Raw genomic sequence first — 72,089 nt, forward strand, 5'->3', positions numbered from 1 at the left:
GAAAAGAAAACCTTTTTAAATTGAGGGAAAATATACCAATAACAATTTGTTAAGGATCTGTTTTTTTGTGAAGCTGACTTCACACAGCCTCTCCGCTGTTTTATAAACGAATGCCATATAAGGTCTTCCTTTTTCGTTGCTTTGCCAACGGAAGCAGCCTTTTTATTTAGTCCACGGGTTGTCCGCTGTTTTTTTGTTCGTTTATTACGATTGTTATAGTTCTGTTTGTATACCACGTTGTCAGTTCAGCACTCCGGTTGTAATATGACCAAGCTGTGCAAGCACACTCTTGAGAATGCAACGTATAGTTGTACAGGAGAAAAGCAATCTTGCCTCAAAGTTCAGTCAGTTCACGTGAGCCGCTCTCTTGTGTGATGTTGCGATGTCCACGGCTTTATTTAATGTTAGCTAAGACCCGGCACTTAAAAGTTTCTCGCTACAGCAATTTTAACTCCGTTACAAAGTGATTCAAAGTCTCGTTTATACCTCGTGTCTTCTCATTAAACTTGTATCTCGCGAATATGGTATTGCAAACGGCAGGGGGAGCATTTCTATAAACTTAATTTAAACTTACGGTTTACACCGTGCTTTCTCAATTGTGTAATGAATGTTTTCTTCAACGCTCTTTGGGGCTGTTCCTTGTTTTCAGTTCACGTGATTACGTAGGAGGCGTGATGACGTGACATGCAACTCCGCCTCTCACGGCCATCGAGGTGCACTCCATTCCAGTACATGGACAAAAAAGAGGTTCCAGTTATGACCATTACGCGTAGAATTTCGAAATGAAACATGCCTAACTTTTGTAAGTAAGCTGTAAGGAATGAGCCTGCCAAATTTCAGCCTTCTACCTACACGGGAAGTTGGAGAATTAGTGATGAGTGAGTGAGTGAGTCAGTCTGTCAGTCAGTCTGTCAGTCAGTGAGGGCTTTGCCTTTTATTAGTATAGATAAAACCAAATTAGACAAGATGAAGGCTTATGGACCTCCATGGTACCCCTCTCTATATATTAACTAAAAGCAGTAAGTAAGGTCTTTCTTTAAATCCTGGAAGGCACTTTCAGCCAAAGGGTTCCATTCCAGCATGTTATGGGCCTGTTTTGATGTGGAATCAGATAAAGGCATAACTCATTCCAAGAATAAGGGCACACACCTCCTGCACTTTCCTACTAATCGAAGTAGTGCCTGCGCTTGCCTTTAACTTTACAGATGGAACCAGTTCTGAGTAGCTGTAAACTTGGAATACTGTTTCTTCACAGAGCCTCGATCAACTACATACCCCAGATATGTGGTCTCTGTCAACCCAAATTAGCATTTTTGGAGTTGATGTGTGCCCTGGCTTCATAGAGGATGCTTGGCATAACCAAGGTATGAGGCACATATCATTCTCTGGTGCTAGAATAGATGACTATGTCATCTAGGTTAGGCAGCACTATAGGTATTGTGGGGTCATAGCAGCTTATCCACCAGACATTGGAAGGTCATCTGGACCTCATGAAGTCCAAAGAGAAAGACACTGTACTGCCAGTGACCACTACATGTGCTAAATGCTGCTTTTCTTTTTGTGGATTCTGGTAAGGGAATTTGGCAGCACTTCTTTGTCATAACAAAGGTAGTTGGAATTTGTGTTTTGCTCAAACTTTTGAGTAGGTAATCCACTCTTCGTATGGTATACACATGAAATCAGTTCAGTGGCCAGAAGTCATTACAAAATCTCCAGCTCTTCTCCAGTATGCGGACCAATACAAAAGGGCTATTTCTGGAGGTGACACTTTCTTCTATTACACTCAGTTCTAGCATTTTTTATTTCCAGTTCAATCTTCCACTCTCTAAGCCTCTGGGAGGAGATGTGTTTTCCCATATGATTACCCTTAGCTGTGTAACAATATGATGAGAAATGAGTGTGATCCACCCTGGCTTACTGTCTTCTACCAGTTCTATAACCAGGATGGCTCTTTCATTGAGATTGGATCAGTTCTTTATCATAATTTAATTTAATTTTAGTGACTTGCCAAAGAGGGTACAGGGGTGGGGTTTGTCAGTGGAAAGCAAAGTAACTTCCCAGTACTTCCAGGGTTTAAATAAGTTCACACGGTACTCAGGTAATCAACGGTTTGGTTGTTTTAACAAACTTTCAACAAGTCCACATCTGTCATTGTTTTTCATTGGATGTATTTTAATTGGGATTAAAAGGGGTGACCCAGCTGGCACCACAACAATTCCTTGACGTTTTCAAGTGTCCTTCCAATTGTCCATAAAATAAATATATGTGTGTGTATATATATATATATATATATATATGTGTGTGTGTGTGTGTGTGTGTGTGTGCATGTGTTTCATACTATTTATTCAGTTTTTTGGGTGTGTGCATGTCTCTTTTCATTTTGTATTATTACCAAATGGTCTGAGGAGACATGTACAGTCAATAAGAATTCCATTGTACTATGTAGCCTGTGTACGGTGTACACATGATACTAAACTTGAGCTTAACATCCTATACCGCGAATGCAGGAAATCCTTAATAGATTATTGAAAGTCCTGGTTCTTTCTGACTGTAAGTTAGTTTTTGCCCAGCCAGAATGTACATTTGTTTATTACAGTTGCTGGAAGACATTTCCATTAGGTTCTTTTAGTTTGGTTTTAATGAATTCTGATCACACACATTGTAGAAATATTTTTTAATTTTCACATTAAAGGCTGTTTTTCTTTTAATAAGTTCCAAAAAAAATCATGTCAGTTCCATAGTGATTCAGTTGTATAATAAAATGTGAAACTTCCAGTGGGATGAAACACTTGTCTTAGGCATTGTATACTTGGCTTATGTGTAGTCTGAACAGCACAGTACAGCACTCTGCCATTAGTCTAACTGAGGCCAAGATCAAATGAACATGAACACTTTCTGTAGGATTGCACCATTGTTGACCCATATACCCTAGTGAGATTTCTTTGGGCAGGGGGAGTGAAATCTGCTGAAATTCACCAGAAGATGTTGGCTTGTGCAGGTCAGTAAGCTGTTTAAGTTCCCACCCACAAACATTACACTACCTCAAGCTATCGTGCATTATGGCATGTGCAGATCCACAGTTAATATCCAAATGAGCAGCAACAGTGGACAATGTAATCTGTTGGTCTACATGTAAATAAGAATTTCATTTTACTATGTATACATCATAGTAAACTTGAACTTGGACTTGAACTTAACATCCTGTACCATGTATGCAGGAAATCTTTGATGGATTATGGTGAAAGTCCTGGTTTATGCATTTCTGATTAAAATTTATCAGCTCACTTCTTTGTGCCAGTAGAATGTAAGCTGAGACAAGAAAACAAGACATAGAATGTAAATATATATATGTAAACAAAGTGAAAATTGAAAAATCTCTCATTCATATCAGTTTTCAGACCCTTTGCTGTGTACTCCAAATTGTACTGAGGTGCGTCCTCTTTGCTTTAATTCTCTTTAAGATGTGCCAGGAAGTTGAATGGAGTCCACCTTGCTAAAATTGAACTGCTTGGATATCATTAGAATGGCACACATGCCTGTGTATGTAGTGCCCCATTATTCACACTGCATATCAGGACAAAACCCAAGCCATAAAGTTCAAGGAACTCCTTCTTGGCCCCATGATCAACTAATGGTGAGGTATAGATCAGGGCAAGAGTATAAAACCCATTTCTAAAACTCCCTGGATCATAGTGGCCTCCATAATTGTGAAATGGAAGAAGTTTGGAACTACCAGGACTCTTCTTAACATTGTCCATCCAGCTAAACAAAGTAATTGGGTAATAAAAGCCTTAGTCAGGGAGGTAAGTAAGAACCAAATGGTCACTTAACAGAGCTTCAAAAGTCTCCTGCTGAGATGGGAGAACCTGTCAGACAGACGACCATCTTAGTAACACTCCATCAAAAAGGCTCTTAGGGTAGAGTGGCAAGATACAAGCCACTTTTGAGTAAAAGGCATGTGCCAGTTTAAAGGACTAATAGAGAATGAGAAAAAGACTTTCTGGTCAGATTGAAGTTTTTGGAAGACCCACTAGCCTTTTCTCTGGCAAAGGCCAGGCACAATGCATCACCTGCCTAATACCATGCCTATGGTAAAGCATGGTGGTGGCAGTATATGGGGATGCTTCTCAGTGGCAAGGACAGGGAGACTGCTCAGAACTCAGAGATGGATTAATGAAGCCAAATACAGAGAGTTTGTTGAAGAAAATCAGCACCAGAGTGCACACAACCTCAGGCAGCACAACGTTGACCCAAAGCATGCAGCCAAGACAACAATGGAGTGGCTTTGGAACAAGTCTCTGACTGTCATTGAGTGGCCCAAACACAAAGCCCTGAGTTAAATCTCATAGAAAAACAAAAAGGTTCAAGACAAGTCAAACCCCCACCCCTGAGAAAGAGAGCTGGGCCAGCAGAGTAAAACTTTAAGCTAGTAATTATAAATACAATGGAGCCTCGGTTTGTGAGTATAATTCGTTCCAGAAACATGCTTGTACTCCAAAGCACTCGTATATCAAAACGAATTTCCCCATAAGAAATGACGGAAACTCAGATGGTTCGTTTCCACAACCCAAAAATATTCATATAAAATGATTAATACAAAATATAAAGTAAAAATACATAAAACAAATTAACCTGCACATTACCTTTGAAAAGAATGACTGGTGTGAGGAAGACGAGAGAGAGGAGAGGAGGATGATGAGGGTTGTTGCATAGGATGACTTTCACTCTAACTAACGGAATCCCTGCTATCTGTTGGCTCACTGGAATCTTTTTCTTTTTTTGTGACTTTAACAAGGAAACCTCTCCAATAACAGTTGCTTTTGCCTGAAGAGTCACTACACTTGGACACGAAATTTTAAAAAATGCTTTACGCACTGTAAGGATTCTAAACTATTTTGGGGTTCCCCCCCAATGGGACGATATACGGAAGAGTGTCCTGAAGCATCCACAGGCAGCCAGCGCTGCAGCAGTTTGCCGTAAAAGAGAATCAGAAAAGATTATGGTTGCTCTGTAAGCACCCACCGTCGATGGGTGATGCAAGGAACATTAAAACTGCAGGGTACAGGATTACTTGGCCACTAACCTGGTCACGACCTTGCCTGACTGTTGTGCCTGTGTAAAGCAGAGTGTCAGATCCCGCTACAATAAATAACCGTGCTGTTCCTGTTTCTATCTGAATAAAGCTGGTTTTGCTTAAGTACTGAGACTCGTGTTTGGTGTGTAAGACAGGAACTCACATGCTACAACACACACACGTGGTCACAATGCTATAGTAAACATTATACACTCGTACGGATGTTGACTATATGAGTGAGGCACACCGACTGAGACCGAGAATGGGAGATGATTACCCACAATCCCGCGGCGAGAGAGAGAGAGAAGAACCATCAGCTCAGTTGTGATCACGTGACACTTGGCCAACAAAGCGAATGCGGACTACTCGTTATGCAAGACCTCGCGCGTTTATCAAGTTAAAGTTTATTTAAAAATTTAGCTCGTCTTGCAAAACGCTTGCAAACTAAGTTACTCGCAATCCAAGGTTTTACTGTAAATAGATAAATTAATAAATTAATAAAGACAAATGGAGTAAAAGATGGGAGAGAACCTGCTTCCTCAATTTAAATGCTTATTCTGAAATGTTATTGATTAGATCCTCCCAGGTTTTGAAAAAGTTTTGTACAGATCATCTAAGTGCGAATTTGATTTTTTCCAGTTCCAAATAGTATATAACATCAGCTACCCACTGACTTAGAATCGGAGAGTTAGGATTCTTCCAGTTGAGCAAGATAAGTCTACATGCCAATAGTGAAGTAAAGGCAATTACAGTTTGTTAGTCCTTCTCCACTTTAAGCCCATCTGGAAGTACCCCAAACACAGCGGTTAATGGGTTAGGAGGGATTGGGACATCAAGGCTGTCTGAAAGGCATTTAAAGATTTGGTCCAAAATAATGTTAATTTGGTGTACGCCCAAAACATGTGGCCCAGTGAGATGGGAACTTGATTGCAACGTTCGCAGGGCATAGAAAATCTCTGGGGAGACCTTAAGATAGCAGCTTACAGATGCTTCCCACGCAATCTAAAGGAGCTTGAGAGGAGCTCCCAGCAAGAAAGAAATAAACAGCTCAAAGCCAGGCGTGCAAAGTCCGTAGAGACTTGCCCAAGAACACCTGAAGTTTTAATTGCAAATAAAGAGTCTTCTACAAAGTGCTGAATTAGGGTCACAATGCTTATATGAATCAGAGATTCTAGTATTTGAATTTGAATATACTTGCAAGCCATTTTGGATAAATTGTCTTTGTTTTGTTTGTCATTATGAGCAAAAATGACAAATATATCCATTTCAAATTAAATCTACTACACAGTAAAGTGTGCAGAAAGCAAAGAGATCTGAATACTTTTTGAATCTACTGTGACTCCATTAAATGGGCTTGATAATGCATGCAAATCTAAATAGAAATGCAAAAATATAACAGCTTCTGTAGTTTAAAGAGCAAGATTTGTGTAAGTTGCTATTCAATCACTGAAGTTCAACTGAACATATCAGTCTTGATTTTATAAAATAATGAAGTTTGAATAATTTACTTACTGTATTCTTGGTAAATATGGAGTAGTCTGCTTTCTCACAGATTAAGTCCATTTTTGAGTAGACAGTTCTTATTGTTTTGTTAAAATTCCAGGAGGATTGCCAAAGGACGCATCGGTCTGCTTAAGATTCCAAGGATTAATAAAAATAACGGTGGGAGGTCGAGCTCTTAGTTACAGGGGGGCCCTAAACTGTGGAGTGGTGTGCCTGCTACTATAAGAGATGCCCCTTCAGCCTCAGCTTTTAAATCCTGGCTGAAGACAAACTATTTCAGTTTAGCATACCCTGACTAGAGGTGCTGATTAACTGCACAGACTGCATCTCTGTTGTTAGTCATTAGCACTAAAACATAAGTAACATGATAGTTATAATTACATACTAACCCTCACCTATTCTGTTTCTCTTCTCAGTACTCAAATGTGCCCACCTGCCAAGTTGTTTTGCCTACATAAGGTAAAGTCATCCCTGATGGAGGATCGCAGGAATCGTGGGGTAGACGGGTCCATTCATTGGATTGGCTGGCCAAGCAATGTTTCAGCTGTGGAATGGCCAAATGGAGGAGGCAGTCTGATGGCTGAGGTTTCCAGGACTCTTAACAAATCCAAATCATATTATGTGATATCATCTACTGTTAAATTCTGGTCCGTACTTGTAAAATTTTTGTTTTTATGAGGATTTGTTCTGTTCTGTAAAAATGTATTGTATTGTATTGACCCCCTTCTCGTTGACACCCACTGCATGCCCAACCTACCTGGAAAGGGGTCTCTTTTTGAACTGCCTTTCTCAAGGTTTCTTCCATTTTTTCCCTACAAGGGTTTTTTTGGGAGGTTTCCTTGTCTTCTTAGAGAGTCAAGGCTGGGGGGATGTCAAGAGGTAGGGCCTGTTAAAGCCCATTGTGGCACTTCTTGTGTGATTATAGGCTATACAGCAAATTAATTGTATTGTATTGTATTGTATTGTATTGTATCATTTATGAAAATATCCCAATGTTAGTCAACATTACAGAAACAGCCAAGCAGTTCTTGCAACTATGCTTGGCAAGTAATTTATTTGGAAAGGCAGCTTTTCTTTTTGAAATTTTTCTAAAAATGAATTATTAGAAAAAAAGTAACAGGATATTGTGTCCTTGGAATATTGTGGTTTATGATGTTAGGCATTTTTATTACAGCAGAGTAGAAGCTGATATTAATGTGCTGCTTTATTAATTAAAGCATATGTGATCACTAATTACAGTTGCTGTAGTATGAAATACAGTGCCCTCCATAATATTTGGGAAAATGACAAAGTTTCCTTTATTTATCCCACCACTTCACAGTTAAACATTGCAAATCAAACAATTCAGATGTGATTTAAATGCACATTGCAGACTTTAAGGCTTTTTGCCTACATTTTGGTCACACCATGTAGACATAACCCAACACTTTTTCTACATGGTCCCGACATTTCAGGGCAACCTAACGTTTTGGGCATTTGGCATCACAGATGTTTGTGATTCCTCAGGTGGGTTTCATTACTTCATAAAACATTGTGTTGAATTCTTAAAGCAGCACTTGAAGGATGATGCTCAGCTGACAGTTAAATTAATGCTGAAGGAGAAAGAAACAAATGCTGATCAAATTTTTCAAATTTTATTAGAGACATATGGTGATAAAGTGCCAATTGGCACAAGACTGAAAGAGGTGAAACAATAAGAGCTTATTGCATGTGACCTTCAAGAAAAATTAAATAGGATATTTCTGAGAGAACCGCAGTAGGTCACAGATGCCAACTGAGTGTTGAAAGAGCACCTAGTAATAGGACTCAGGGATGACTTTTTAAGACAATAAATGAAATAAAAGCTAAAAGAACAGGAAAGCTTAAGCTTTATTGAATTTATGCAGGCTGCTATTACATGGTCCGAAGGGGAAGAAGGGCACACACCAGGTGCTGGCTGTACTAGAGGTATGGTGAATGCTTCCAAGGCAGCAAAATATGTTGGTTCCCTTACCATGGAAATGCTGCATACTGAAATAAGGAAACTGGAAGACCACCAAAACAAGTCTTTTGTGATTACTTGTAATGAAAATGAAGAGAGACCTCACAGGGACAAGTCCCAGATGCCACCATTGAAGGATGAAGAAGGAAGGTATATTTGTTAAACATGTGGTCAAGCCGGCCATAATAGCAGGCAGTGCCCATGCAAGATCAAGTCAGAAGATAAAACAACAGGTCTCAAAACACCCAAAAGAGGAGCTTAACTGGATATGAATGGAGGTTCTGGCCCCCCAATGGTAAATAGACAGCAAAGCATGAGATAAATGAGGGGGTGCACCACCTTTGGAGCGGTGCTTTTGGCGATTGCCTAACCATTGATATTCTAATGTGAATTTAATAAAGTATCTATCTATCTATCTATCTATCTATCTATCTATCTATCTATCTATCTATCTATCTATCTATCTATCTATCTATCTATCTATCTATCTATCTATCTAATTGTTGGAATTAAGACTATCTATTTGCTGAATACTGGTTCTGAAGTGACTACTATTACTGAATCTCGTTTTAAAAGGTACTTCAAAAGAAGAGATTCAACTCTGCCATCCACTAAGTGGGTGAATCTTACTGCAGCAAATGGATTAGAAAATCCAGGGATTGGATGTCTTTAAAATGACATTGAATGTAGGTGACATATGTTATGTGGAAAGTGTATATTTTTGCTGGATGATGCTAAGCTTGGCATAGAGGAACTGGAAGAAGTTCCTGGCATCTTTGGCAAGATTGTAGTGAGTGGACTCTGGGATCTTTGTCTTCAGGGAGATGGAGTGAAGAAATTGTACTGTCATAGTCCTCCAGAAAGAGCATCTCTTTAACGTGTCTTAGCAAAAGTACTCAAGGAGACACAGTTTGTGGGCAATGATGGAAGAATAGGAGTGGGTAAGGTGGCAGGGAAACAAGCAGTCACTAGTCCTCCTTGGAGTGAAAAAGCTGGCTTGGAATTACTCTGAGGGTCATGTGTCAAGTATTAGGAGAAGCAACACTAGGCAAAACCTTTCTACATGGCATCCTGGCAGAAGCCAGCGATGGGACGATGCCATTGAAATTGCTAAATCCTACTTAGAAGCCAGTAAGACTGCTACCTAAGACCCAAGAGGGAGAGGTGTGCAAGCCACTAGAAGTGCTTCCAAAAAAGCAAATTACATTTGATGAAGGGGTGGAGAAAGGGGAGTCGTATGTACGAACACAACACAGAAGGGAGAACCCCCCCTTAAAAGAATGATTGGATGGCCTACCAGTTCCTGTAATAGTGGACATTTTCGGAAGAGATGCATGCCTGCCATTAGATATGCTGGGAGAGGGAGATTTGGATAATAATTGGAAGAAGTACAGATCTTGCAAGTGTTTATTTAAACCACCAATCCACCCAATATATTATAAAGATGGTAATAATTTAGTTAAAATCTTACTAGGGTAGCTCCATAAATGTGTACATTATATTTAGTTTACTGAAACAAACTGACAAGCTTAATATAATGATAGAATTCATTGAAACTGAAGCATAATGATTATCCTTAAACATTTGCCCATGATTCTTGTTTACCCATCCTCACTAACAAATGTCAATAATACAGTTTAACTATCCACTTAATGCAGACCCTCGGAGAATTTGTCCAGAGAGAGACAAACTATGGAGAACTTTATCAGAATGTTAAGAGACAAAGATCTTAGATGGTGGTGAACAATGGAGAATACAATTTGCAAAGAATTAAGACAGGTTTTAAGCCCATCTGGGAAATGATTCTAGTTTGAATTAAATCAGTCTTTTGTAATGCAGCCAAAAGCTGTCATTACTTTGACTGTGTCATTTTATTAAACAATCTTTGTGCCCTATGCTGTGGCAGTTTGATGATTATTATCTGTAATAATCATGTAGCCTATGGTTTTTGTAAATGCCATCAAACCAATAACCACACCAAGATTTGGAAGACCACCCATAATAGTGGTGATTCATGTACATCGTCATAATATAAAACAATATAGTGGGGCTAGTGTGAATTGAACAGTTATATTGGGTCCAAGTGTTTGCAAGTCAGAGTCTGTATTGTTTAAAAAACTGCCCCCTCCCAAATGTTGTCACCCTTAAATGGTTAAGTGTCTAGTTTGCCTAATGCTAAAGCCATTCCTGTACCTGCCATTAAAATGTATCTTCACTGTCCCCTTGCATTTATCAGCGCAGTACAGCACAATTTAGTTAATAATCGGTAATTATAAACTGGCTGATTCAAATGTCCCAATAAGAAAAAGTGAAAAGAATGTGACATTTCACAGTGCCATAAAGAACTTTATTGTTCTACCATGATGCTAAAGAGGTGCCAGTCTTGGGAATGAAATGGTAATTCAAATTCACACACCATCACTGCCACTCCACTCACATTTTAAAGCTGTGCAGATGTCAGGGCTTGTCACCCTTCCACAGTTCATTCCCTTTACCAACAGTCATGTAATCTGACATCCACAGTGACTTAGTCCAACCAGTCTGCAACTTGCCCCAGCAAAGTCAAACAGGTTTTGTTTTGTCTTCAATCACAGGGAAAGGCTCTGTGTGTACCAGAATTGAGAATCAATTAGGACTCCAGAATTATTAATACATACTGTATAATGGAGTTAAGAGAAATAAGGAACATGGGTGTTTTGGACCTTACAAACAGCAGACAGACTCATCTGTCTGATGTCTCTTCTTGTCATATATGACAACAGAATGGAAGAAAGAGGAAAAAGGGACCACGATTGTGGCTGAACTTGCTGTACCTGGAAAGTATCAGTACAGCACCAGCTCTGTCAGGCCGCGTGTTGTTGGCGGTCAGAAAAAGGGACAAGTTCACAATATTGTGAAAATGTGAAACTGCTGGATAGTCATCACAAAGTAATGTAATTTGTCATTCTCTGCAATTTCTCGTCATGTAGTCTGACATCCTTAGGTGGCAATATCAACAACTGCAATCATCACGTTTGACATCCCCTTGTGGTATAGCGGGTCTGCTGCTCCAAACAAATAATAATCAATTGGCCGTGTCATGTCTCCATGGGTGCGCTCGCGCATCTGCGGTAAGTTGATGAGGTAATTGGGGCGAGACGCACCTGCATGTGAAGGTTTGTTCATTCTCATTTGCTTCATTGGCTTCCTGCAGTACGTGATTGAGATTAAGTATGGGCCAGCACAAGAGATCGAGAATGAAATAAAGGATAAAGAACAAGAGAATGGAGATTATAGAGAGAAGAAAAAGGAGGGAGGAGAAAACAGCCTGTGCGGGAGTGAGTGAGCAGGAATTGCAGGCTCACAACTATGGAGGCAGGCAGCTGGGAGGAAAGCCCCTAGAAAGATTGTTTGACCAACACTCGGGGGCAGAAAGAAGGGGTCACTCCAGCTGAGCCGATGGTGGGGAACCAGAGTCTGTACATAGCTAGGGGACGGGAGGCTACTGGACAATGAGGAGAGTCAGCTGCACCTGCAGATATGGTGACTCCCATGTTACAAGGCCCATATGGGAGAAGTAGGGGAGCTGCCAGTTAAAAGGAATAGGCACCAGGTTTTTAAATAAGGAACTCCTCCCAGCCTACTGATTAGAATCTCGTTTTAAGGGATTTATTGATTATGGATTTTAACCTCCACTTTTATCACCTCATTTTTATGGATTATTAATGGATTTTTTGAATCACTGCACTATGGACACTGTTTTGGTTTTGTTTGGTTTTTGTTTTTAATAGTAGCACTTGGACACTTTTACACTGTTCCCTTGCTACAAGTGTGATTTGTCCCCATCTGCCAGTTCATCCGATTACATTATCGATGGTGTTGGGTTCGAGAGGCTCCCAAACGAAGAAAAGGGAGCATGGAGCAGGACCCGCACCATCACACCCCTACAGCTAGAAGTCATGTAATCTAAAGTATGGTTTTCTTCATGATAGTCTTTACAGCTGTCTTGACTGCCGTATGTGGATAGAAAACACATTTGCAGTTCCAATTGTGTTAAATGCAATCTCTATCCCTCTCTGACCAATTCTGAATGAAGACTGCATGATTGATCATCAACATGTTTACAACTTATTTTTTTAATGTGGTCAAGTGCTATTCAATCATGACACACAGTAATTCAGGTGTAAATGGGTATACTTTGCTTTAGCTAAAAAAATCTTTCCTGTGTCTGGACTGCCAAACTCATTCAACTTCATGAACAAACACAACTGTTTTCAGTCAGTCCTGATTTTGGCAACCATGGCTGCCTCTTCAGAGTCTGTCATTGGTCAAAGCTGATAAAGTGGAAAGACAAGAGAGCTCAAGAAAGACATGAGGAATAATATACAAATGAGATGAGAACATGAGATGTTTTGTTTGTAAAGAAAATGTGGCACTAGCTGTTTGTTGATATATACCGTCCCGCATGTGTTATTTTTTTTCCCTCAAAAATATTGTGTTTGATACCTCTGGCCCATAGTATCTTGTTGTGGCAACCTATCTATAATAATAAAAGGCAAAGCCCTCACTGACTGACTGACTGACTCACTCACTGACTGACTCATCACTAATTCTCCAACTTCCCGTGTAGGTGGAAGGCTGAAATTTGGCAGGCTCATTCCTTACAGCTTACTTACAAAAGTTAGGCAGGTTTCATTTCGCAGTTGGGAGATCTGGGGACCTGGGTTCGCTTCCCGGGACCTCCCTGCGTAGAGTTTGCATGTTCTCCCCGTGTCTGCGTGGGTTTCCTCTGGGTGCTCCGGTTTCCTCCCACTGTCCAAAGTCATGCAGGTTAGGTGTATTGGCGATTCTAAATTGGCGCTTGGTGTGTGGGTGTGTTTGTGTGTGTCCTGCGGTGGGTTGGCACCCTGCCCGGGATTGGTTCCTGCCTTGTGCCCTGTGTTGGCTGGGATTGGCTCCAGCAGACCCCCGTGACCCTGTGTTCGGATTCAGCGGGTTGGAAAATGGATGGATATATATATATATATATATATATATATATATATATATAGTCACAAACTCGTGACAGAGTCATATAAAGGTTTGGGGCAGCCACCCGTATAATTTGGTTTCCTGGCTGCAAAGTTGCTTTTCAAAATAATACAGCACTGATGTGCACAAAACCGAGTCCAAACAGAACTGAGGGAATAGGGAAAAGGTGGAGGCTTTTAAAGGAGGAAGACAGAAAGTGAAGTCAAAGGGGTCGGGCTCATGTAGGTCTTCTTCCATTGGTGCGAGCCTGGACGTGACATCACAGGGGTCGGAGCCGGCAAAGTCTCCAAAGCGATTTTTTGTTTTAGACTAAATAGAAGTTACATTAAGTGACAGCAAGGCTTTTCAATTTGAAGTAAGGCCAAAAATTATGTTAGGTTAACAAACATATTAATATAGTTCATTACAACTGCTAAAATTACCTTAAATCAAAAAGAGCCCTTTTCTCTTTTTAGAGTATGGCTTAAGCCACCCTAGAAATGCCAAAGCCATTGCACAGCATCACATAGCCAAAAAAAAGGGCCACTTGATCTAACATTACAATATATACCAAGACAGAATGAACTAGTTTAGTTTAACAATTAGTGTGTATTAGGCCAGGCTGCAGATCTGTGGTGCTCAGTGATCCAAGAGCCAATCAGACTGAGTTCATATGTCACATGACTTACTGAGCAAAATGTGCAACACAAGACACCAATATTATGATACACCTACTACAAGACATGCCTTACCCCTGAGTAAGTTAATGCTCCCAAAACCACCACAGATTAAGGATGTTTTATGAGAACGCTACACAAGTTACACCTTGAAATGAACATATTGAGAAAAATGCAAATAAATGGCTGTGTCGCTGAACACCAGTGATGTGTAATGCAAAGTCTGGTAAATGTCATTGAAAGTATAAGACTTGACTGGCTCATCAATAGAACTTCTGCAACAAAACTCTATTGATTTTTTCTGTGGGTGTGGGCTATAGGAAATGCCTCATAAAATTACAAATATACACCACAAGCTAGCCATGGCTGTTCCCTCATCATGTTGCATGGCCAATGCCTCAGTTCATTCTCCCATTGTCTTACTGTAACTCTCTGTCTGTGATCTTTACCAATAACTTAGTCACTATGTTTTGTACGGGGCTCCTACTGTATTTATTTCCAACTCTGAAGGTCTCTTTCTGCATTCTTTCCATGTTTACAAAATGTAGCACAGATAGCACAGATATTCCTGAAACCTGCAGAATGCAGTGCTCCCTGTTAATGTTTAATGGGTGGCTGTCATTTATACACCCAGCATGTTCAATCTTCAGGACTGTCCTATAGTTGCCACACTATTATTACCTAGCAGCGACACATTATAAATGAGTTTTTCACACATTTCAAAATGAAAGTTGTTTTCTTTCGTTTCTGGCATTCTAACGTGCTAACAGCTCCATCTTGTGATGCTTCACCTTCCCACTTAAGTGCATTCGTGTGAACTTAGGGTTGGTCTATTTGGAGAAACTCAAAGTTGTTTTTAATTTGTTATTTGTTAAGGTAATTTGTTTTTTTTTGTTAATTAAAGAGCACGCTAAACATATCAAATATTTATAACTTTGCTGCAAATGCAATTCGACCACAAAAATTACATTTCTGGTTGACCAGATTATATTTTGTAATTTATATAATTTGCTAAGGTGAAAGGTTAGTGTTATATCACAACTCAGAGAAGTCGGCTAGCTTTGCTTTTTCTGAATTATCTGACTTGTAGCGAGGAGTTTGTGGGCCATTCTTGTGGAATCTCCAACCCTGAAACCCGTATTTACCTTCTGTCTGACAGCATGAGAACAGCGGCATCAGAGCCAGCTGCAGAGGAGCCTATAAAAAAATGCACGCCTGACATATTGATATATTTCAGACAGGGCTCCCCCTGGCTGGGGTTTAATTGTCCCATTTATGTCTGTTGTGTTTATTTTTTACATACAAATTGTTGTTCATTTAGTTTCTTTATATCAAAGTATCTTCTGCTATGTTCCTTGTGTTTTGTGGGTGGTCATCTGCCCTTCACTGCAAGAAACTGCCCTCAGCCCTATAAAGACTGAGGAAAACCCACAGTTCATTGCAGTTCATTGAATGTGCAGGCTTTTATGGGTGTTTTTTTTGTGATTTCTGTGCTTTCTTGTGAATATTTTTTAATTTTTTTAACCTTTTGCTCTGTTTTTGACTCCACCTGCTGAATTGTATATTGAGGCGCTTGGACTGCCTTTGCCTTTTCAGGCAACTCCTTTTGTTACAATGCTTTTTTGAACAATACACCTTTTTACTTTTAAAGATTCCATGTTTTTCCTTGTTGAGACTAGCCAGGGTTTGGCTGTTTCCCCCCCTGTAAAGCATGAAAACTGAGTTAATTTTGAAATCCCTTTTATTTCAGAACTGGAGGTTTACTTATTCCACTAGTAACAACATGCAGTAAGAAATCTGACAAACAAGAAAAAAACATTCAGTCCATCAAGCTTGTTTGATTAGCTAACAGCTAATCTGTCCAGAAGGTTCATGAAGGTTTGTCAAGGTTTCTGCTTCAACTTTATGTCTCCTGAGTTTGTTCCAGACTCTCACAACTCTTTGCATAAAGCGGTGCTTCAATGCCTTCTGTCCTAATTGCACTTCCCCTTAATTTACACTAATGTCCTCAATTACATAATCCCCAGTTAAGTTGAAAAAATTCTTCTGGATGTACTTTAAACAGTGCCTTTGAGGATTTTGAAGTCCAGGTTTAGGTCCTCACACAGTATCCTTTCCTTGAGACTAAACAGTTTGTGACCAGTGGAGGGCGTTGCAGCACCTCAAACCCCAGAGACAAGCACCACAATAGAAGTCCTGCTACATTAAAAAAGGTTTATTTGATCAAATACCTTACAAAAGGCTTTGACAGTGGTATACACAACACAAATCTTCTCCTCTTCTTTTTTTTCTCTCCCAATCCTCCAGATGATCTTTATTCTTCTTCCACCTGACTACGACTCACCTGGCTAAGATCAAGTGGTTTCTGTTATTTATGACCATATTATGGTCATAGCATAGCCTGCTGAAGGCACTTCTGGAGTGAACGGAAGTCCACTGAAATTAGGATTGGTGAATCCCGGCCGCTCCCCCTGGTAGCCTTCACAGTATCCAACGAGCTGCCCTACAGGATTACAGGTCCCAGCATGCCCTGTGAGTGTCTTTGTGGGAATCCTAACCCAGGGATGCTGCCATCTGGTGTATTGGGGAGAAAATATTCACCAGTGCTCATCTCCCCAGTCCTTCCATTGCACTGGCCCCTGGGCCGGGTAATAATCCCTGCTCAATCCAGGCCAGGATGCCAGCCCATGTGTGCCTTTCATTACAAGGATGAATACTCCGAGTACAACATGTCCTTAAGTCACTGGGTTGCTCTCCAGATTCAAATGCTGCCATGTCTTTCTTGTAGTGTGGTGACCACAACTGCTGTTACAGTACTCAAGTTGTGGTTTTACTGATGCATTATATAGTCCGAGAATAATGTCCTTTGATTTATATTCAACAGTTTTACAATACAACCTAGATAGATAGATACTTTATTAATCCCAAGGGGAAATTCACAAACCTAGCATCTTACTGTCCTTTTTAATTGCTTCTGCACATTGCTTAGATGAGAAAAATGTTCTGTCAACATAAACCCCTAAATTAATTTCAGAGGTTGCTTTCTGCAGGACAGTGTCTCCCTCCTTGTATGTTGAATTGTCATTCCTTTTGTCCACATGCAGCACTTTTCACTTTTTTACATTAAACTGCATTTTAAGACGGCCCTGCTTTTCTGCACTCTTTGTCTCCAGCTGATTAACCAACTCGAAATCCAGTTTTGTAGGTTACCTCTGATACTTAGAGCTCCTAGTTTCAGAGTAAATCTTTGGTGTGAGACTTTATCAAAGGTTTTTTGAAAGTCTAAATAAATTATGTTGTATGCTTTGTTTTTGTCAACTATTTCAGTTTCCTGCTAAAAAAATAAAATAAAACCGGTTTCTTTCTCTTGTAATCCTCTCATAAAGTATATCATTGCCATAGCAGCCCATTTTTGTACTGACTGGTATTTGCTTCAGAATCCCAGTGTCTGCATTTTACCCTCCAGCTGAAAAATGGCTGTGCCAAATCTCACTTCCTGTGAAACTTCTGAAGCAGTCTTCTAAGCAATGCTATTATTTAGAAACATGATAGAGCACCATTTAAATTCATATGTTAAATATCCTATGGACTGAAAAAAACCTTTAACTGCATTAATGTTTGTTTTTCAGGTGTATTGGACCAGTTTAACAGATCACGCTTATAGGCCATTACTGTAGTTGAGGAAACTAAATTGTGCACTATTCCTAGTCAAGCTGTAGTAAATGCTACTCATATTATGTTATACATATTAAAAAGTAAAACCATTTGCTTTCTTGTAACATAACCTTTTCAAACTCTATTTCAGAGTTGTGGGGCTCTGGAGATCATCCAACAACACAAGACACAAGGCAGGGCATCAGTCCATCAGAGGTCCCACTCATGCACACCCACACTTTCGCCTTTTTTGGACACACCAATCAACCCAACTTTGAGGATGAGATAAAAAGGACCTTCAAATGGAGACTGGACACACACACACACACACACACACACACACACACACACACGGACAGTGTTGTTTTATTTTATACTAGATCGTGTTGGCCTATTTGGCTTTATGCTAGATTTGGTGGTCACGGTGAGAGTACCTCCTTCTGCTACAGAATATAATCTTACCTGATTTTGCAAATTTTGATAATATGCAGGCTGTAATCACTGATCCAGGACAAGACTTTTTGTCTTTTCTTATCCCAACTAAATTCATTATAGATTTTTAGAAACACAGGGCACAATCACAAACTCAAACACACTCAGAGAATCCAAAATCAGTAAAGATAATAGATGGAGTTTTTGCTGAGAGATACATTTATTTTTGACAAATGAAATTCAGATAAGTTTAAGATTTAAGATTGTCTGCTATGAAACATAATGTCTAAGTACAATCTTCTTATTTATACTCTTAACATTTTATGTCTGATTGAAGGAAGTCAACCATTAGTAGGGATGGAGAAGGGTCCACAGAATACTTTATTAAGCATTTAAACAGATTATTTGTTGCATTGGATTTTGCTTTAAAGGATAAGTTTGGTATTTTTCAAGTCAAGGTTTTTTCTTTAAAAACATAATATACAGTATATGTATTTGTGACACACAATTGTGTTCTAAAGTGAAATACTTCTTATAAATTAAAAAAAATATCTTATATACACTGGTGCTTTACAATAGAGGGTATGGGGCACGGAGGAAAATTTAAAAACTTGCCAAATGTGTTAATTTTTCATGCCAGGACAGTTGTCAAGTATTGATCAGCACCTTCCATGTTTCCGATGCTGTTTGTGATAATGAAAGAGATCTGGAAATCATAATTTTATGGCATGTTCCATGTACTGTTTTTCTAGTGGTATGGATACATTTTCTATTCACTTGTAAGAGTTCACACATAAACAAAAGTAAACAGTAGTAAATCAAATCAAAAGCAACCACATGGCACAAAATGTTTACTGTGGTTTGGTCCTTTGAGAGGAGACCGTTCCCCAGGGGAGATGAAATGTTCATATGCTGAGGTATCACACATAGTTGGTCTTCTTTAAAAATGGATGAATCTCATAATATTGGTGTTTTTCCTCCGTACCCCATAGCACCCAATGTAAAGCCCTAGTGCAGGCAAGATATTTTATTTAAATGTAGAGAAAGTGCTTAACTTTAGAATACAGTTTCACATGGCAAATGCATATATGGCGTGTTTGTAAAGAAATAACTTTGACTTGAAAAATAGTGAACTATTCCTTTAATAACATTAATGCTGTAAGGTGCTTATTTAATCATTATAGTAACTAGGATATTTACAGCAAAAAAAACTCCTTAAACATGTTTACCCTATTAACCCATAAAGCATTATATTAGTTTAAATATTGCTATCATGTAAATATTAATACCCCTTCTCAACAAGCCACTAAGGTGTTCTGTGCAGGCTCAGGGATTGTGGCAGAAAAAACGGACATCATTCAGAGCCGTGTCATCTCCATGTCCTTGTGGTGACTGCACCTTTGTCTGAATACCAGAGATGCCATTTTCACATTCAGGACTTTCATCGCGCCATGTTCCTTCCATCATTACCTTCGCTAATGTCTTATCAGAGCATATGAACTTGATGTCGTTGGCTGCAGTTTCATCATCGTACATCTTAGGATGCTGCACTTTCAACAGGAATGCTTTGAGAAAACCTTCTCGGCACCACATTGGTTCTGTCCATGTGCCCCACCTGCAAGGAAATTTCAAAAGTTTAGTTAACCACCTTTGAATGATAAACTGCGGGCACTAATGTATTTTTCTAATAAAAACTAAAGCATCAGTGCAAAACTTTATAGATAGTGACTAGTTGGAATAAAATGTTTAAATCAAATACCATAAAGCACAACCAAGATAGGAAAGGTTTAAAAAATGACTGAAGTAACTTACAGGCCACTCTCCGATTCAATACTAAATGTATCAGTAGATACTTCTGATGCCTTACAGAACAGCCGTATTCCATTCAGTGCTGTATCATCTCCACTTCCTTGGGGTGCCTCTACCTAAGGTATCGAAGAGAAAAAAGAAATATCATTAATTACTTTTTGTTATACGACAGTCAAAAATATCAGACATTCTGTATACTACTCAAGAACTGAAATAATATGTAAAGTATATCTAAAAAATGGCAGTTATGGAAACAAGATAAAGTCAGTACTATAAATTAACAGGAATATTTCCAGGTCCTTTCTCAATCTTCATATTCTGTCAATGTTTGCATTTAGTAAATACCTGTACATCCTGAAAATTCAGTGACTACTTTACCTTCATAGCAAATCCATAGGCAATCCATCCATTAGGACAATTTTCACGAAACTGCCACTCGCCCCATTGGCCTCCATTTCTCACACGGATTACTGAAGACAATCCAAAGACCTCTGTGCAACTAAACAAAAGAACACAAACTGAAGTGCACCAAATGACAAAACCCTGCTAGTTCATGTACCCTCAAAATATACAGTTGAAAAATGACTGTGCCAAAGAGTCTCACATCCATCAGAAGCAACAGTCTTCTTATAGCCACTGTGTTGTGTTTGTGATGTAGATAGTGTGGGAGTTGGGGCTTTATTGATCGTTTAAAATCTTGAAGGTTGAGTACTAAGGGTTAATTTGTAATGCTAACCATAAATTGGCCTCAACTCACATTTTATCTTGCTCAGATTTGCCTTAGTTCATATTCACCAGCTGCTTCATTCCTCTGACAGATGGGAAACTGCATGGGAGGTTAGGGTCAACCACAGAAGGAGAGATTTGAGTGTAACAAGATGATCATCGGGTGACACTAATATTTTATCTAAGGCCTTGGGAACACAACCCATCTGAGACCAGCAAGCTTGTTCTTTAAGTTGTGCCTCTGTGTGTCAATGTGTCTAATTTATTTTTCACATACTTAATTTCTTATAAGTCTCAAATCAAGACAACAGAAATGACTGCAGATGTGAGACAAACCTTGCTTATTTTTAATTTAGCCATACAGCTTGTTTTAAGATTATTTTATTCTTTCCAAAAAATGACAACTGATAAGGGATGTTTAGTAACATACCGTATATGTCAGCTCATAAATGTAACCTGCTCAATGCGACATGCACACACCTCCAGCAGCAGCAGCAGCACGTGCGCCTGTGTTTATCAAAGCAGCTTTAAACTAATGAATGATTAAAGTGTCTGATTTTTTTCATATAGGTAATTTCTTACAATATATATATTTCCTTCTACACAATAGTTTATAGCAGTGTGTTTGTTTGCTGCAAACTATTTATGGCTTGAGTAAGAGTTGTGGTAAGATTGAAGGTCACATGATTAAAATCCATTCAGAGATGCTCTTTTCCAGCATCTTATTGTAAGATATAATGTTTAAATACAATACAATTTTTTTTAAAAAACTTTCAAGGAATGTGAAATTAAATACATAATCTAAATAATAAAGGAATAATGGTAATTTTTTGAAAACCCTAAAAGTAAACATAAAAAAATCCCTCTGGACCCTGGGGTACAGAGACTGAAGTGACTGTCCCCAAAATATTACGTTGAAGTGATGGTATGTGAACAGAAAAGAAGAACAAACCTGATTGCACAAAGGCAAAGGATGCTAAGCAGGACTCCATTGTGGTTTGAAAACATCTTTGCTTTGTCTGGAAATGAAGTACTAGGGTGTTGTACCGTGTTAGCCATTATGAATGTAGAGAAAAGCCAAGCAAAATGACACCTTTTATTGGCTAACTAGAAAGATTACATCTTGCCTGAAGAAGGGGCCTGAGTTGCCTCGAAAGCTTGCATATTGTAATCTTTCTAGTTAGCCAATAAAAGGTGTCATTTTGCTTGGCTTTTCTCTGGAAATGAAATAATACAACAAGGACATCATAATACCTCAGCAATTAATTAAACAAGCAGAAGGATGTTTTCTTCTCCTCCAAGTTCTTACATCAATGGCTTGATGTCATTCCATTAATCCAGTGGATATGACTTTTTATTACAATTTGCTTCTGTATCATGAAAAAAATCTGCTTAAATAAGTTTAGAGAGTAAGTAACAAATATATATCATGCCATGCATTGCTGAACCTGGAAGACAAGCAAAAAACATCTCTGCTGAGGAAACTCTCTACAATCTGTTTAGAACTGCATTAACAAGAATGGTACATTGTCTAAGCTGGGACATATAATAAAAATACCAGTAACTGTTATTAATATATTAGCTGATATTTCAGTTAATCAGATAAATTATTAAATAGTCTTCTTTAACTGGTTCATTCTGTATTCCTCCCAACCTTACACTTCCTCCATTACAAATTCTTACTCCACTAAACATTTAATCTTGGCTTGCAGAAAGAGGAAAAGGAAAAAATGTTAAGTTGATTAAAAAGACCAGTAAAATAAAGACAAAACTCACCTTGTGAAAGCACAGGTCTTTGTCACTCAAAGCTCACAGACGCTCTTATATTCTGGACTCCACATGTTGACATACCTACTCTGGATGTCAATCACAACTCTTTTCCGGTTCTGCCCTGCAGCAAAAACAGTTAACATGATTTTCTTAAGTAAAGCAAAATCCACCTTCATACAACAAAGTGTCTGTGTGTCTGTCTGTGTGTCGTCCGGTTGATATGTCGGTGTCAATCCAAAAGAGGGCGCATCATAACTGAGGCAGTGATTTCAACCCGTCTTAGATGGGTAGCACTGCTAGTTTATACATAAAATGTAAGCTTTTTACATGGGTAAAATGTTGATAAAAATAAAGAAAATTAAAATGTGCAACAAGGTGCCGGAAATGTATGGATATTTAATATTTTATTTAATTCTGTAAAAGTCTTATAGCTCAGGTCCCCTTTTAAAATGCTATATCAGCATCCATATGTCTATCTTGAAAGAGACAATAGCCAGGTTTCCATCCAAGGAGTTTTTGCGAAAAAATATATAGCGCTTCAAATTTTTTTACCGATATAGCTGATGGAAATGCTAATTATCGATAAAATGTTGTACATGTCGACATAATATTTTTTCGTTTAACTTTAGCGCATAAATTCCATACCGATACTTCAGATGTCGCAAAAAGTACATTGGAAACACTTTTTGTCGGAAAAAAGGGCTTTAGTGCAAATAAATGTGTCACATTATTTTCATCACGTGCAATCAAAACGAGAATGGCGGAGCGGTTCTCATGGTCTGATGAAGAGAGTTTTTTTTTTGATTAAACGTCGTTATTTTGTATTAATTCAAATTTCAGTTTTAATTAAAGACCTTAAGGGAAGCAGGCTAATTCAGTTGTTATCGCACTGAGAAGGGATGTTGAAAGGTAGGCTCACCTGTACAGATCCGATGCTGCAAACACAGCTGCATCATGGGCACTTCCAGGAGTGCCAACGCAAATGTCTCGTATCATGCACCTGTCATCAACAAGGGCCTGGAGAACAATAGATGGCCACCCTTTGCGATTAATGTAATCGCGGTAGCTTTCCGTCGGGGGAAGAATAGGCACATGCGTGCCATCCAGCGCACCGTAAATCTGTGGCACAAGATGCACCAAGGAATTGCGGTATGCAATTTCATTGGCCTCCGCTACAGTCGGAAGTCTGATATAACGCCGCATTAATTTTTCTTTATTAGCGGTGCACACAGCATATACACATTGATGGATGGTAGTTTTACTAACCCCGAAAGTTTCTCCAACTACTCTATACTCGGCGCAGGTTGCCAGCTTGTAAAGGACGATGGCAATCCGCTTTTGGGTTGGAATCGGTGGTCGGTGGCAACCTGTGATGGGCGCAACATCAGGACTGATGAATCCACACAACATCTCAAACATCGGCCGTGTCATTATAAAATGCTGCAGCCAGAGATTTTCTGTTAAGTGTCTCTCCACCACCTCCTCCCAGAAGGTCTTATTCCGTCGTCTCTCCCATACCCGTGGGTTTCGTCGCACTGGGGTACTTTCTTCGAGCTCTAGGGCTATCAGACAAGCAACTGCTTCATTCTGCTGTCGTCTTCGGATATTATGTACAATTCCAATTATTTGTGAAACTGAAATAACAGTAAGGTGGCAAATTTCAAAAAACTGTCTGAATAATCTCTCCATTTCTTTGTTTCTTTGTTTAGTGGAGGGGGTGTAACGTGGAAAACAAAAGGAAGATAATTTGCGACATACACAAAATTATGTATGGAAACGGCTCAAGGGCAGATTTTTTTCGCGATACAACAAAAGTTATGCGACAGTTCGTTTTGTGGGGGGATGACGTCATCACGCACACCATTTTATCGATAAAAAGCCAGTTTGATGGAAACAGGCTGGAGACAGCAAATTTCGCCCTTTTTTTTTACGTATATTCTGTTTGTCGATAACAAAACGTCGCAAAAAACTGGATGGAAACTTAGCTAGTGGTATTAGCACTAAGAAAAAAGAGGTCAGTTGTTGGGACTTCTTGAGTGGCTGAACAACCCCACTTTACAGAGACAGGCCCTTGCATAGCAACTACTGTACAAGTGAAAGACGATGGTGTTTTAAATAGAATATCTTTCTCCAAACTTGTGGGTCTCTTGGCAGTAAGCAGAGTCCTCCTTTGGGTCTGTGTTCTCTACACTCTACTATCAATAATGGCCTTCCATAATGTTTGGATTTGTGCAATACTCCCCCAGTTGTTGAAGTCAATGCCATCCGGTTTCATGAAGATGTGGTCTTCAAGCTGGGAGAATATTCAGCACATATTTGGGGATACAACCAGACTTCATTAGGTGTACATGGTCTAGCCATCTGGCTGAGTAAAGTGAACATGCTTGAGATGCCACCACATTAAAGGATCTCTGTGTTGCTGAGCGGTCCTGCCAAGTAAAGTGTAACATGTGCCTTCAGTCAGAGTAGGTGGAAGCTGCTGAACCTTTTTTCCGGGCTACCATATGTTATCCAGATTTCACCACCTTACAGGAGTGTGCATAATGCACAGACTTTGTATATCCACATCTTGGTGTACTGTATCAGATGGATATTTTTCCACACCTTCTCATTTAATCTGGCCATGACAGCTGTAGTTTTAGCAGTCTGTATTCTTTCTTCTCTAAATGGATACATTAAATTGGATAGTTTTGACCCTTCATAAGGGAAGCTGTTCACCACCTCAAGGGGGTAGCTATCAATGGAGATGTTTGTAATGGAGTTCACACCTTGGGCCATAATGTGAGTCTTTTTCAAGCTGATGGTTAGCCAGAATTCTTTACAAGCAGAGCACAAATGGTCCACAAGTTATTGTAGAACATCTTTGATGTGCAACATCAAAGCAGCAGCATCATCTCACATATAAAGACCTCAACGACCTTTGTTTTAGCATGCAGGCAAGAGGGACTGAGCAATTTCCCATCAGCCCTGTTGTGACAGCAAATGCCAATTGTGTAGTCTTTGAAAGCATACTGGAGCAGCATAGAAAAGAAGAGGCACTAGGTACCAGGACACAACCTTGCTTTAGCTCATTGCACACTGGAAAAGACTTAGAAGTTGCACCATTGAATCAGATGTTGCAGTGCATGTCCATCCTCGTGGAAGGATATAATAATGCTAAACTGCACGAGTTGAATTCCTTTGATAGACCTACAAATGGAACAAAAAGTGTCATCTACCAAGAATAACCACTCATTAATATAACATATAGCCAGCTGAGAAACTTTGCAAAATGAATTAAGGAGGAGGTTATTGTGCCACACAAATAATCTGTGCCAAATAAATTATAATAAATCAACACATTTACTATTTGGCAAACAATATGACAAAGCATACCATATGTCACCATATATGTAAGTATAGACATATCTGATATTTCCCATAAAGTGTCAGTCAGCCTGTTCAAGCAGGTTGCCATCTGAACTAAACATTACAACCCAAAACTGAGATATTGTTTGTGGACCCTGACCACATTAACTTTGCTTTTTTGTCTTTATCAGCCCAGAGTGTCTACTATTTCTATTACACTAATTTGTTAGATCTGTACGTTCTTATGCAGCATATACATATATGGGTCTTATGTTTTGTCATATTCTTCATTAACAACAATCTTCTCCTTAATCCTTTGCAGAGTGAAATATGTTGTTCCCAACACTTCTCCTGAGGCCAGTTAATTAAAAAGATCATGTCCATGATCAATCTGCTAGCACAGAATCCATACTCGGACTTAGGGTGCACTGGGGAAGAAAGACTCTACAAGCATACCAGAATAACATGGGCATCTCACTAAACAAAATGTGATCAGTAGCTAATGAACACATTACATATTCTTACTTTTGAAATTTCAGAGGACAAATGCTTTCTTCCCACCCCACCTAGTAGATATAGCACAATGGTTTTCTGCTTTATTAATTCTGTTTGCTCCACAGTAAATGAGTAAATGGAAGTCCAAGTGTAATAGCATGTGGTCCACTTGCAAAATATATTTCACATTATTGTTTCAGATAGATAGATCTTTATTTGTCCCCAGGAGGAAATTTGGCTTTCTACAGAAAAAAAAAAAAAACCAACTAAATACATACATACACACGTACATAAATAGATTAATACATATATATTCGCAAACAATATGGTCTGAACACATACCAGAATGACTAAAAAGAAAGAAAATTAAAAAGAATGAAAACATATCACTTGACAGTCCCAGTCCCAGTGACACACCATACTAGCGTACTGCTGTTGGTATACAGGAGCCACCATAGTATTTCCCGACACACTTCTGCCAAATAATTCATTAGCTTAAAGTCCTCAATGTTAGTGTGTCAGAGAGAGGATGTGCAGCTTTGTTCATAATGGCACTCAGTGATGTTTTCATTCTCTCCTTTGACACCATCTCCAGGAGGTCCAGAATGTATCCCATAACTGAACCTGCCCTTTTAGTTAGCTGGTTGATTAAGTGGTCCTCTCTTAAAGTGATTTTACCACCACAACATAGGATATAGCACTGGCCATCACAGAGTTGTAGAAGATACTCACATTAAAGGAACACAATCTAGTAGGAAAAATAAGTCTACTCTGGCCTTTCTTTAATAGCTCCTCTGTGTTAATAGACCTGTCCAGCCTGACATTGATGTGATCCCCCAAGTACTTGTAGGAGTGGACCACTTGTACATCAACTTGCTGAATAGTGTCTGGACATAGAGGCTGTTTGGTGCAGCGAAAGTCAATAACCAGTTCCTTTGTTTTCCTGATGTTATGCTGCAGACAATTACGTTTGCACCAAGAAACAAAGTTCTTCACCTGACTCCTCTCCTCTGTCTCATCTCCCTTATCAATACACCCCATAACTGCATTGTAGCCCACCCCCCTGCTTCTAGCGCATGCAGAGGTTTCCACCAGATTTACGTAGCAAGGAAGCCGCTATGCTTTTAAAATGAGCGACAGATAGAATCAGGCCAACACCTTAGCCCTGCCGTATTTTCACCCTGCCACCCGAATATTAACAACACACAGGAAAATGCCCATAAAGATTAAACACACCAAACACACAAATATATAAAATGTTCCTTATTTGCTAGAATAACTACTTACAAACACAAAAAGTACTAAACAAACCCCACAAACAAACCCCCACACAACGATATTTACAGTCCTGAAAAAAATCCTTACTGTAAATGATGGAAGTGATTCTGGAAATGGAAACTATGGTTAAATGATGGAAAGAAGTGCGGAATGCTCCTATTCAACAAACTGCTTCCCAGAACATGGATAGCTCAAAAAAATTAAAGGAACACTTTTTTTTTTAATTGGAGTATAGCATCAAGTCAATGAAACGTCTGGGCTATTGGTCAGGTCAGGTAAGTAGCACAGGGGACTGTTAATCAGTTTCAGCTACTTTGGTGTTAATGAAATTATCAACAGGTGCACTAGAGGGGCAACAATGAAACGACCCCCAAAACAGAAATGGTTTAACAGGTGGAGGCCACTGACATTTTTCTCTCCTCATCTGTTTTGCCCTTAGTTTTGCATTTGGCTATGGTCAGTGTCACTACTGGTAGCATGAGGCGATACCTGGAACCTAAAGAGGTGGCACAGGTAGTCCAACTTCTCCAGGATGGCACATGAATACATGCCATTACCAGAAGGTTTGCTGTGTCTCCCACCTCAGTCTCAAGGGCATGGAGGAGTTTCCAGGAGACAGGCAGTTACTCTAGGAGAGATGGACAGGGCCGGAGAAGGTCCTTAACTCATCGGCAGGACAGGTATCTCCTCCTTTAGAAAAGGAGGAACAGGATAAGCACTGCCAGAGCCCTACAAAATGACCTCCAGCAGGCCACTGGTGTGAATGTCTCTGACCAAACAGTCAGAAACAGACTTCATGAGGGTGGCCTGAAGGCCTGAAGTCCTCTAGTGGGCCCTGTGCTCATTGCCTGGCACCGTGGTGCTCGATTGGCATTTGCCATAGAATACTAGAATTGGCACGTCCAACACTGGTGCCCTGTGCTTTTCACAGATGGACAGAAGGTTCACCCTGAGCACATGTGACAGACGTGAAAGGGTCTGGAGATGTCATGGAGAACATTATGCTTTCTGTAACATCGTTCAGCATGACCGCTTTGGTGATGGGTCAGTGATGGTCTGGGGAGGCATATGCAGCAACCAGAGGTTAATGTAGAAGAATAACAAGCTTGAACTCCTAAATGAAATCAGGAAATGTTTGATTTTTGTTTACATTTTACATGGTAAATATTTTTCAGTTATATTTATTTTTCACATCCTAAAAACTGCACTTAATCTGTTTACTTGCAATAAAATACAAGTGCAACCATCTGTGTTCTAGAGAATCCTATTAGCATTTACTTACTTAAATACTGTGCTACCTGTGCCTAGAGCAAATGTACAAAAATCAATTTATTTGAACACATAATAATGGGTAGGAGGTTAATTAAGCAGGAGAAATACAAAACCACAATACTTATATGACAAATACAGTGCACATGCACCCAAGGTAATCTCTTCTCTGATCTCTAGACAACTCCAGTGCGATGCTTGATTAACACCCCTACAGGCCCCTGGGTGATTTTATGAACAGAGGTCTCCCTGCTTTTGATTTTGTCATACGTACACTGGATCATTTTATCAAGTGTTTCCCCCTCAGTGAGTTCAACATGTATGGTCACTCAATTGTTTCATCAAGCCTGGTCCCCTTTGTTTAGTTCAATGCCTGGACATGCTTGGACATGGGATCGGGGTGTTCCCATGGGTGATTAAGTTTGCACAGATGATTGATTGTTTTATTGAGTGGGGGCCACTGAGTATGCACCTGGAATGCCCTGAAGGTAAATCTGACCCTGCTTTAGTCTTATCTTCCTGTGTTGAACTAGCCACTCCACCTACTTGCCAGCCTGAGTCTTTGCTACGTAATCATTTCCTAAGTCCAAGCTACTTTATGCCATCATTTGTTGATACTCCTGGGATAATCCCCAGAACTACCTCTGGCGTCTGGAGCACAAGTCAAAAAAGAACTGTAGCCTTACCTACAGAACTCTGTCTAGTGTATGCCTTCTTGAGAAATGATCTTTCTTAAAGGGCTCATCCTTAATTTCTAAACAGTGACCGCAGAATTCCTTCTCTGTGTTGCCTCCATGGGGTTTAGGAAAAAACTTCCAATATCATGGGTCAAAGGGTTTGAAATACCCTGGTGGAATTTGTCATAAAAATATACATTACGACTTAAAAAGTATATGTATATGCCATCCTGGATCCAGTGGCATAGCTAGGCGGGGGCAAGGGGGAACATCTGTCCCCGGGCGCAGCATCCTGGGGGCGCCAAATTTCCCTTCCCCATTGCATTTTGGGAAACAGGAAGGGGCGCAAAATCTTCAGTTGTCCCCTGGCGCTGAAAACCCTAGCTACGCCTCTGCCTGGATCGTCACTTTTCCATGGTTGTGGGTCCTGTGCATCTTGTGGATGCTTGGAGCTAGAATGTCTGGAGCTTTCTGCTCCTTTTAGGGTTTCCTTTGGTGTACAGATCCCAACTGTTTTGCAGTTGCTGCATCAGTCCATGGTGGTGAAATTGGAGCTGAGTTTAAAGACAAAAATCTGAGCATGTGTCACTAGACGGAAACCCTGCAGCAAACCTAAGACTTGCTAGAGGGATTATATCTCTTGGATGGCTTGGGAGCACCTGGGAATTCCTGAGGAAGAGCTGCAATCTGTAGATGATGTCAGAAAAGTCTGGGATAACCTGCTTGGCCTGCTGCCATAACGAACCTTATCAGGAAATGTTGTTTGAGAAGAAGAGGTAAGATATACTGTATCTTACCATTTTCCAAGCCTGCTTAATCCTACGTAGGTTTGCGGGGGGCTGGACAGTTTCCCAGCAAGCATGGGGTGCAAGGCAGGGACAATCCCCAAGACAGGGCACCAGTCCATCATAGGGGGAGATAAGATATATACATTTATATATATATTGTGGGGGCAGCACGGTGGCGCAGTGGGTAGCGCTGCTGCCTCGCAGTTGGGAGATCTGGGGACCTGGGTTCGATTCCCGGGTCCTCCCTGCGTGGAGTTTGCATGTTCTCCCCGTGTCTGCGTGGGTTTCCTCCGGGCGCTCCGGTTTCCTCCCACAGTCCAAAGACATGCTGGTTAGGTGGATTGGCGATTCTAAATTGGCCCTAGTGTGTGCTTGGTGTGTGGGTGTGTTTGTGTGTGTCCTGCGGTGGGTTGGCACCCTCCCCGGGATTGTTTCCTGCCTTGTGCCCTGTGTTGGCTGGGATTGGCTCCAGCAGACCCCCGTGACCCTGTGTTCGGATTCAGCGGGTTGGAAAATGGATGGATGGATATATATTGTGGTCATTGCAAGGAACTGCAATCCAGTCATCCCCATGTAATTGTGATAACAGTCCAAACAAAAGATACACTCAATGGTGCTAAACAAACAAATGTCACAGGCCTAGCAGGACAAAACGTTTCTTGACTGGTAAGCCTGTAATAGTCACAGTGGGAAGGAGCACTGTCTTAACGAGTGGCACCACCTTATGGGCACCACAGGATATGTAGTGGTAGGGACCTATGATGGTTTGGGTCCGGCTTCATGCTCCCTCTTCCATTATGGGAGTCCCTTGAACCCGACACCATCGATAACACAACAGAATGAGCTTTGCAGATGGGGACAAAACACACTAAGCAACTGGATGGTGCAGAGGGCAAGTGCTTTTATTAAACAATAAAAATCAAAGCAATGCGTATATCCAAAAGAAAATGCAGTGCGTACAATAAATATATCATCCATAAAAGCAGTAAAATCTGTGAGATAAAAAGATTTAAAGGAAGACTAAAATCAGTGTCACATCAGGCGGGTCATTGTTCTTCTTCTGACATGGACGAGCCCAACACAACACTTTCTTCATCTCCCCAGCTCACCCATAACTCATGCAGCTGGTGGAGACACTTGCAGTTGCGGTCCTCTCCTCCCAACCCCCATCTTGGCTGCATTAGTTGGCATCCGCCAGACCGCTCAGGGTCGGTTATCCTCCCTTCCTCCTTCATGCTCACACAGTCATACCTTGAATCCCTAGGAAGGACGCCATCTCGATTGTACCTGCTCTTACCAGAATTGTCAGCGGGCACGATCCACCCCTAGAGCGCCAAAACCCTTGCACCTACGCGGGGCTAACAATCGCCTTTCTCCATGATGCTGGCTCGACCTGCCTCTCCACCCACTGCTGTTCTCCTGGCCCTTCACTTCTTTCTCTGTTCTCTCCCTTTTACCCCATACTTATAAGGCTCCGTGGGCACAGTGTCTCAGTCACACACCCCAGGAAGCCGATGAAATAGTTGAGAAAGATTGCACCCTCACGTGCAGGTGCGACTTGCCCCAATTACTTCACCATCTCCACACTGCTGTGCAAGTGTGCCCACTGAGACTGACAGAGCCAATGGATTATTTAAAAAAAACTAGCCATTCTTTAGGAGCTGTGGACCTGCTATACCACAGGACAAGAAGCGACAGAGTCAGTTGCCCTCACTGGGTGTCTTTTCAGCACTGTGGAGGGGAAAAGAGAGGATAAGTTTAGTGTAAGAGCCCCTTTCAACTCGGAGTGGAAGTACACACCTCAGAAGAGACTGGAGGTTGATCCATTGACGTGCATGCATGATGATATACATATATATATACATATATACAGTATATATATATATATATATATATATACTGAATATATTATTATTATATATATATGGGTGTGTGTGCGTGTGTTTCATACTATTTATTCACTTTTTTGTGTGTGTGTATGTCTCTTTTGGTTTTGTATTATTACCAAATGGTCTGAGGAGACATGTACAGTAAAAAAGAATTCCATTGTACTATGTAGCCTGTGTACGGTGTACACATGATAATAAACTTGAGCTTAACATCCTATACCACGAATGCAGGAAATCCTTGATAGATCATTGAAAGTCCTGGTTCTTTCTGACTGTAAATTAGTTTATCCCCAGCCAGAATGTACATTTGTTTATTACAGTTGCTGGAAGACATTTCCATTAGGTTCTTTTAGTGAAGCTTTAATGAATCCTGATCTCACACATTGTAGAAATATCTTTTAATTTTTACATTAAAGGGTGTTTTTCTTTTAATCAGTTCCAAAAAAAAATCATGTCAGTTCCATTGTGATTCAGTTGTATAATAAAATGTGAAACTTCCAGTGGGATGAAACACTTGTCTTAGGCATTGTATACTTGCACATATGGCATATATTGCACCGATAGATAAATACAGCTGCTGGTCATTAAATTAGAATATCATGACAAAGTTGATTTATTTCAGTAATTCCATTCCAAAAGTGAAACTTGTATATTAGATTCATTCATTACACACAGACTGATGTATTTCAAATATTTATTTCGTGTAATGTTGATGATTATAATTGACAACTAATGAAAGTCCCAAATTCAGTATCTCGGAAAGTTAGAATATCAATTAAGACCAATGCAAAAAAAGGATTTTTAGAAATGTTGGCCAACTGAAAGGTATGAACATGAAAAGTATGAGCATGTACAGCACTCAATATTTAGTTGGGGCTCCTTTGGCCTGGATTACTGCAGCAATGCGGCGTGGCATGGAGTCCATCAGTCTGTGGCACTGCTCAGGTGTTATGAGAGCCCATGTTGCTCTGATAGTGGCCTTTAGCTCTTCTGAATTTTTGGGTCTGGCGTATTGCATCTTCCTCTTCACAATACCCCATAGATTTTCTATGGGGTTAAGGTCAGGCGAGTTTGCTGGCCAATCAAGAACAGGGATACCATGGTCCTTAAACCGGGTACTTGTAGCTTTGGCACTGTGTGCAGGTGCCAGGTCCTGTTGGAAAATGAAATCTGCATCTCCACAAAGTTCGTCAGCAGCAGGAAGCATGAAGTGCTCTAAAACTTCCTGGTAGATGGCTGCGTTGACCTTGGACCTCAGAAAACACAATGGACCAACACCAGCAGATGACATGGCACCCCAAACCATCACTGACTGTGGAAACTTTACACTGGACCTCACACAACGTGGATTCTGTGCCTCTCCTCTCTTCCTCAAGACTCTGGGACCTTGATTTCCAAAGGAAATGCAAAATTTACTTTCACCAGAGAACATAACTTTGGACCACTCAGCAGCAGTCCAAAGGCGAGACGCTTCTGATGCTGTCTCTTGTTCAAGAGTGGCTTGACACAAGGAATGCGACAGCTGAAACCCATGTCTTGCATACGTCTGTGCGTGGTGGTTCTTGAAGCACTGACTCCAGCTGCAGTCCACTGTTTGTGAGTCTACCCCACATTTTTGAATGGGTTTTGTTTCACAATCCTCTCCAGGGTGCGGTTATCCCTATTGCTTGTACAATTTTTTCTACCACATCTTGTCCTTCCCTTCGCCTCTCTATTAATGTGCTTGGACACAGAGCTCTGTGAACAGCCAGCCTCTTTTGCAATGACCTTTTGTGTCTTGCCCTCCTTGTGCAAGGTGTCAATGGTTGTCTTTTGGACAACTGTCAAGTCAGCAGTCTTCCCCACGATTATGTAGCCTACAGAACTAGACTGAGAGACCATTTAAAGGCTTTTGCAGGTGTTTTGAGTTAATTAGCTGATTAGAGTGTGGCACCAGGTGTCTTCAATATTGAACCTTTTCACAATATTCTAATTTTCCGAGATACTGAATTTGGGACTTTCATTAGTTGTCAGTTATAATCATCAACATTAAAAGAAATAAACATTTGAAATACATCAGTCTGTGTGTAATGAATTAATCTAATATACAAGTTTCACTTTTTGAATGGAATTACTGAAATAAATCAACTTTGTCATGATATTCTAATTTTATGACCAGCACCTGTAGAGGGTGGCACGGTGGCGCAGTGGTAGCGCTGCTGCCTCGCAGTTAGGAGACACGGGTTCACTTCCCAGGTCCTCCCTGTGTGGAGTTTGCATGTTCTCCCCGTGTCTGCGTGGGTTTCCTCCGGGTGCTCCGGTTTCCTCCCACAGTCTAAAGACATGCAGGTTAGGTCGATTGGCGATTCTAAATTGGCCCTAGTGTGTGTTTGGTGTGTGAGTGTCTGTGTCCTGCAGTGGGTTGGAGCACTGCCCGGGATTGGTTCCCTGTGTTGGCTGGGATTAGCTCCAGCAGACCCCGTGACTCTGTGTTCGGATTCAGCGGGTTGGAAAATAGATAGATAGATAGATAGATAGATAGATAGATAGATAGATAGATAGATAGATAGATAGATAGATAGATAGATAGATAGATAGATTTACACACACACACACACACACAAAAGGGTAAATAGGAAGTAATGCCATCCATCCATCCATCCATTTTCCAACCCGCTGAATCCGAACACAGGGTCACGGGAGTCTGCTGGTGCCAATCCCAGCCAACACAGGGCACAAGGCAGGAACCAATCCCGGGCAGGGTGCCAACCCACCGCAGGTAGGAAGTAATGGCAATTTTAAATTTATGCAGGAAAAGCAACAGGTAGAAGCTGATGCAATACAACATGATTGCAATGGCTTATGGGTAGATTGCAATGGCTTATGGGTAGATTGCAATGGCTTATGGGTAGATTGCCATTAGTCTAATTGAGGCCAAGATCAAATGAACATGAACACTCTTCTGCGGGGTTGCACCATTGTTGAACAATGTGCCATTGTGAGATTTCTTTGGGCAGGGGGAGTGCAATCTGTTGAAATTCACCAAAAGATGTTGGCTTGTGCAGGTCAGTAAGCTGTTTAAGTTCCCACCCACAAACATTACGGTGCCCAAGCTATCGTGCATTATGGCATGTGCAGATCCACAGTTAATATCCAAATGAGCAGTAACAGTGGACAATGTAATCTTTTGGTCTACATGTAAATAAGAATTTCATTTTACTATGTATACATCATAAACTTGAACTTGGACTTGAACTTGACATCCTGTACCATGTATGTAGGAAATCCTTGATGGATTAGGCTGAAAGTCCTGGTTTATGCATTTCTGATTAAAATTTATCAGCTCACTTCTTTGTGCCAGTAGAATGTATGCCGAAACATAAAAACAAGACATCAAATGTAAATATATATATGTATAAAAAGTGAAAATTAAAAATCTCTCATTCATATCAGTATTCGACCCTTTGCTGTTTACTCCAAATTGTGCCGAGGTGCGTCCTCTTTGCTTTAATTCTCTTTAAGATGTGCCAGGAAGTTGAATGGAGTCCACCTTGGCAAACTGAACTGCTTGGATATCATTAGAAAGACACACATGCCTGTGTATGTAATGCCCCATAATTCACACTGCATGACAAGTCAAAACCCAAGCCATGAAGTTCAAGGAACTCCTTCTTGGCCCCATGATCAACTAATGGTGAGGTACAGATCAGGGCAAGAGTATAAAACCCATTTCTAACACTCCCTGGATCATAGTGGCCTCCATTATTGTGAAATGGAAGAAGTTTGGAGCTACCAGGACTCTTCTTAACGTTGTCCATCAAGCTAAATCAAGTAATTGGGTAATAAAAGCCTTGGTCAGGGAGGTAAGTAAGAACCAAATGGTCACTTAACAGAGCTTCAAAAGTCTCCTGCTGAGATGGGAGAACCTGTCAGACAGACAACCATCTTAGTAACACTCCATCAAAAAGGCTTTTAGGGTAGAGTGGCAAGATACAAGCCACTTTTGAGTAAAAGGCATGTGCCAGCTCAAAGGACTAATAGAGAATGAGAAAAAAGACTTTCTGGTCAGATTGAAGTTTTTGGAAGATCCCCAAGCCTTTTCTCTGGCAAAGACCAGGCACAATGCATCACCTGCCTAGTACCATGCCTGTGATAAAGCATGGTGGTGGCAGTATATTGGGATGCTTCTCGGTGGCAAGGACAGGGAGATTGCTCAGAACTCAGAGATGGATTAATGAAGCCAAATACAGAGAGTTTGTTGAAGAAAATCAGCACCAGAGTGCACACAACCTCAGGCAGCACAACGTTGACCCAAAGCATGCAGCCAAGACAACAATGGAGTGGCTTTGGAACAAGTCTCTGACTGTCATTGAGTGGCCCAAACACAAAGCCCTGAGTTAAATCTCATAGAAAATCTTTTTTTTAATTTAATTTTATTGATTTTATTTAAATTAAATAACATTCCATAGAAATAACTCAAGTTTTACAAAATAAAAAAAAAAGGTTCAAGACAAATCAACCCCCACCCCTGAGAAAGAGAGCTGGGCCATCAAAGTAAAACTTTAAGCTAGTAATAATAAGTACAGTCAGTGGTGCCTCGGTTTGTGAGCATAATTCGTTCCGGAAAAATGCTTGTAATCCAAAGCACTCGTATATCAATGCGAATTTCCCCATAAGAAATAATTGAAACTCAGATGATTCATTCGACAACCCAAAAATATTCATATAAAAATGATTAATACAAAATATAAAGTAAAAATACATAAAACAAATTAACCTGCACTTTACCTTTGAAAAGAACTGTGACTGGTGTGAGGAAGACGAGAGAGAGGAGAGGAGGAGGAGGAGGGTTGTTGCATAGGATGACTTTCACTCTAACTAACGGAATCCCTGCTATCTGTTGGCTCACTGGAATCTTTTTCTTTTTTTGTGACTTTAACAAGGATCCTCTCCAATGACAGTTGCTTTTGCCTGAAGAGTCACTACATTTGGACACAAAATTTTAAAAAATGCTTTACGCACTGTAAGGATTCTAAACTATTTTGGGATTCCCCCACAACGGGATGACACACGGAAGAACATCCTGAAGCATCCACAGGCTGCCAGCGCTGTAGCAGTTGGCCATAAAAGCGAATCCGAAAAGATCATGGTAGCTCTGTAAGCACCCACCATCGATGGGTGATGCAAGAAACACTAAAACTGCAGGGTACAGGATTACTTGGCCACTAACCTGATCACGACCCTGCCTGACTGCCGTGTCTGTGTTATAGGAGAGAGGCAGATCCTGCTACAATAAATTACCGTGCTGTTCCTGTTTCTATCTGAATAAAGCTGGTTTTGCTAAAGTACTGAGACTTGTGTTTTGATGTGCAAGACAGGGACTCACATGTTACAGCACACACACATGGTCACAATGCTATAGTACACATTATACGCTCGTACGGATGTTCACTATATGAGTGAGGCACGCCGACCGAGACCGAGAATGGGAGACGATTACCCACTGTAAAAGGTGCTATATAGCACCCAACCCGGCACAGACTGACGCAGAGGCATGTGTAAAATCACAAAATCACTTTCGGACGAGGCTGTAGAGATGTCCATATGGGCTCCGGGATCCATGCAGCACCCCCTGGCGGCAAACCCAGATCCCCACAGGGTTGTGGAGAACTCCATCTCCCATGAAACCCTGCGGGAAACTGAGGCAGCATCGTCAGCCTGGGAGGCTGCCACCAAGCATCCCGGGGGAGGTAGTGAGATGTCTATGGCTGCTCCACCGGAACATATGTAGAAGGGGCGCCCGCCACACCATAATCCCGCGGCAAGAAAGAGAGAGAAGAACCACCGGCTCAGTTGTGATCACGTGACGCTCGGCCAACAAAGCAAATACGGACTACTCGTTATGCAAGACCTCGCACGTTTATCAAGTTAAAGTTTATTTAAAAATTTAGCTCGTCTTGCAAAATGCTTGAAAACTAAGTTACTCGCAATCCACGGTTTTACTGTAAATAGATAAATTAATAAATGAATAAAGATAAATGGAGTAAAAGATGGGAGAGAACCTGCTTTCTCAATTTAAATGCTTATTCTAAAATGTTATTGATTAGATCCTCCCAGGTTTCGAAAAAGTTTTGTACAGATCATCTAAGTGCGAATTTGATTTTTTCCAGTTCCAAGTAGTATATAACATCATTTAGCCACTGACTTAGAATCAGAGAGTTAGGATTCTTCCAATTAAGTCTACATGCCAACAGTGAAATAAAGGCAATTACAGTTTGTTTGTCCTTCTCCACTTTAAGCCCATCTGGAAGTACCCCAAACACAGCGGTTAATGGGTTAGGAGGGATTGGGACATCAAGGCTGTCTGAAAGGCATTTAAAGATTTGGTCCAAAATAATGTTAATTTGGTGTACGCCCAAAACATGTGGCCCAGTGAGACGGGAACTTGAATGCAACGTTCGCAGGGCATAGAAAATCTCTGGGGAGGCCTTAAGATAGCAGCTTACAGATGCTTCCCACGCAATCTAAAGGAGCTTGAGAGGAGCTCCCAGCAAGAAAGAAATAAACTGCTAAAAGCCAGGTGTCCAAAGTCCGTAGAGACTTGCCGAAGAACACCTGAAGTTTTAATTGCAAACAAAGGGTCTTCTACAAAGTGCTGAATTAGGGGTCACAATGCTTATATGAATCAGAGATTCTAGTTTTTGAATTTTAATTTACTTACAAGCCATTTTGCAAAAATTGTCTTTGTTTTGTTTGTCATTATTTAGATTGATGAGCAAAAATGACAAATATATCCAATTCAAATTAAATCTAAAACACAGTAAAGTGTGCAGAAAGCAAAGAGATCTGAATACTTTTTGAATCTACTGTGACTCCATTAAATGGGCTTGATAATGCATGCAAATCTAAATAGAAATGCAAAAATATAACAGCTTCTGTAGTTTAAAGAGCAAGATTTATGTAACTTGCTATTCAATCACTGAAGTTCAACTGAACATAAGAGTCTTGATTTTATAAAATAGCAAAGTTTGAATAATTTACTTATTCTTGGTAAATATGGAGTAGTCTGCTTTCTCACAGATTACGTCCATTTTTGAGTAGACAGCTCTTATTGTTTTGTTAAAATTCCAGGAGGACTGCCAAAGGATGCATCGGTCTGCTTAAGATTCCAAGGATTAATAAAATAACGGTGGGAGGTCGAGCTCTTAGTTACAGGGGGCTCCTAAACTGTGGAGTGGTGTGCCTGCTACTATAAGAGATGCCCCTTCAGCCTCAGCTTTTAAATCCCGGCTGAAGACTCACTACTTCAGTTTAGCACACCCTGACTAGAGCTGCTGATTCACTGTACAGACTGCATCTCTGTTGTTAGTCATTAGCACTAAAACAAGTAACATTCATCCATTCATTTTCGAACCCGCTGAATCCGAACACAGTGTCACGGGGGTCTGCTGGAGCCAATCCCAGCCAACACAGGGCACAAGGCAGGAACCAATCCCAGGCAGGGTGCCAACCCACCGCAGGCATCAGTAACATGATAGTTAGAATTGGATACTAACCCTCACCTATTCTGTTTCTCTTCTCAGTACTCAAATGAGGCACTTGGTGCCACGGCCCACCTGCCAAGTTTTTTTGCCTGCCTAAGGTAAAGTCATCCCTGATGGAGGATCGCATGAATCTTGGGGAAGAGGGGTCTTTTCATCGGATTGGCTGGCCAAGCAATGTTTCAGCTGTAGAATGGCCAAATGGGGGAGGCAGCCTGATGGCTGAGGTTTCCAGGAATCTAAACAAATCCAAATCAAATTATGTGATATCATCTACTGTTAAATTCTGGTCCGAACTTGTAAAATATTTATTTTTATGAGGATTTGTTCTGTTCTGTGAATTGTATTGTATTGTATTGACCCCCTTCTCTTTGACACCCACTGCACGCCCAACCTACCTGGAAAGGGGTCTCTTTTTGAACTGCCGTTCCCAAGGTTTCTTCCATTTTTTCCCTACAAGGATTTTTTGGGAGGTTTCCTTGTCTTCTTAGAGAGTCAAGTCTGGGGGGATGTCAAGAGGTAGGGCCTGTTAAAGCCCATTGTGGCACTTCTTGTGTGATTTTGGGCTATACAAAAATAAATTGTATTGTATTGTATTGTATTGTATTGTATTGTATCATTTATGAAAATATCCCAATGTCAGTCAACATTACAGAAACAGCCAAGCAGTTCTTGCAACTATGCTTGGCAAGTAATTTATTTGGAAAGGCAGCTTTTCTTTTTGAAATTTTTCTAAAAATGAATTATTAGAAAAAAGTAACAGGATATTGTGTCCTTGGAATATTGTGGTTTATGATGTTAGGCATTTTTATTACAGCAGAGTAGAAGCTGATAATAATGTGCTGCTTTATTAATTAAAGCATATGTGATCATTAATTACAGTTGCTACAGTATGAAATACAGTGCCCTCCACAATATTTGGAAAAAGACAAAGTTTCTTTCATTTATCCCTCCACTTTACAGTTTAACATTGCAAATCAAACAATTCAGATGTGATTTAAATACACATTGCAAACTTTAAGGCTATTTGCTTACATTTTGGTCACACCATGTAGACATAACCCAACACTTTTTCTACATGGTCCCGACATTTCAGGGCAACATAACTTTACATAAAGCAGTGCTTCCATGCCTTCTGTCCTAATTGCACTTCCCCTTAATTTACACTAATGTCCTCAATTACATGATCCACAGTTAAGTTAAGAGAATTCTTCTGGATGTACTTTAAACAGTGCTTTTGAGGATTTTGAAGACCAGGTTTAGGTCCTCACACAGTCTCCTTTCCTTGAGACTAAACAGTTTGTGACCAGTAGAGGGTGTTGCAGCACCCCAAACCCCAGACACAAACACCACAATAGAAGTCCTGGTACATTAAAAAAGGTTTATTTGATCAAATACCTAACTAAAATGCTTTGACAGCGGTATACACAACACAAATTTTCTCCTCTTCTTTTTTTTCTCTCCCAATCCTCCAGACAATCTTTATTCTTCTTCCAACTGACTACGACTCACCTGGCTAAGATCAAGTGGTTTCTTTTATTTATGACCCGGGCCATAGCACAGCCTGCTGAAGGCACTTCTGGAGTGAACGGAAGTCCACTGAAATTAGGATTGGTGAATCCCGGCCGCTCCCCCTGGTAGCACCCACAGTATCCAATGATCTGCCCTACAGGATTACAGGTCCCAGCATGCCCTATGAGTGTCTTTGTGGGAATCCTAACCCAGGGATGATGCCATCTAGTGTATTGGGGAGAAAATATTCACCAGTGCTCATCTCCCCAGTCCTTCCATTGCACTGGCCCCTGGGCCGGGTAATAATCCCTGTTCAATCCAGGCCAGGATGCCAGACCATGTGTGCCATCCATTACAAGGATTAATACTCCGAGTACAACATGTCCTTAAGTCCTGGGTTGCTCTCCAGATTCAAATGCTGCCATGTCTTTCTTGTAGTGTGGAGACCACAACTGCTGTTACAGTACTCAAGTTGTGGTTTTACTAATGCATTATATAGTCCGAGCATAATGTCCTTTGAGTTTATATTCAACAGTTTCACAATACAACCTAGCATCTTACTGTCCTTTTTAATTACTTCTGCACATTGCTTAGATGAGAAAAATGTTGTGTCAACATAAACCCCTAAATTAATTTCAGAGGTTGCTTGCTGTAGGACAGTGTCTCCCTCCTTGTATGTTGAATTTTCATTCCTTTTGTCCACATGCAGCACTTTTCACTTTTTTACATTAAACTGCATTTTCTAAATGTTTACCCAGTCCTGATGATCTTTTTGGATTGAATTTTGCTGCCCCTTCAGAGTCTGTCATTGGTCAAATTACAGTATTGTTTGCAAATTTCACAAGTTTACTATCATGGAATCAGTGTCATTGATTTAAATCAGAAAAAGGGACTTCACTGATGACCTCACTCTTGTGGAGCATTCTCCACTTTTCTGCAGGGCCAGCTTAACACATGGGCATGCTAGGCAGTTGCCTGGGGGCTACACGAGCATAGGGGCCTCACACTAATCTATGTATGTTGGGACTTGCTGAGTGGTGGTGTAGGTAGGGACCCTAGTGCACTGCTGTGCCCGGGGGTCTATAATGTTGTTAAGATGGCCCTGATTTTCTGCACTCTTTGTCTCCAGGGGCCTCATGTATAATGCCGTGCGTAGAACTCACACTATAACATGGCGTAAGCACAAAAGCGGGATTGTGCGTACGCACAGAAAAATCCAGATGCAGGAATCTGTGCACACGGAAAATTTCACATTCTTCCACTACATAAATCACGATCAGCGTGAAAAGTAATGCACGTGGACGCGCCTTCTGTCCCGCCCCAACTCCTCCCAGAATTACGCCTCTTTGAATATGCAAATCAATATAAATAGCCTTCTGTGAAAAGACAATGGGAAAAGCACAGGGGAAAATATAAGAATTTCAGCGAATGCGAAGTGGAGGCAAAGGAAAAACGTACTATTTGTTGGTTTAAACAGTGGTATAATCAACAAAAGAAAGTTGATCGAGTGACAGAGTGTCGGAGAAACTCGAACGATCCAAGTTCACAAAGTCGCACAGTGCCCGAAATAAAAAAGAAATCACATATCAAAGTCGCCGTGAAAAGGCGAGTCGTAGCCCACAGTCTGAGTGTCATATGAAAGCTTATTAGGATACAGACAAAACAAATAGGCACACAGTGGGAAAAAAGCACGAAATATCAACTTTAATCTCGAAATTTCCACTTTAATCATGTAGTTTATTTTGCCATTAAAGTAGAACATCATAAACTTCATCTTAAAATCGTTTATTTTACTAGTTTCTCAAGTAGCACGTTAAATGCTTTGTTCTGTATTTGATCTTCTATGTGCTCTATGTGTGTGAATCACTACGTGCTTCCGTTCTTTCTCTTTCTCCGACAGGACACAGAATCCATTACATTCGAGATATTACAGCTCTCTGAATAATTAAAATACTGAGATATATACGTGATATCTTTTTCATGATGATAGCAATGAAAGCATGTTATTAAACATGGGAACACGGTGGCGCAGTGATTGTTCATATAACATGCAAGAGGCTTGCTGCGCCATGTGCGACCTTCGATGAAATAATTTATTACAGAAGTACTGTCTCTTTCAAACGTACTTTTCTTTCTCCAAATACCCAATCGCCACACAATCATGTCTGTAATAGACTTTAAGCCATCTGTAAGCTTAGAACGCCGATTCTTCAAAACTTTTAAGGAACATTGAAATATCTTTGTAGTACATGTTTAATTATTCTATCTGTCTATCCTTCCAGTGTCGCGTCAGCACCAGCAATAATACAGCGCAAGGCAGGAGCTATCCGTGAACCAGCTATACGCTGCGGCACCGTGTCCTCACATGTTTAATTATTAACGATGCAGATTATTTAAATGAAGTTAAAGTTTTATCTGTATACTATAAGCAACATATTTTGCTGCATTTCATCTTAAAAATGATATTGTCATCATACGCGCTTTATAAAGTAGCGCAGGTTGTGCAATATTATAACTCTAGTGTAAGTTTACAGTGAGGTAATTGTACTTATAAGTACAAACAGTTCTACAAGGAGCACTTGATGAACTGATTGAGTGCGTTTATAGTTCTTGGGATAAAGCTGTTTCTGAAACGCGAGGTCCGTACAGGAAAGGCTTTGACGCTTTTTGCCGTGGTTGAGGTAGTGTGTACTTGAAACTGTATACCGATAATTCTCTTTCCGATCATCTGCTGCTGTGATTCACACTCAGATACAGTGATATAAATACTCCGAGTGGTGCAGTGAGAGTAATATGGAAAAAGATGATCCGCAGTGGCAACCCTTAACAGGAGCAGCAAAAAGAAGAACAAGATGCAGTGAGCGTAACAACGCTGAAGCAGTTATGGTATTTGGAATACTATGGCTATTCCCTGGACCATTATATTGCTACAGGTTAATTACAATCAGATGCATTACACTAATAAACAATATGCAGTTAATTTCAGTGTATTTATAAAGCCGCGTCAGGAATGTGGAGCTAAGAAAGAAAGGGTGATCACACAGGAACAGTAGCACTGCTTTGACGCTGGGTGCCGCCAGTCTGCAAAACCGAGCAGAGAAATTGCGTACGCCAAGGTATGAGTTACTGTGGAAATGTGCGTGGCTTTACGCCAAGTTTAGGTTTTATACATCGCGATTTGAGCGTGGAAACATTCGTACGCAACATTTCTGTGCGTACGCACCGTTTATACATGAGGCCCCAGCTGATTAACCAACTTGAGATCGAGTTTTGTAGGTTACCTCTGATGCTTAGAGCTTCTAGTTTCAGAGTAAATCTTTGGTGTGAGACTTTATCAAAGGTTTTTTGAAAGTCTAAATAAATTATGTTGTATGCTTTGATCTTGTCAAATATTTGGTTTCCTACTTAAAAAAAACAAAAAAACTGGTTTCTTCCTCTCGTAAACCTCTCATAAAGTATATCATTGCCATAGCAGCCCATTTTTGTACTGACTGGTATTTGCTTCAGAATCCCAGTGTCTGCATTTTACCCTCCAGCTGAAAAATTGCCAAATTTTTCTGCAGGATCAGTATAGTTATACCACACTGCCGACTCGAACATCACATCAAGGGATCATTTTCCTGCAGATCATCTAATGTAGTCTACCTAATTTTCTGCATGAAATGTCCTGACACTGCACTCTATGTGGGAGAAACTGGACAAACACTCCGCCAGAGAATGAACTTACACAGGTTCCACATTAAACATGGCAACACAGATGTTCCTGTGGCGGCCCACTTCAACAGCCATGGACACTGTGAGAAGGACTTTAAGGTCACAGTGCTTATGGGCAATTTCAAAACACAGCAAGAGAGAAAAGAATGGGAAGTTAAACTCATGCTAAAATTTAATACTTTACAACATGGATTGAATAAAGACAAGAGTTTTATGGCCAGATATGAGGATTGTTTACATCTCTCAGAATGACAGACAACCTGTCTACAGACCCACATTGTTTTGAAAAACTCATTACAAACTTCAAAAGACCTTGTTGGACAGTTATCTTATCCAGAGATCTTGACAATACATTGTTCTTTTCTCTCTTGCTAAATTAACCCTAGCCTGAATGAATCTATTAATTTTTTACATACAAAATCTCTCATTTAAAGATTTACCAATGTTGTTTCTTGTCCTAGAGTGTGTATATAAACATAGGAAACTTCAGTTTCTGTATTACATCTTGCCTGAAGAAGGGGCCTGAGTTGCCTCGAAAGCTTGCATATTGTAATCTTTCTAGTTAGCCAATAAAAGGTGTCATTTTGCTTGGCTTTTCTCTACATTCATAATGGCTAACACGGTACAACACCCTAGTACTTTTTGACAAATGAAATTCAGATAAGTTTAAGATTTAAGATTGTCTGCTATGAAACATAATGTCTAAGTACAATGTTCTTATTTATACTCTTAACATTTTATGTCTGATTGAAGGAAGTCAACCATTAGTAGGGATGGAGAAGGGTCCACAGAATACTTTATTAAGCATTTAAACAGATTATTTGTTGCATTGCATTTTGCTTTAAAGGATAAGTTTGGTATTTTTCAAGTCCAGGTTATTTCTTCAAAAACATAATATATATGTATTTGTGACACACAATTGTGTTCTAAAGTGAAATACTTCTTATAAATTAAAGAAATATCTTATAGACTCGGAATTTAACGGCAGTGAAAACGGACGTCATTCAGAGCCGTGTAATCTCCATTTCCTTGTGGTGACTCCACCTTTGTCTGAATGCCAGAGATGCCCTTTACACAGGTACCACTTTGATCGCCCCATTCTCCCCAGACCTGTCCATGACCTGCCAGTACAGTCCCATCAGAGCATATGAACTTGATGTCGTTAGCTGCAGTATCATCACCATTCCCCTGAGGATGCTGCACTTTCAACAGGAATGCTTTGAGAAAACCATTTCGGCACCACTGTGTGCTTGTCCATGTGCCCCACCTAAAAGGAAATTTCAAAAGTTTAGTTAACCACCTTTGATTGATAAACTGCAGGCACTAATGTATTTTTGTAATAAAAACTAAAGCATCAGTGCAAAACTTTATACATAATGACTAGTTGGAATAAAATGTTTAAATCAAATACCATAAAGCACAACCAAGATAGGAAAGGTTTAAAAAATGACTGAAGTAATTTACGGGCCACTCTCTGATTCAATAATATGTGACTCAGTAGATACTGCTGATGCCTTACAGAACAGCCGTATTCCATTCAGTGCTGTATCATCTCCAGTTCCTTGGTTGGCCTCTACCTAAGGTATCGAAGAGAAAAAATAAATATCATTAATTACTTTTTGTTATATGACAGTCAAGAATATCAGACATTCTGTATACTACTCAAGAACTCAAATAATATGTAAAGTATATCTAAAAAATGGCAGTTATGGAAACAAGATAAAGTCAGTACTACAAATTAACAGGAATATTTCCAGGTCCTTTCTCAATCTTCATATTCTGTCAATGTTTGCATTTAGTAAATACCTGTACATCCTGAAAATTCAGTGACTACTTTACCTTCAAAGCAAATCCAAAGGCAATCCATCCATTAGGACAATGTTCAGGAAACTGCCACTCGCCCCATTGGCCTCCATTTCTCACACTGATTACTGAAGAGAATCCAAAGACCTCTGTGCAACTAAACAAAAGAACACAAACTGAAGTGCACCAAATGACAAAGCCCTGCTAGTTCATGTACCCTCAAAATATACAGTTGAAAAATGACTGTGCCAAAGAGTCTCACATCCATCAGAAGCAACAGTCTTCTTATAGCCACTGTGTTATGTTTGTGATGTAGATAGTGTGGGAGTTGGGGCTGTATTGATCGTTTAAAATCTTGAAGGTTGAGTACTAAGGGTTAATTTGTAATGCTAACCATGGATTGGCCTCAACTCACATTTTATCTTGCTCAGATTTGCCTTAGTTCATATTCACCAGCTGCTTCATTCCTCTGATAGATGGGAGACTGCATGGGAGGTTAGGGTCAACCACAGAAGGAGAGATTTGAGTGTAACAAGACGGCCCTGGGAACACAACCCATCTGAGACCAGCAAGCTTGTTCTTTAGGTTGTGCCTGTGTGTGTCACAGCAATGAATCCTTACTTCAAACTAATCAATGATCAATGTGTCTAATTTATTTTTCACATACTTCATTTCTTATAAGTCTCAAATCAAGACAACAGAAATGACTGCAGATGTGAGACAACCTTGCTTATTTTTAATTTAGCCATACAGCTTGTTTTAAGATTATTTTATTTTTTCCAAAAAATGACAACTGATAAGGGATGTTTAGTAACATACCGTATATGTCAGCTCATAAATGTAACCTGCTCAATGCGACGTGCACACACCTCCAGCAGCAGCAGCAGCACGTGCGCCTGTGTTTATCAAAGCAGCTTTAAACTAATGAATGATTAAAGTGTCTGATTTTTTTCATATAGATAATTTCTTACACTATATATATTTCCTTCTCCACAATAGTTTATAGCAGTGTGTTTGTTTCCTGTAAACTGTTTATGGCTTGAGTAAGAGTTGTGGTAAGATTGAAGGTCACATGATTAAAATCCATTCGGAGATGCTCTTTTCCAGCATCTTATTGTAAGATATAATGTTTAAATACAATACATTTTTTTTAAAAAACCTTCAAGGAATGTGAAATTAAATATATAATCTAAATAATAAAGGAATAATGGTAATTTTTTGAAAACCCTAAAAATAAACATGAAAAAATCCCTCTGGACCCCGGGGTACAGAGACTGAAGAGACTGTCCCCAAAACATTACGTTGAAGTGATGGTATGTGAACAGAAAAAAAGAACAAACCTGATTGCACAAAGGCAAAGGATGCTAAGCAGGACTCCATTGTGGTTTGAAAACATCTTTGCTTTGTCTGGAAATGAAATAATACAACAAGGACATCATAATACCTCAGCAATTAATTAAACAAGCAGAAGGATGTTTTTTTCTCCTCCAAGTTCTTACCTCAATGGCTTGATGTCATTCCATTAATCAAGTGGATATGACTTTTTATTACAATTTGCTTCTGTATCATGAAACAAATCCGCTTAAATAAGTTTAGAGAGTAAGTAACAAATATATATCATGCCATGCATTGCTGAACCTGGAAGACAAGCAAAAAACATCTCTGCTGAGGAAACTCTCTACAATCTGTTTAGAACTGCATTAATAAAGAATGGTACATTGTCTAAGCTGGGACATATAATAAAAATACCAGTAAATGTTATTAATATATTAGCTGATATTTCAGTTAATCAGATAAATTATTAAATAGTCTTCTTTAACTGGTTCATTCAGTATTCCTCCCAACCTTACACTTCCTCCATTACAAATTCTTACTCCACTAAACATTTAATCTTGGCTTGCAGAAATAGGAATAGGAAAAAATGTTAAGTTGATTAAAAAGTCCAGAAAAATAAAGACAAAACTCATCTTGTGAAAGCACAGGTCTTTGTCACTCAAAGCTCACAGACGCTCTTATATTCTGGACTCCACATGTTGACATACCTACTCTGGATGTCAATCACAACTCTTTTCCGGTTCTGCCCTGCAGCAAAAACAGTTAACATGATTTTCTTAAGTAAAGCAAAATCCACCTTCATACAACAAAGTGTCTGTGTGTCTGTCTGTGTGAAGTCCGGTTGCTATGTCGGTGTCAATCAAAAAGAGGGCGCATCATAACGGAGGCAGTGATTTCAACCCGTCTTAGATGGGTAGCACTGCTAGTTTATACATAAAATGTAAGCTTTTTACATGGGTAAGATGTTAATAAAAATAAAGAAAATGAAAATGTGCAACAAGGTGCCAGAAATGTTTGGATATTTAATATTTTATTTAATTCTGTAAAAGTCTTATAGCTCAGGACCCCTTTTAAAATGCTATATTATCAGCATCCATATGTCTCTCTTGAAAGAGACAATGGTATTAGCACTAAGAAAAAAGAGGTCAGTTGTTGGCACTTCTTGAGTGGCTGAACAACCCCACTTTACAGAGACAAGCCCTTGCATAGCAACTACTGTACAAGTGAAAGACGATGGTGTTTTAAATAGAATATCTTTCTCCTTCCTTGTGGGTCTCTTGGCAGTAAGCAGAGTCCTCCTTTGGGTCTGTGTTCTCTACACTCCACTATCAACCAATGCCTTCCATAATGTTTGGATTTGTGGTATACTCGCCCAGTTGTTGAAGTCAATGTCATCCGGTTTCATGAAGAGGTGGTCTTCAAGCTGGGAGAATATTCAGCACATATTTGGAGATACAACCAGACTTCATTAGGCGTACATAGTCTAGCCATCTGGCTGAGTAAAGTGAACATGCTTGAGATGCCATCATATTAGAGGATCTCTGTGTTGCTGAACAGTCCTGCCAAGTAAAGTGTAACATGTGCTTCAGTCAGAGTAGGTGAAAGCTTCTGAACATTTTGTCCTGGCTACCATATGTTATCCAGATTTCACTGCCTTACAGGAGTGTGCATAATGCACAGGCTTTGTATATCCACATCTTGGTGTACTATATCAGATGGATATTTTTCCACACCTTCTCATTTAATCTGGCCATGACAGCTGTAGTTTTAGCAGTCTGGCTTCTTTCTTCTCTAAACGGTTACATTGAATTGGATAATTTTGACCCATCATAAGGGAAGCTGTCCACCACCTCAAGGGGGCAGCTATCAATGGAGATGTTTGTAATGGAGTTCACACCCTGGGTCATAATGTGAGTCTTTTTCAAGCTGATAGTTAGCCAGAATTCTTTACAAGCAGAGCACAGATGGTCCACAAGTTATTGTAGAACATCACATCAAAGGAGCAGCATCATCAGCAAATCACCTCACATATAAAGACCTCAACAACCTTTGTTTTAGCATGCAGGCAAAAGGGGCTGAGTAATTTCCCCTCAGCCCTTTTGTGACAGTAAATGCCAATTGTGTAGTCTTTGAAAGCTTTCTGGAGGAGCATAGGAAAGAAATGGTGCTAGGTACCAGGACACAATCTTGCTTTAGCTCATTGCACACTGGAAAGGACTTAGAAGTTGCACCATTGAATCAGATGTTGCAGTGTATGTCCATCCTCATGGAGGGATATAATAATGCTAAACTGCGCAAGTTGAATGCCTTTGACAGATCTACAAATGGAACAAAAAGTGTCCTCTACCAAGAATAACCACTCATTAATACAGTATAACATATAGCCAGCTGAGAAATTTTGCAAAATGAATTAAGGATCAGGTTATTGTGCCACACAAATAATCTGTGCCAAATAAATTATAATAAATCAACACATTTACTATTTGGCAAAGAATATGACAAAGCATACAGTATGTCTCCATATATGTAAGTATTGATATATCTGAGATTTCCCGTAATGTGTCAGTCAGCCTGTTCAAGCAGGTTGCCATCTGAACTGGACATTACAACCCAAAACTGAGATACTGTATTGTTTGTGGATCCTGACCACATTAACTTTGCTTTTTTGTCTTTATCGGCCCAGAGTGTCTACTATTTCTATTACACCATTTTGTTAGATCTGTGTGTTCTTATGCAGTATATACATATACAGTGGTACCTTGAGATATGAGTGCCCCAACATACGAGTTTTTTGAGATACGAACCGTCACTAGGTTGATTTTTTGCCTTGAGTTATGAGCCAAAATTCGAAATACGAGCCATCAAAGAGCTTGTTGCCGCACATTCCGAGGAAATGACGATGGAGGAGTTGACGGAACTACAGACGTAGCAACATACGGAGGTTCTGCAGGAGATTGGTATCGCAGAGGAGGCAGAGGCGGAGGAGGTTACCTCATAAAGTGAGATAAAGGAAGTGTTTGCAATGTGGGATTAAGTTTTGAACTTTAAAGAAAAGAAACACCCTAAAAAGTTGCAACTGATCGTGCAGCGGCGCTATTTAATGACACTTGTCTAACTCATTTCAGAAACATTCTAAAGGCGAGGACTTAACAAAGCTCCTTGGATAGGTTTCTATTGAAATGCCTTGTGAATGAAAGTGAGGAAAGTGTGACAAAAACAGAAAAAAAACTAGTGAAGAAGAAAATTATGTTAAGCAAAAGTGAAAGAAAAAACATTACAATACGCTAATCAGCTTCGCCAACATCTGTTTATTTCTTGAGATTCTCTTTTATGCATTAGGTTTTATTTTGTTTGTATACAATATTTGTTCATTATATATGGATTTTTCTTATGTTGAAAACATTTAACAAAAAATTGGATTGTTTGTTTGGGGGCTGGCACAAATTAATCTCATTTCAATTAATTTCAATGGGGAAAATTGATTTGAGATACAAGCATTTTGACTTATGAGCTCAGTCACAGAACGAATTAAACTCGTATCTCAAGGTACCATTGTATGGGTCTTATGTTTTGTCATATTCTTCATTATCAACAATCTTCTCCTTAATCCTTTGCAGAGTGAAATATGTTGTTCCCAACATTTCTCCTGAGGCCAGTTAATTAAAAAGATCATGTCCATGGTCAATCTGCTAGCACAGAATCCACACTCGGACTTAGGGTGCACTTGGGAAGAAAGACTCTACAAGCATACCAGGATGACATGGGCATCTCACTAAACAAAATGTGATCACTAGCCAATGAACACATTGCCTATTCTTACTTTTGAAATATCAGAGGACAAATGCTTTCTTCCCACCCTATCTAGTAGATATAGCACAATGGTTTTCTGCTTTGTTCATTTTCTTTGCTCCACAGTAAATGAGTAAATGGAAGTCCAAGTGTAATAGTATGTGATCCACTTGCAAAATATATTTCACATTATTGATTCAGATAGATAGATCTTTATTTGTCCCCAGGAGGAAATTTGGCTTTTTACAGAAAAAATAAATAAATACATACATACACACGTACATAAATAGATTAATAAATATATATTCGCAAACAATATGGTCTGAACACACACCAGAATGACTAAAAAGAAAGAAAATTAAAAAGAATGAAAATATATCACTTGACAGTCCCAGTGACACACTATACTATCTATATATCTATCTACTAGCATACTGCTGTTGGTAAAAAGGAGCCACCGTAGTATTTCCCGACACACTTCTGCCAAATAATTCATTGGCTTCGTGTCCTCAATGTTAGCTTTGTTCATAATGGCACTCAGTGATGTTTTCATTCTCTCCTTTGACACCATCTCCAGGAGGTCCAGGTTCTGTCCCATAACTGAGCCTGCCCTTTTAGTTAGCTGGTTGATTAAGTGGTCCTCTCTTAAAGTGATTTTACCACCACAACATAGGATATAGCACTGGTCATCACAGAGTTGTAGAAGATACTAACATTAAAGGAACACAATCTAGTAGGAAAAACGACGTTGATCCCCAAAGTGATCTCCCAAGTACTACATCAACTTGCTGAATAGTGTCTGGACATAGAGGCTGTTTGGTGCAGTGAAAGTCAATAACCAGTTTCTTTGTGTTCCTGATGTTATGCTGCAGACAATTAAGTTTGCACCAAGAAACAAAGTTCTCCACCTGACTCCTCTCCTCTGTCTCATCCCCCTTATCAATTCACCCCATAACTGCATTGTAGCCCACCCCCCTGCTTCTAGCGTATGCGGAGGTTGCAACCAGATTTACGCAGCAAGGAAGCTGCTATGCTTTTAAAATGAGCGACAGATAGAATCAGGCCAAAACCTAAGCCGTACCGTATTTTCACCCTGCCACCCGAATATTAACAACACACAGGGAAATGCCCATGAAGATTAAACACACCAAACACACAAATATATAAAATGTTCCTTGTTTGCTAGAATAACTACTTACAAACACAAAAAGTACTAAACAAACCCCACAAACAAACCCCCACATGATGATATTTACAGTCCTGAAAAAAATCCTTTCTGTAAATGATGGAAGTGATTCTGGAAGTGGAAACTATGGATAAATGATGGAACGAGGCGCAGAATTCTCCAATTCAACAAACTGCTTCCCAGAACATAGATAGTGAAATACTGTCCTACCACTGGAGTCCAGAAGAATAGTCTTCAGAGGCGCGCCTCTTCTCCAAGAACATCAAAGGACTGGATTGGGAAGAAAAAGAATCCACCACCATCCTTAAATCTGGTGGCCGAGCACCATCTTTCTCCGCTACGAATGTCCAATAACTGAAAGGTTTAGGAGCTGCTGCGAATGATGCTGATTGGAAAACAAAAAGTACCACCACATCCTTCTCTTCCGGTTTTATTGGTACAGTAGATTCAAACCATAAAGCACAAATCCCACAAGCCCCACCACATCTGTGCAAACCTGTTTAAAGACACCGACCCCAATTTACAAACAGAAATTAGCGCAACCAGTGTTGTTATTCACATTTACCAATCACTCAACATGACATACTTACATACAAATAAAACCCCCTATGTGGCCCCGCTACAGCATAATCATCTAAGAATTTCTATAGGTGTTACATTAGAGGTGAACAGATAAGAATACAAAACGAATGCATAAGAATAAAGAATCTCTCCACAATATATACACTGCTCAAAAAAATTAAAGGAACACTTTTTTTTTAATTAGAGTATAGCATCAAGTCAATGAAACGTCTGGGCTATTGGTCTGGTCGGGTAAGTAGCACAGGGGACTGTTAATCAGTTTCAGCTGCTTTGGTGTTAATGAAATTATCAACAGGTGCACTAGAGGGGCAACAATGAGACGACCCCCAAAACAGAAATGGTTTAACAGGTGGAGGCCACTGACATTTTTCCCTCCTCATCTGTTTTGCACTTAGTTTTGCATTTGGCTACGGTCAGTGTCACTACTGGTAGCATGAGGCGATACCTGGAACCTAAAGAGGTGGCACAGGTAGTCCAACTTTTCCAGGATGGCACATGAATACATGCCATTACCAGAAGGTTTGCTGTGTCTCCCACCTCAGTCTGAAGGGCATGGAGAGTTTCCAGGAGACAGGCAATTACTCTTGGAGAGATGGAAAGGGCCGTAGAAAGTCCTTAACCCATCGGCAGGACAAGTATCTCCTCCTTTAGAAAAGGAGGAACAGGATAAGCACTGCCAGAGCCCTACAAAATGACCTCCAGCAGGCCACTGGTGTGAATGTCTCTGACCAAACAGTCAGACACAGACTTCATGAGGGTGGCCTGAAGGCCCAACGTCCTCTAGTGGGCCCTGTGCTCACTGCCCGGCACCATGGAACTCGATTGGCGTTTGCCATAGAATACTGCAATTGGCACGTCCAACACTGGAGCCCTGTGCTTTTCACAGATGGACAGCAGGTTCACACTAAGCACATGTGACAAATGTGAAACGGTCTGGAGAAGCCGTGGAGAACATTATGCTGCCTGTAACATCGTTCAGCATGACCGCTTTGGTGATGGGTCAATGATGGTCTGGGGAGGCATTTGCAGCAACCAGAGGTTAATGTAGAAGAATAACAAGCTTGAACTCCTAAATGAAATCAGGAAATGTTTCATTTTTGTTTACATTTTACATGGTAAATATTTTTCAGTTATATTTATTTTTCACATCCTTAAAACTACACTTAATCTGTTTACTTGCAATAAAATACAAGTTTAACCGTCTGTGTTCTAGAGAATCCTATTAGCATTTATTTACTGAAATACTGTGCTACCAGTGCCTAGAGCAAATGTACAAAAATCAATTTATTTGAACACATAATAATGAGTAGGAGGTTAATTAAGCAGGAGAAATACAAAACCACAATACAGGGGGTCCTCGGGTTACGACACAGTTCTGTTCTTACAACAGTAATGTAAACCGAATTTTGGTGTAAGTCGAAACACACCCTAGCCTAAGTCACTTAACTATCCTAACACATTTGCAAAATCATAATCTAGAACATAAAAACACAACTAAGCCACAGAAAAAGGAAAAGGACATAAAAATACTATACTGTACACTGTACTGTAGTAACAGAAAAACTGAGTTTTAAAAAAAAATCTTTACCTTTATTCCTTCTCACGTCTCAATTTTTTTTAAGTTTTGATGGGAGTGAGCGTTGTAAACTCGAAAACGTCGTATGTCGAGACGTTGTAACTCGAGGACTCCCTGTAATTATATTACAAATACAGTGCACAAGCACCCAAGGTAATCTCTTCTCTGATCTCTAGACAACTCCAGTGCGATGCTTGATTAACACCCCTCCAAGCCCCTGGGTGATTTAATGAATATACTGTAGGTCTCCCCGCTTTTGATTTTGTCATACGTACACTGGATCATTTTATCAAGTGTTTCCCCCTCAGTGAGTTCAACATGTATGGACACTCAATTGTTTCATCAAGCCTGGTCCCCTTTGTTGAGTTCAATGCCTGGACATGCTTGGACATGAGATTGGGGTGTTCCCATGGGTGATTAAGTTCACACAGATGCTTGATTGTTTCATCGAGTGGGGGCCACTGAGTACACCTGGAATGCCCTGAAGGTAAATCTGCTCCTGCTCTAGTCTTATGTTCCTGTGTTGAACTAGCCACTCCACCTGCTTGCCAGCCTGAGTCTTTGCTACTTAATCATTTCCTAAGTGCAAGCTAAAAGGCTGTTTTGGGAGGGAGCTCTCCAGCTCCCCAAACACATGACAAAGACTGGCTCTGACACAAGTCACAGCAAAAAAGTGTTTTTATTGTAGGAAACTCTTCCTTATAAGCATTTCCCATGCCACAACCACAAGTACAGTTATGAAGCACACAGCATGATCTGTAACTTTGTCTTTTTTTCTTCTGCTTTCTCTCTCATTGTTACTGCTTTCTCTGATCCCCACGCAAGTTTCGTCTCCTTCTTCCTGACTCTGTACCCTAGAGTTGTGGCAAGCAACTCCTTTTAAGTAATCCCCTAAAGTACTTCCTGTGTCCCATAGGTTGAGCCTAGGAGCATTTCCAGGTAAGATGGGAGTCCGACAAAGCAGGGCTCGATAGTTCCCAAAGGACCCTCTGGTATCACACACTGAAATCAAAATGGGCTAGTTGAAGAACTCCAATTCCCATCATGCCGTGTGGATATCTGTGGAGCTGCTGCAGCTGAGAGGGTCTGCCTTCTAGAGATCTGGGGGAGACAATGCCCTGTTCGTGGTATCTACCCAGGTCATTCAACACTGAGGGCCAGGTAAGGGTCCCAGCCATCCCTATCTATAGTATACTATATATAGGGATATAGTATATCCCTATATATAGTAACTAGCAAAATACCCGCGCTTCGCAGCGGAGAAGTAGTGTGTTAAAGACGTTATGTAAACATATATATACATAAACATATATACTTATATATACATATCTACATATATACATATATATACATTAACACATCCACATATATATACATATATCAACATATATATACACATACATATACACACATATATATATATATATATATATATATATATATATATATATATATATATATATATATATATATATATATATATATATATATATACACACACACACATACAGACACATATATATACATATACATATTTACATATCTACATATATATATATACACATATATACATATCTACATACATACACATATACCTATATATATACAGTATCTATCTATCTATCTATCTATCTATCTATCTATCTATCTATCTATCTATCTATCTATCTATCTATCTATCTATCTATCTATCTATCTATCTATCTATCTATCTATCTATCTTGTAGCAAGGCTACATAATGGACAGTCTGGTTAGCCTTCTGAATTGTCCGTCACTTCTTAATGTTGACTGGGAGGGTGTTTTAAATAGCCCTTCAGGCACCATTGGTGACGTCCCGTTCTGGGAGGATCCCGCCCGAGTACACTCTCCAGCTGCCTGATGCCGGCGTATTGGTTGCCATGACCACCGAGAGAGGCAAGGATTTTCGGCGGGAAACTTTCTCTTTTTAAGGGGAATGGCGGAACAAGGAGAAAAGAAAAAGACAGTAAGGAGAAAGTAAGGAGGAAGAAACAAAGACACAATTTTCAAGGCATTGCAGCGACTATCTACGCTCTAGAACTGTTCAGGATTTTGCTTCTCCCAGGGACGTCTGCTTTTCATGGGTGGCCACCCCGAAGAAATATTTTAAGGACGAATCCCCGAGAAGAGGCCAGGGTCTGGTGTTCTCCGGGTGCTCCCGTCTGGTGAGTCGGATTCCTGAATTTCGTTTCGTGATAGTCCGCAGAGAAGCCGTCCCGCTAAAGGATGGTTGTGTTTCCTGCTTCCAGGATTTCGTGCTTTCTATATCTTTGGACTCCGTGAAACTAAACGTATCAAAGAACAGTTTTTTCTCATTATTTATTTTTCTTTTTCTTTTGTCTGTGTCAAACCGGGGGTTAGTATACGGGGCGCCAGGGAGGGCGTCTGGGGAAGGGGTTCACTTAGGAGCACTCAAGCACCGGTTAAGTTTATGTAGCAGCACCTTTTAATATATTTTTTCTGTTCCATTTCCTGTTGTGTTTTATTGCTACAAATTGTTAAGAAGGGGATCGTGGCTAGAGGGGATGAGGACCGAATATGGTTGTGCTCTTATGCTTTCAAACATCGTCCACCCCCTGTACGGGTGGTGAAGTGTAGGAATCGCGTATTCGTATTGTGCGGTTGCTACAGAGTGGTGCCCTCTCTGAGGAAGTATAATAAGCATCTGTCATATTTTGGTTCCTTTTAGTCCATTCTTTAAAAATCATCCTTTAAATCATCCATGATGTCTTTAGGGCAATCGGGGCAGGCGATCGCCCCGCCGAGTGGCTCTTTGTGTGAGGATGTGGTAGCCGGTAGCCGCCACGTAACGGTGAGGGCACATTCAGCCGTCCGAGAGAGAGCGAGCCTGCTTCAATCGATGTACCTAAGTGATTTGCCCGGATCTGATGAGGCGGATAACGATGGCACTCCGCCCCTGCTTGCTGAGATTACGGAGCGGATTGAAGCGCTGGACGAGCGGATCTCATCCATGGCTGACAGCACCTTATCCCGTGAAGACGCTTTGCGAAATTATATAGATGACTCGATGGAAAAACTGCGAGAATATGTGGAGGAGCAGATTATTGGGCTGGAGCGGGATGTTGTGCAATGCCTGGAGAGGCGTGATCAGCTATGGAAGGAACATCTTCGGCGCGAGGTGCGAAATAATCTGCGTTCCTTTGGTTCAGTGAACGCGCATTCCACTCCCCGGGTGGCAGCCCGCACGGTGCATTCGTATACTCCGCCAGCCGTACCGTCCCTTCGCATGGAGTTTCCTAAATTGGGAGAGTCGTATACCTCGGAGGACATAATTAATTTCATTGAACAGGCAGATGCTTTTCTGTCTGTTGCTCCAATGGGGGAAGATGAACTTTTGGGGGTGATTAATGCCTCTTTGAAGGGTCCTGCGAAAAGTTGGTGGCAGGCAAGCAAACAGTCAATCCACACCTGGGATGCTTTTAAGAAGGACTTCCTGGAGGCGTTTCTCCCAGAAGATTATGCAACTGAATTAGAAGAAAAACTTCGGCTCATGGTGCAAACTCCAACACAAAGCATCCGAGATTTTGCCTATGACTATAGGGCTCTATGTTTGAGATGGCGACCCGAGATGAAGGAAGAGGAAGTAGTGCATCGAATATTAAATGCCTGTAACCCCCGTTTGGCTGGGGGACTGAGAGGGATTGTGACCACCGTGGATGGTTTGGTAAAGGTCGGGTGTGCAGTCGAATGTGATTGGGCATCTAACAAGGGCTACTGGGAGAAAGTTCATGCCAGTAAAAAGGAAACCCAAACCACCAAGGCAGCCAAGCAATCAAAAGGTGGACAGACTGAGGCAGGTGTCTCAGTGGTATCCACTCTAGCTACCCTCTTAGTGCTCCCAGTCCATATTCGAGGCTGGTGTGTGGACGCAGTAGTAGACACAGGTAGCCATTTCACATTGATGCAGAAAAGCTGGTGGAACAAAATAGCCAGACAGAATGAAAAACTTCTGGCTACCTCGACCATTAAGTTTATTATGGCCGATGGGACTGAGCACCGGGCCCTGGGTAAGGTCTCGCTGAGGTATTTACTCCATAATGTAGCTTGGAGGATGGAAACCTATATCCTAGAGGATGCGCACCTGTCATTGCCTTTGCTCCTGGGCCTAGACTCTATCACTGCAGTAAAGATGACCATTCATTTCCATCATAGAAAATACTTGGTGCCAGGCAGTGGGGAACATCCTTTTGTTACAAAGGTCCGGGAAGAACTGCATGGGGCATACTTGGGGTTTTATGCTGCAGAGGTGGAGGCCTGTGAGACCAAAGATCCGGATATTGTGTCGAACCAGCTGGATGAAGTCAAACCTCTGCTACGCCGATGGCCGAATGTATGGACGGAGAATTTGGGGGAAACACAGGTGGTTACACACGACATCCATACGGTGAACGAGGTTCCGGTGCGTCATCGCTCTTATCGAGTCTCGCCCCTTAGAAAAGGGATTATTAAAGAACATATCGGCAAGATGTTGGAACAAGGGATCATTGAGCCTTCATCGTCAGCATGGGCGGCACCTGTAGTTTTGATAAAGAAAGCAGATGGTACATACAGATTCTGTGTGGACTACAGGGGACTTAATGCCAAGACCCTCTTAGATGCATACCCCATGCCTCAGGTACAGGAAATTTTGGAATCCCTGCACGGAGCAGCCATCTTTAGTACATTAGATCTACGCAGTGGTTATTGGCAAGTACGAATGGCAGAGGGCAGCATACATAAGACTGCGGTTTCCACTCCGGAGGGTTTGTTCCAATTTCGGGTCTTGCCTTTTGGCCTGAAGAATGCGGGTGCAAGTTTCCAGCGTTTGATGGAGCAGGTTTTGCGTGGGTTGATCGGGAAGATATGCTTTGTCTATATAGACGATATTATTGTTTTCTCCCCTGACCTTCACCAACACCTCCAGGATTTGGACCTTGTCTTTCAGCGGCTGGGGCAAGCCCGACTGACATTAAATGTGAAGAAGTGTCGCCTTGCACAACCACAGATTCATTTTTTAGGGCATGTAGTATCAGGAAAGGGCGTTGAGGTTGATCCTAAGAAAACCTCAGCTATTCAAAACTACCCTCCACCCTCTGATCTGAAAAGTTTGCAAAGGTTTCTTGGTCTTGTGGGCTGGTATCATAAGTTTATCCCACGGATGGCTGACATAGCAGCCCCGCTCAACCACTTGAAGAAAAAAGACATTTCCTGGAACTGGACCCCAGAGTGTCAGGAGGCAATGGACCAACTCAAGGCAGCACTGCAATGCCCGCCCATCCTGGCTCAACCAGACCAACAGTTAACTTACCAAGTACACACTGATGCCAGCAATGTAGGGGCTCGGGGCAGTCCTCACACAAAATATGGATGGAATGGAGAGAGTGATTGCCTATGCATCTAGGAGTCTGAGAGGCCCTGAACTCAACTATTCAGCTTCTGAAAAAGAGTGTTTAGCAGTGGTTTGGGCAATAGAGAAATGGCGTCATTTTCTAGAAGGAGTGGAATTCGAAGTATATATGGATCACAATGCCTTGACATATATTTTTAATCAACCCAAAGTGTCATCACGCCTTACCCGGTGGGTATTGCGCCTTCAATCATTTACTTTTAAAGTTTTTTACCGGAAGGGATGCAGCAACATTGTTCCCGATGCTTTGTCAAGAATACCAGAGATGACTGGAGTGGTGTGTATGGCTATGGCACAAAGCCAGTGGTGTGCCCTGCCTTTAAGTTTACAGGCTATAGCACAAGCACAAGAGATTTGTCCGGCCTGCTTGGAGCTCAAAGAGAGTGTTGCTAAGGCTGAACCTGGCCGCATTCATTTCAGGGAGCTGCAAGGGGTGCTATATAGATCCGTGCCATCTAAGAGCGGGGGCACCAAGCTCCAACTGGTACTCCCAGAAAAATATATACGTGAATTCCTGCATTATTATCACGATAGCCCTTTTGGTGGACACCTGGGGAAGTTAAAAACCCTCCTGAGGTTACTAGAAGTGGCATGTTGGCCATCGGTACGCAGAGATGTGTGGGACTACGTTAAAAGGTGTGAGGTCTGTCAAAAGTATAAAACTCCACCTGGTAAACCAGCCGGGGAGCTTCAATCTATGATTCCTTCGGAGCCAGGTAAGATGTTGGGAGTCGACTTGATGGGACCACTGCCATCTTCTACCACCAAGAAAACTATATTGATGGTGGTAGTGGACTATTTTTCCAAATGGGTAGAGCTTTTTGCTCTGCCTGATGCTAAGACTCACCGGATCTGCACCCTCTTAAAAAATGAGATTTTTACTCGGTGGGGGGTCCCTAAGTTCATTGTATCGGACCGTGGGCCACAGTTCACCAGTGAAATCATGGAAAGATTATATTTAGCTTGGGGGGTAAAACGTAAATTGACAACAGCATACCATCCCCAGAGCAATCTAACAGAGAGGGTAAACAGGACCCTGAAAACAATGGTGGCATCCTACGTGGGAGATCGTCATCAAGACTGGGACAAATGGCTTCCTGAATTACGGTTTGCCATTAACACAGTAGAGCACGAGGCATTGGGTGAAACTCCTGCACTGGTTACTCTAGGTCGTCAAATCAAAGGCCCACTTGATCGGTTAGTGGAATCCGTCCCTTTGCCAGATACTTCTCAATATCGTACGCTGGAAACTCTAGAGGAGTTACGAAAGAAGGTACAGGCTAGGTTAGTGAGGTCAACTTCAAGACAAGCCAAGTATTATAATGCCCGTCATCGGAAAGTGCACTACGAGGGGGGAGACTTGGTCTGGGTTCGAACTCATTACTTGTCTGATGCTGCTCGTAAATTTTCCTCTAAGCTTGCGCCCAAATGGGTAGGACCAGCTATTATTTTAAAGCAGCTTGGACCGAATAATTACCGGGTACAGAAAGGGACTAACTCTGAGTCTAAAATAGATACGGTTAATGTAAGTAGCATTAAGCCATATTTCGGTCCCCCCTTGGGGAAACCTGTGGGGGGGGAAACTATGTAGCAAGGCTACATAATGGACAGTCTGGTTAGCCTTCTGAATTGTCCGTCACTTCTTAATGTTGACTGGGAGGGTGTTTTAAATAGCCCTTCAGGCACCATTGGTGACGTCCCGTTCTGGGAGGATCCCGCCCGAGTACACTCTCCAGCTGCCTGATGCCGGTGTATTGGTTGCCATGACCACCGAGAGAGGCAAGGATTTTCGGCGGGAAACTTTCTCTTTTTAAGGGGAATGGCGGAACAAGGATAAAAGAAAAAGACAGTAAGGAGAAAGTAAGGAGGAAGAAACAAAGACACAATTTTCAAGGCATCGCAGCGACTATCTACGCTCTAGAACTGTTCAGGATTTTGCTTCTCCCAGGGACGTCTGCTTTTCATGGGTGGCCACCCCGAAGAAATATTTTAAGGACGAATCCCCGAGAAGAGGCCAGGGTCTGGTGTTCTCCGGGTGCTCCCGTCTGGTGAGTCGGATTCCTGAATTTCGTTTCGTGATAGTCCGCAGAGAAGCCGTCCCGCTAAAGGACGGTTGTGTTTCCTGCTTCCAGGATTTCGTGCTTTCTATATCTTTGGACTCCGTGAAACTAAACGTATCAAAGAACAGTTTTTTCTCATTATTTATTTTTCTTTTTCTTTTGTCTGTGTCAAACCGGGGGTTAGTATACGGGGCGCCAGGGAGGGCGTCTGGGGAAGGGGTTCACTTAGGAGCACTCAAGCACCGGTTAAGTTTATGTAGCAGCACCTTTTAATATATTTTTTCTGTTCCATTTCCTGTTGTGTTTTATTGCTACAAATTGTTAAGAAGGGGATCGTGGCTAGAGGGGATGAGGACCGAATATGGTTGTGCTCTTATGCTTTCAAACATCGTCCACCCCCTGTACGGGTGGTGAAGTGTAGGAATCGCGTATTCGTATTGTGCGGTTGCTACAATCTATCTATCTATCTATACTAGCAAAATACCCACGCTTCGCAGCAGAGAAATAGTGTGTTAAAGAGGTTATGAAAAAAAAAAGGAAACATTTTAAAAAAAAGTAACATGATTGTGAATGAAATTGTGTTGTCATTGTTATGAGTGTTGCTGTCTTTTATATATACATATACACATACACATATATGACAGCAACACTCATAACAATGACAACACAATTACATTGACAATCATGTTACGTTTTTTTTAAAATGATTCCTTTTTTTTTTCATAACCTCTTTAACACACTACTTTTCCGCTGCGAAGCGCGGGTATTTTGCTAGTATATATATATATATATATATATATATATATATATATATATATATATATATATATATATATACACACATACATATACACACATACATGCAGTTTCAATAACATAGAAATCAATATAAACAACATTTACATCATTATCATATGAGAATATGAAGTAATATATAAGAAGCACATTTCATATAAATATAAATTATTAAACAGTAAAATCCATCCATCCATCCATCTATTTTCCAACCCGCTGAATCCGAACACAGGGTCACGGGGGTCTGCTGGAGCCAATCCCAGCCAACACAGGGCACAAGGCAGGAAACAATCCTGGGTTTTTATCTTTATTTTATTTTATTGTGGAATCAACTCCTATCTGCGCACACCAGGGCGGCCGTGGGCGGATGCGTATGGTGTATTCACTCTATGTTATCGTGCATTGCGCTGTCACTGGTATTTCGATAAAAGAATTTGAACAACATATAAGAAGCGTATAAATTATTAAACAGTAAAACATTAACATTTAAGAAGTAAAGTTACATTAAGTACTACTGCAGTGCCTTCGGGTATACCTCATTTTTTGTTTGCCCATTACATGCTTAAATGTATACATTTTTTGGTGTACCTACCCGAGAACACGCGACATATAACCGAGCGTGGGAGAAGCATGGATTTTAAACACGCGTTGAGTTCATCTGCTGGTCTCCCTCGTGGAATAACTGGTAATGTTTGACTAAAATCTACAGCGAGTAAAACGACATTACCTCCTATTTTTTTTTTTACGATCTCTGAGATCTTGCTTTTTTTGGTTCAAGGCTTCATAAGCTCTTTTATGTTGTATGGTGTACTTATCCCAAACCATCATCTTTGAATGTTGCAAGACTTTCGCTTTGTATGTAGATCGGGGTAATTACATTCATTGCATTCCTAGTCTGAATCACAATCTGATTGTAGGGGTGGTTACCTGGCACTGTAGGGTTGCCACCCGTCCTTTAAAATACGGAATCGTCCCATATTTGAGAATGAAATTGCGCGTCCCGTTTTGAATCAATACGGGACGGGATTTATCCTGTATTTTTTTTATCATTTTTTTTAAAGCAGCGTCTCATGCAAATCATCCCACACGCATTTTATGAAGATGCCTCCTTTTGTACTTTTGATTGGGTAATACTTGACGTCATCATTAGTTTGATTGGTCTTTTTAACTGTCCAGTGAGGAGGGCGGGACTTTTAAGTAGAGTCTGCAAAGTGTTGGCACTGGGATGTGGCACCCGCTGCAGTATGCGTCCCTTATTTTTTTGTATTAAAAGTGGTAACCCCACCTGGCAGGTAACAGTTATGTTTGGTCATGAAGTCGTCTAAAATCCGCCACGTGCCCTCTTTTTAATTGTGAGAAGCAGATATATATAGCCAAATTCTCGCGCTTCGTTGCGGCGAAGTACTGCTTTTAATTTTTTAAGAAAAGAAAACCTTTTTAAACGGATTGAAAATACAGTATACCAATAACAATTTGTTAAGGATCTGTTTTTTTTCTGAACCTCGCTTTTCACAGCTGTCGCGCTATGGCGTGTGTTTCGTTTATTTGACAGTATGTAGATCGTGGTAATTACATTCATGGCATTCGTTTTCTGAATCACAATCTGACTGTATGGGTGGTTACCTGCCAGGTTACGCTTGTGGTTGGTCAGGAAGTCGCCTTACATCCGCCACGTGCCCTCTTTCTGTTCCCAGAAGCTGATCATAGAATGGTTTTAATAGTTTACTTTCAAATAATGCAAAGAGTATGTGACACGTGTTTCTCCCTAATTCTGGGCTCATCAGGCATACACACTCACTTCATCCCCTCTCCGGAATCGAATCTCTATCGTCAGCGCCAGAGTTGAAGCCCCTAACGTTGCGAGCAGCAAGTCGGCTAACATCCGCCATGTGCCGTCTTTCAGTTGCGAGAAGCAGATCATAGAATGGTTGAAACTGTTGCCCCTAACGTTGCGCTACGGCGTGTGGTTCGTTTATACCTCGTGTCTTCTCATTAAACTTTTATCTCGTGAATATGTTATTGCAATCCGCAGCGGGAGCGTTTCTATAAACTTAATTTAAACTTACGTTTTACACCGTGCTTTGTTTCCCTTATGAACATGCTTGTATGCTTCACTCGCTGGCTTCTTATTGTTTCGCTCCCTTCTCAATTGTTTAATGAATTTTTTGTTCTTCGCTGTTTGCAGCTCTTCCTTCATTTCTCCCTACTGCGTTCTTTTATCTCGCGAATATGTTATTGCAATCCGCAACGGGAGAGTTTCAATAAACTTAATTTAAACTTACGTTTTACACCGTGCTTTGTTTCCCTTATGAAGATGCTTGTATGCTTCACTCGCTCCCTTCTCAATTGTTTAATTAATTTTTTGTTCTTCGCTGTTTGCGGCTCTTCCTTCATTTCTCCCTACTGAGCTCACAGTCTTTTCACGTGATTACGTGGGAGGCGTGATGACGTGACACTCAACTCCGCCTCCCACGGCCATCAAGCTGCCGTCCATTACAGTATATTGTCAAAAATGAGGTTCCAGTTATGACCATTACGCGTTGAATTTCGAAATGAAACCTGCCTAACTTTTGTAAGTAAGCTGTAAGGAATCAGCCTGCCAAATTTTAGCCTTCCACCTACACGGGAAGTTGGACAATTAGTGATGAGTGAGTCAGTCAGTCAGTCAGTCAGTCAGTCAGTCAGTCAGTCAGTCAGTGAGTCAGTGAGTCAGTCAATCAGTGAGTCAGTGAGTCAGTGAGGGCTTTGCCTTTTATTAATTAGTATAGATAAAAGCACTTGCCCTCTGCACCATCCCGTTGCTTATTGTGTTTTGTTCCCATCTGCCAAGCTCATTCTGTTGTGTTATCGATGGTGTCGGGTTCAAGGGACTCCCATAATGGAAGAGGGAGCATGGAGCTGGACACAAACCATCATAGGTCCCTGCCACTACATATCCTGTGGTGCCCATAAGGTGGTGCCACTCGTTAAGACAGTGCTCCTTCCCATTGTGACTATTACAGGTTTAGCAGTCTAGAAAAGGTTTCCCCTGCTAGGAATGTGACTTTTGTTTGTTTAGCACCATTGAGTGTACCTTTTGTTTGGACTGTTATCACAATTAAATGGGGATGACCGGATTGCAGTTCCTTCCAATGACCACAATATATATATGTATATATCTTATCTCCCCCTGTGATGGACTGGTGCCCAGTCTTGAGGATTGTTGCTCTCTTGCACCCCATGCTTGCTGGGAAACTGTCATTATTTCCAAGAGAAATAATCCCTCTATCAAGTCCTAGGTTTCCTGCAGGGTTTCTGTCTAGTGACACATGCTCAGATTTTTGTCTTTAGACTCAGCTCCTACTTCACCACCATGGACTGATGCAGCAACTGCAGAACAGTCGGGATCTGTACACCAAAGGAAACCCTACCAGGAGCAGAAAGCTGCAGACATTCTAGCTCCAAGAATCCATAAGATGCACAGGACCCACAACCATGGCAAAGTGACGATCCAGCATGGCGTATACATATACTTTTTAAGTTGGAATGTTTCTTACAATGTATGTTTTTATGTCAAACGCCACCAGGATATTTCAAACCCTTTGACCCATGACATTGGAAGTTTTTCCCTAAACCCCATGGAGGAAACACAGAGAAGGAATTCTGTGGTCACTGTTTAGAACCACTGTTGTGGACGACCCCTTTAAGAAAGACCATTTCTCAAGAAGGCATACACTAGACAGAGTTCTGTAGGTAAGGCTACAGTTCTTCTATGACTTTTAGCTTGGACTTAGGAAATGATTAAGTAGCAAAGACTCAGGCTGGCAAGCAGGTGGAGTGGCTAGTTCAACACAGGAACATAAGACTAGAGCAGGAGCAGATTTACCTTCAGGGCATTCCAGGTGTACTCAGTGGCCCCCACTCGATGAAACAATCAAGCATCTGTGTGAACTTAATCACCCATGGGAACACCCCAATCTCATGTCCAAGCATGTCCAGGCATTGAACTCAACAAAGGGGACCAGGCTTGATGAAACAATTGAGTGTCCATACATGTTGAACTCACTGAGGGGGAAACACTTGATAAAATGATCCAGTGTACGTATGACAAAATCAAAAGCGGGGAGACCTACAGTATATTCATTAAATCACCCAGGGGCTTGGAGGGGTGTTAATCAAGCATCGCACTGGAGTTGTCTAGAGATCAGAGAAGAGATTACCTTGGGTGCTTGTGCACTGTATTTGTAATATAATTACAGGGAGTCCTCGAGTTACAACGTCTCGACATACGACGTTTTCGAGTTTACAACGCTCACTCCCATCAAAACTTAAAAAAAATTGAGACGTGAGAAGGAATAAAGGTAAAGATTTTTTTTTTAAAACTCAGTTTTTCTGTTACTACAGTACAGTGCACAGTATAGTATATTTATGTCCTTTTCCTTTTTCTGTGGCTTAGTTGTGTTTTTATGTTCTAGATTATGATTTTGCAAATGTGTTAGGATAGTTAAGTGACTTAGGCTAGGGTGTATTTCGACTTACACCAAAATTCGGTTTACATTACTGTTGTAAGAACGGAACTGTGTCGTAACCCGAGGACCCCCTGTACTGTGGTTTTGTATTTCTCCTGCTTAATTAACCTCCTACTCATTATTATGTGTTCAAATAAATTGATTTTTGTACATTTGCTCTAGGCACTGGTAGCACAGTATTTCAGTAAATAAATGCTAATAGGATTCTCTAGAACACAGACGGTTAAACTTGTATTTTATTGCAAGTAAACAGATTAAGTGTAGTTTTTAGGATGTGAAAAATAAATATAACTGAAAAATATTTACCATGTAAAATGTAAACAAAAATGAAACATTTCCTGATTTCATTTAGGAGTTCAAGCTTGTTATTCTTCTACATTAACCTCTGGTTGCTGCAAATGCCTCCCCAGACCATCATTGACCCATCACCAAAGCGGTCATGCTGAACGATGTTACAGGCAGCATAATGTTCTCCACGGCTTCTCCAGACCCTTTCACATTTGTCACATGTGCTTAGTGTGAACCTGCTGTCCAACTGTGAAAAGCACAGTGTTGGACGTGCCAATTGCAGTATTCTATGGCAAATGCCAATCGAGCTCCATGGTGCCGGGCAGTGAGCACAGGGCCCACTAGAGGACGTTGGGCCTTCAGGCCACCCTCATGAAGTCTGTGTCTGACTGTTTGGTCAGAGATATTCACACCAGTGGCCTGCTGGAGGTCATTTTGTAGGGCTCTGGCAGTGGTTATCCTGTTCCTCCTTTTCTAAAGGAGGAGATACCTGTCCTGCCGATGGGTTAAGGACTTTCTACGGCCCTTTCCATCTCTCCAAGAGTAATTGCCTGTCTCCTGGAATCTCCTCCATGCCCCTGAGACTGAGGTGGGAGACACAGCAAACCTTCTGGTAATGGCATGTATTCATGTGCCATCCTGGAGAAGTTGGACTACCTGTGCCAACTCTGTAGGTTCCAGGTATCGCCTCATGCTACCAGTAGTGACACTGACCGTAGCCAAATGCAAAACTAAGTGCAAAACAGATGAGGAGGGAAAAATGTCAGTGGCCTCCACCTGTTAAACCATTTCTGTTTTGGGGGTCATCTCATTGTTGCCCCTCTAGTGCACCTGTTGATAATTTCATTAACACCAAAGCAGCTGAAACTGATTAACAGTCCCCTGTGCTACTTACCCGACCAGACCAATAGCCCAGACGTTTCATTGACTTGATGCTATACTCTAATTAAAAAAAAAAGTGTTCCTTTAATTTTTTTGAGCAGTGTATATATTGTGGAGAGATTCTTTATTCTTATGCATTCGTTTTGTATTCTTATCTGTTCACCTCTAATGTAACACCTATAGAAATTCTTAGATGATTATGCTGTAGCGGGGCCACATAGGGGGTTTTATTTGTATGTAAGTATGTCATGTTGAGTGATTGGTAAATGTGAATAACAACACTGGTTGCGCTAATTTCTGTTTGTAAATTGGGGTCGGTGTCTTTAAAAAGGTTTGCACAGATGCGGTGGGGCTTGTGGGATTTGTGCTTTATGGTTTGAATCTACTGTACCAATAAAACCGGAAGAGAAGGATGTGGTGGTACTTTTTGTTTTCCAATCAGCATCATTCGCAGCAGCTCCTAAACCTTTCAGTTATTGGACATTCGTAGCGGAGAAAGAAGGTGCTCGGCCACCAGATTTAAGGATGGTGGTGGATTCTTTTTCTTCCCAATCCAGTCCTTTGATGTTCTTGGAGAAGAGGCGCGCCTCTGAAGACTATTCTTCTGGACTCCAGTGGTAGGACAGTATTTCACTATCTATGTTCTGGGAAGCAGTTTGTTGAATTGGAGAATTCTGCGCCTCGTTCCATCATTTATCCATAGTTTCCACTTCCAGAATCACTTCCATCATTTACAGAAAGGATTTTTTTCAGGACTGTAAATATCATCATGTGGGGGTTTGTTTGTGGGGTTTGTTTAGTACTTTTTGTGTTTGTAAGTAGTTATTCTAGCAAACAAGGAACATTTTATATGTTTGGTGTGTTTAATCTTCACGGGCATTTTCCTGTGTGTTGTTAATATTCGGGTGGCAGGGTGAAAATACGGTACGGCTTAGGTTTTGGCCTGATTCTATCTGTCGCTCATTTTAAAAGCATAGCAGCTTCCTTGCTGCGTAAATCTGGTTGCAACCTCCGCATACGCTAGAAGCAGGGGGGTGGGCTACAATGCAGCTATGGGGTGAATTGATAAGGGGGCTGAGACAGAGGAGAGGAGTCAGGTGGTGAACTTTGTTTCTTGGTGCAAACTTAATTGTCTGCAGCATAACATCAGGAACACAAAGAAACTGGTTATTGACTTTCACTGCACCAAACAGCCTCTATGTCCAGACACTATTCAGCAAGTTGATGTAGTACTTGGGAGATCACTTTGGGGATCAACGTCGTTTTTCCTACTAGATTGTGTTCCTTTAATGTTAGTATCTTCTACAAGTCTGTGATGGTCAGTGCTATATCCTATGTTGTGGTGGTAAAATCACTTTAAGAGAGGACCACTTAATCAACCAGCTAACTAAAAGGGCAGGCTCAGTTATGGGACAGACTCTGGACCTCCTGGAGATGGTGTCAAAGGAGAGAATGAAAACATCACTGAGTGCCATTATGAACAAAGCTAACATTGAGGACACGAAGCCAATGAATTATTTGGCAGAAGTGTGTCGGGAAATACTACGGTGGCTCCTTTTTACCAACAGCAGTATGCTAGTAGATAGATAGATAGATAGTATAATGTGTCACTGGGACTGGGACTGTCAAGTGATATGTTTTCATTCTTTTTAATTTTCTTTCTTTTTAGTCATTCTGGTGTGTGTTCAGACCATATTGTTTGCGAATATATATTTATTAATCTATTTATGTACGTGTGTATGTATTTATTTATTTATTTTTTCTGTAAAAAGCCAAATTTCCTCCTGGGGACAAATAAAGATCTATCTATCTGAATCAATAATGTGAAATATATTTTGCAAGTGGATCACATACTATTACACTTGGACTTCCATTTACTCATTTACTGTGGAGCAAAGAAAATGAAAAAAGCAGAAAACCATTGTGCTATATCTACTAGATAGGGTGGGAAGAAAGCATTTGTCCTCTGATATTTCAAAAGTAAGAATATGCAATGTGTTCATTGGCTAGTGATCACATTTTGTTTAGTGAGATGCCCATGTCATCCTGGTATGCTTGTAGAGTCTTTCTTCCCAAGTGCACCCTAAGTCCGAGTGTGGATTCTGTGCTAGCAGATTGACCATGGACATGATCTTTTTAATTAACTGGCCTCAGGAGAAGTGTTGGGAACAACATATTTCACTCTGCAAAGGATTAAGGAGAAGATTGTTGATAATGAAGAATATGACAAAACATAAGACCCATACAATGGTACCTTGAGATACGAGTTTAATTCGTTCTGTGACTGAGCTCATAAGTCAAAATGCTTGTATCTCAAATCAATTTTCCACATTGAAATTAATTGAAATGAGATTAATTTGTGCCAGCCCCCAAACAAACAATCCAATTTTTTGTTAAATGTTTTCAACATAAGAAAAATCTATATATAATGAACAAATATTGTATACAAACAAAATAAAACCTAATACATAAAAGAGAATCTCAAGAAATAAACAGATGTTGGCGAAGCTGATTAGCGTATTGTAATGTTTTTTTCTTTCACTTTTGCTTAACATAATTTTCTTCTTCACTAGTTTTTTTTCTGTTTTTGTCACACTTTCCTCACTTTCATTCACAAGGCATTTCAATAGAAACCTATCCAAGGAGCTTTGTTTAGTCCTCCCCTTTAGAATGTTTCTGAAATGAGTTAGAGAAGTGTCATTAAATAGCGCCGCTGCACGATCAGTTGCAACTTTTTCACGGTGTTTCTTTTCT

At 40.6% G+C, this 72,089-nt stretch overlaps 1 protein-coding gene across 1 annotated transcript; it reads right to left on the reverse strand.

Annotated features, from left to right (window-relative positions):
- Nucleotides 1-19,780: 19,780 nt before the first annotated feature.
- LOC114653987 (vitelline membrane outer layer protein 1 homolog) lies at nucleotides 19,781-48,345 on the reverse strand (the record flags this gene model as incomplete). Its single annotated transcript, XM_051922009.1, has 4 exons — nucleotides 48,249-48,345; nucleotides 20,498-20,618; nucleotides 20,123-20,235; nucleotides 19,781-19,925 (listed from the first exon to the last, which is right to left on the reverse strand). Coding segments are annotated over exons 1-4 (435 nt in total), but the record flags the coding sequence as incomplete, so codon positions are not given.
- Nucleotides 48,346-72,089: the final 23,744 nt, after the last annotated feature.

This window comes from Erpetoichthys calabaricus, unplaced genomic scaffold, assembly GCF_900747795.2.
Source record: "Erpetoichthys calabaricus unplaced genomic scaffold, fErpCal1.3, whole genome shotgun sequence".
NCBI classification, from domain to species: Eukaryota; Metazoa; Chordata; class Cladistia; order Polypteriformes; family Polypteridae; genus Erpetoichthys; species Erpetoichthys calabaricus.